Source organism: Macrotis lagotis, chromosome 6, assembly GCF_037893015.1.
Source record: "Macrotis lagotis isolate mMagLag1 chromosome 6, bilby.v1.9.chrom.fasta, whole genome shotgun sequence".
Classification (NCBI taxonomy): domain Eukaryota; kingdom Metazoa; phylum Chordata; class Mammalia; order Peramelemorphia; family Peramelidae; genus Macrotis; species Macrotis lagotis.
In genome coordinates this window covers 89682424-89754512 of record NC_133663.1, presented here as the reverse complement: position 1 = coordinate 89754512, position 72089 = coordinate 89682424, and the positions used below count along the sequence as shown (strand labels likewise).

Sequence of the window (72089 nt, the reverse complement as noted above, 5' to 3'; positions counted from 1 at the left end):
GGAGATTATAGATGATATTTTTTGAGTTAATCATTGATTTCCTAATCTTCTGCATCCCTTCAGGTGATCTAAATGATGTTCTATAGTCAGGGAGCCTGCCACACACTGTATAACCTTGGGCAAGTCAACTAAAACCTCTTGGGGACTCAGTTTCCTCATCTAAAATGAGGTGTTTGAACTAGTTGACCTTTGAAATCCCTTCTAGCTCTAAATCTTTGATCTACCTGCAACTAGAAATTTTTGGAATGTGTAATCCCTAATTTATTTTTCTTATCCTAATGAATCCTACTTCTCTTACCTAATAATAATGGTAGCATGCTACATAACGTTACTGTTTGTTCTAAGATGAACAGCTTTGATCATATTAAGGGGAAGTCTTTCCATTTCTTTAGTTTTTTTTAGCATTTTTAAAATAAATGAATGCGGTCTTTTGCTGAAGGCTTTTTCTGTACCTATTAACAATCATAATCTAATTGTTTTTGTTTCTAATATGATTTATAATGTTAATGTTTTTCTAATATTGGATCATTTTGATATTCCTGGCATAGATCCAACTTGGTCATAATTCATACTTTGGGAACATATTGGTAGATATTGTCTTTTTCCTAGTCCATTATTTAATATATATTTGCATCAATGTTCATTAGTGATGGTAGTCTAGTTATCTTTCTGTTTTGTCCTCCTAATCTTATAGAAGGAGTTTGAGTGTCATTGTTCCCAGTTTTTAGAAATAGCTAGTCAGTTAATAAACATTTATTAAGTTCCTACTATGTGCCAAAAACCACTATGTCACTGGATCAAAGAATATTGGGGATGGGCTATGTAAGGTGTAAGAAAACTGACAAGGTAAGGGGGAGCTACGTTACAAAGGGCTTTGAATACCAAACAAAATATTTTGTATTTGATGCTACTGGTGAAAGGGAGTTATTGGAGTTTGGATTGGGGGGGGTGGAGATATGCTCAGAACTGTGCTTTAAGAAAAACATTTTGGTGGTTGAATGAAGGATGAATTAGAGTAAGGGGAAAACCAGAAACAGGAAGACCCACCAACAGGTAGGTCTATTGTAAAAATCTAGGCAAGAGCTGATGAGGACCTTCACCAGAATATTGGCAATATCAAAGAAAGAGGCATGTTCAGGAGACTTTGCAAAGGTGAAATCAACAGTCCTTGGCATTATATTGGATATGGAGGATGAGAGATAGCAAAGGAATCCAGGAGGATTCCTAGGTTGTAAACTGAGGAACTGGGTCTTGCCCTCAACAGTAGGAGAAGAAGAGAGTATAGGGGGAACAAGAATGAGTTTGATTTTGTTTATGTTGTTTTAAAAATGTGTTCTAGACATCTACTTTGAGATAGTGGGAAAGGAGAGAGATTGGAGGTCAGCAGTGAAGTTGGGGCAGGATAGGTAGATTCAACATAGGATTTGTTTGTTTACTATTTCAACTCTAAGATGACATCTTCTTCTGCATTCCCTCATTTTCTCTTTCTAAAAATCACAGAATATAGATTATCTAATTCTTGTTTTGTTCATTTGGGAATTTTTTTTTTACTTTTGTAGCTATTCATCCATTTCATTTAAATTTTCATTCTTGTTATATAACTTCATATGGTAAAAAATTATAGTCATTTCTTATAGTAATGTTTATTAACCGGTTAGCTATTTCTAAAAACTGGGAACAATGACACTCAAACTCCTATAAGATTAGGAGGGCAAAATAGAAAGAAAACTATAGACTACTATCACTAATGAACATTGATGCAAATATATTAAATAATATACTAGGAAAGAGACAATATCTACCAATAGTATAGTAATTTCTTATAATTTTCTTTATTTCTTCTTCATTTATGTGATTCCCCATTTTTTTTTTTGTTAAATGGATTTTATTTTCTCTTTTAGTCAACTATTTATTGATTTTTTTAGTTTTTCTTAAAAACAGGTCATTTATTTAAACTTAAATTTTATTGTAATATTTCATATCTTTTTCAAATTATCTTTTTTGGGGGTTTGGGGGATTTTATAAATTTCTTGATTTTTAAAAACAGTATGCTCATTTCATTAGTTCTCTCTTTTTAGCTTCTGTTAATACATGGGTATTTATTAGGCATCTATTCCATGAAGATACTATTCTAGCTATGGGGTTAAAAGTACCATAAATGGAATAATTTCTACTTCCATTCTAATAGAAGAAACTAAGTATTTATAGAAGTTTGATAAGCACACAAGAACTAAGTGGGAAGATTGTGAATAGACAGAAGAGATGAAAGATCTATCATAGAGACAAAAATGGAAAGATATGGCAATTGATCATGTTTGTATTATGAGGGAGAGTCAGAAGTCAGAGATAAAAAAGCTGGAATTTTGATTAAAAACATGAGAAACAGCTAATATTGTCCCTACTTATTGATGACATATTGATTTACTTAGAAAATCCTAGGGAATCAGTAAAAATACTAATTGAGACAATAAATAGTTTTAGCAAGTACAGGCTACAATATTAATATACAAAAATCAATGTACTTCTTCATATTAACAAAATTTAAGATGCAATAATAAAAAGGACAATTTTATTCAAAATAACTACAAAATCCATGAAATATTTGGGAATAAATCTAACATACTCATAAAAATACTTGCATAGCTTCAGTTACAATTAAATACACTTAAATAAAGAATTTATTTCTGTTCTTCAATGCTGAGTTGTTCCAAAATAATAAAAATGACAAAACTCCCCAATACTACACCAATCAGACTTTCGAAGAGACATTTTATGGAACATGATGAAATAAAATTCACTTGGAGAAACAAAAGATCTCTAGAAAATCAAGAGAAATAATGGGAAGAAAAGTTACTGATGAAGGGAGAAAGCACTTGAGTACCTCAGACAAAAATGTCTGGTATTGGCTAAGAAATAAAGAAGTAAATAAATGGAATAGAATAGACAAGGGAGAATCAGGAAAAATAGAACTCAATACCCAAGAGAATAATAAGCCAGAAAACATAAATAACTTATGAAAGAACTCCCTGTTGGATTAAAAAAAAATTGTTATGAAAACTGAAAAGCAGTTTGGAAAGAAATTAGGGTTAGACTAATGCCAATATTATATTCTACAATAAATTCAAAGTAGTTAGATGACCTTAATTTCAAAGATCATAGCATTAAAAAAACAGAAGTATAGCAGATAATTTGTCTCTCACAGTTATGGGTAGGAGATATATTCTTTTTTTTTAATTGAATTTTTATTTTATTTTTCCAGTTACATGCTATGGCAGTTTTTCAACATTCATCCATTTGCAAATTTATGAGTTACATATTTTTCTACCACCCTCCTTTCCTTCCCTCTTCCCCATGGCAGCAGTCTGGTAAAGTTGTACATGTACATTTGTGTTTAACATATATAAATATATATATATATATATATTAGTCATTTTGTGTAAGAGGAATCACAACTAAGGGGAAAGAAAGAAAAATGTGAGATAGGGAGGAAAAACAGAAATTTTAAAAAAGTGAACATAGTATGCATACCGATTCCAAGGTTTTTTCTCCCCCTCTAGATGTGGATGGCATTGTTCATAGCAGGTCTCAGGGATGTAATACTATTCTATCCTAATTTGTAACACTGCTGAGAGGAGTTTCCATCCATCATAGTTGATCACCTAGGGAAATATATACATATATATATATATATATATATATATATATATATATATATATATGTATATATATATATATATATATATATACATATATATATATATATATGTATATGTTTTTGCAAGGCAATGAGGTTAAGTGACTTGCCTAAAGCCACACAGCTAGGTATTTAAGTGCCTGAGGTTGAATTTCAACTCAGGTCCTCCTGACTCCAGGGCTGGTGCTCTATTCACTGCAGCACCTAGTCGCCTCTAGGAGATATATTCTTTTTTTCTTTTACTTTTTCATTGATATTTTATTTTTCTAATTACACGTTATGAAAGTTTTTCAATATTCATCCACATGCATATTTATGTTACACAATTTTCTTCCACCCTCCCTTCCCATCCCCTCTCCTCAATGCTGAACAGTCTGGTAAACATGCATGTACATTTGTGTTTAACTTGTTTACATATTAGTCATTTTCTGTATGATGAATTAGGACTATGGGAAAAGAAAGAGAACCATGGGATAGAAGGGCAAACATAAGAGAAATATTTAAGGGGGTGACTAGGTGGCTCAGTGGATAAAGCACCGGCCCTGGAGTCAGGAGTACCTGGGTTCAAATCCAGTCTCAGACACTTAATAATTACCTAGCTGTGTGGCCCTGGGCAAGCCACTTAACTCCATTTGCCTTGCAAAAAAAAAAAAAAAGAGAGAGAGAGAGAAATGTTTAAAAAGTGAACATAGTGTTCATTCAGATTCTGTAGTTTGTTTTTTTTAATTCATCTGAATGTGAATGGCATTGTCTATAACAATCTTCTAGGGCTGTCCTAACTCTCTGAACTGCTGAGAGGAGCTGCATCCTTCAAAGCTGATCAATTCACAACGTTGTTGTTAATGTGTACAATGTTCTATTGGTTCTACTAGGAGATATATTCTTTTTGTAATTTATTTTTATTAAAGATATTGTTTGAGTTTTACAATTTTACCCCAATCTTACTTCCCTCCCCCTACCCCCACAGAAAGCAATCTGTCAGTCTTTACTTTGTTTCCATGTTATACCTTGATCCAAATTGGGTGTGATGAGAGAGAAATCATATCCTTAAAGAGGAGATGAAAAGTCTAAGAAGTAACAAGATCAGACAATAAGATATCTGTTTTTTTTCTAAATTAAAGGGAATAGTCCTTGAACTTTGTTCAAACTCCACAGCTCCTTATCTGGATACAGATGGCACTCTCCTTTGCAGACAGCCCAAAATTGTTCCTGATTGTTGCATTGATGGAATGAGGGAGTCCATCAAGGTTGAACATCACCCCCATGTTGCTATTAGGGTGTACAATGTTTTTCTGGTTCTGCATCTCACTCAGCATCAGTTCATGCAAAGCCCTCCAGGCTTCCCTGAAATCCGGTCCCTCCTGGTTTCTAATAGAACAATAGTGTTAGGAGATATTTTCTTAAGGAAACAAGGGATAGAGGCAATTACAAAATAGATTACATGAGACTGGAAAGCTTATGCACAAGCAAAATTAGTGCTTATCTAAGCTAAGCTTAGAAATGAACTGAATAAATGGGGGAAAATTCTTGCATCCAAATTCTCAGGCAAGTATTTGATATTCAAGATAAGTAGATAACTAACCACTGAAAACCATTCCCAATAAATAAGAGGTCAAAGGATATAAAATAAATGTTCTAAAAAACTGCAAATTATAAACAACTGTATGAAAAAAGTTCCTAATTATTAATAATTAGAGAAATAAAAACCAAAATAACCCTATTTCATCTCAAGCCCAACAAATTGACAAAGGTGAGAAAAGATTAAGACAGTCAATCTTGGAGGAATTATGGGAAGGTAGTTTCACTAGTACATTGTTGGTGAAGCTGTAAATCAAGACTATTGTTTTGGAAAGCAATTTGGAATTATGCAAATAAAATGACTAAATAATATATATATATCTGATATATATATCAAAATATTTATAGCAGCATTTTTTATGATAGCAAAGAATTGAAAACAAAAGAAGATGTCCATTGATGGGTGGATGGTAAAAAAAAATTGTTGGGTACTTTGAATAAAAGGAACTTTACTGTGTTATAAGAAACGATGAAAATGACTATAGAAAAGCACAGGAAGACTTAAAGAAATTGATAAAGAGTGCAGAAAGCAGAGCCAAAAAAATTATATATACAATGACTATAATGCAATGAACAACTGCCACAAAAAAATCAAAAGCTAAAGTTTCAAAAACAAAGAACAAGTGTAGCACTAAAGAAAAGATATGAGAAGACACCTTCCTCCTACTCCTTTGCAGATGTGGGAGGTCAATTGGTATGGGACATTATATATTTTTCAGACTTTTCCCATGTACTGTTTTTTTTTTCTTTACAAAAATTATTGTGAGGTATGGCTATCTGAGAATGAGAAAGTACACTGGGAGAGATTATGATGATGTAAAAAAAATCAAGTTTTGTTTTTTGAAAAAAGGGAGTATTAGAAGAATAGTTGTCTTCATCAGAAATACAAGAATTTCAAAGGGAGAGATTTAGGAAGAAATATAATTAATTCTATTTTGGTCATGTTAAGTTTGAGATAGCTCTGACATCCAGTTTGAAATGTGCAATAGGCAATTAGATGATGTGGGATTGAAGCTCTGGGGAAAGACTGGGGCTAATAAAGAGATCTGAGTCATGTACCTAGAGAATCATCTAAACCCATGGGTTGATGAGATCACCAAGAAAGTGTAGAGAGATGAGTCGGAGAAACTTAGGACAAAGCCTTGGGGTGCATCCACAATGAGGGAGCATGATCTGAATGATGAACCAACAGAAGAAACTAAAGAAAGGTTGAGTAGGTGGGAGTAGAGTTACAAAACCCAAGAGAGGAGAGAATATTCAAGAAAAGCTTGTCGGGGCAGCTAGGTGGCGTAGTGGATAAAGCACCAGCCTTGGAGTCAGGAGTACCTGGGTTCAAATCTGATCTCAGACACTTAATAATTACCTAGCTGTGTGGCCTTAGGCAAGCCACTTTAACCCCATTTGCCTTGCAAAAACCTAAAAAAAAAAAAAAAAAAAAAAAAGCTCGTCACTTGTGTCAAATTTGACAGGTCGAGAAGGATGAGGACTAAAAAAAAAGTATCAGATTTGCAATTAAATCATTGGTAACTTGGAAAAGAATAATTTCAAAAGCCATACATTAAAGGGTTGAGGATTGAAAGAAAGGAAGTGATACCAGTGAATATAGATAACTTCTCTTTGGAATTTGTCAAAGACAGAGAGAAAAGGTAATAGCTTTGAGGAAATAGCAGGGATGTGATTTTTTTTCTAAAGGGTTGGAAATACTTGACCCATTGAAAGGGAGAAGGGAAGGAACCAATAGGAAGTGGTTGAAGATTAGGGAGTATCTAGAATAGTTCAACCAGGATGATAAAGATAAATAGTATGAAGACTGACTGGAAAAATTTGAGATGTTTAGCATAGAAAAGGGGAAAAAAAGACTTAAGGAGGACATGATAGCAGTTTTCAATATCTCAAATGCTCTCCCATAGAAAAGGGATTAGCATTGCCCCCTTTCCAGAGGGCAGAAGCCAAAGCAATGGGTATACAATTTCTAAAAGTATTAGATTATATACTTTATCAAGTGATTTGATAAGACCTAGGTAAATTTGATATATTATTTATGTCTATAGAGATGTGAAAAATTCCACCATTGATAGAAAATCTTTCCTTTTTTAACATCTTTAATGCAAACTTAGTATATCTTCTATGTACTGGGGTTTGACTTTGAATATTTTGTAATGGTGGGCTGAAGAGGGTGGCCAAAGCTCAGCTATTCTGAACCAACACAGAGGGCATCATCATTCTGACAATGTAGTTAGTTCCCCACCTGGGAGCCTCTAAAAAACTTTCTTCTTTTAGTCATGATGTCAGGTAATGAAAATGCATTTGCAAAGCCTCTGGAGCATATGTAGACATTTTCTGTTAACTGGATGATGAATGGTGACCTTTTAGATTTGGTTGAAATTGCAGATGGGAAATAAAAGTGTCTTTCAGAAGGATTTTGTTTAGCTTTGACTACTTTCTTTTGGTTGGACCTCTGGTTCTTGATCTAAAGAGGTCTTGAGAGCTCTCCTTCTGAGTCTGACCTTGGTTCTTTGTTTGCCTTGGTATTTTATTTGTTCATGTTTTAGGTGAAGAAGATAAATCTGGAGCCTCTGACTTGGCGGCTTTTGAAAGGTCAAACCTCGAGGAGTATGGATTCTGGAAGTCCAAGAGTCTAGGAAATAAGGCCATACTGGGTTTTGCAACACACTTAACATCAATGTCTTTGGAATAGAGAAGCAACTGTTAGGGTTAGATCAAAGTCCGTTGCTACAGCCCTCCTCAAGGCTCTAACGAGAGCCCTAAAGGGTTGAAGTTTCTAGTCTCTTGTAACTGCCTCATTTCCAGGTATGTTTCTCCCTTTACACATAATTTCTATTTTATACATTGTCTGATATTAATAATCCAAGGGAATCACTGAATAACAATAATGTACATACAGTTCTTCAAATTTTGCAAAGTACTTGTACATGGATTATTTCACCATAACATTATGAAGTGCCTCATTTTATTAACAGATAAATCAAATTTCAGGAGTTTAAATATAGAGTTTCAGATGAGTTTCAGATGCAAGTCTTCTTTACTCTAAATCTTTGCACTGAATATGTTATGCTCTGCTGCCTCATTGAACAAAGTGATATTTGTAGTCATATCTGTCATAATCTTGTATAATTCTCCTATACTGTGAAAGATATGTTTTTCAAGGAAAGCATGTAAAGGTGCATTTTTTTCCCACTGAATCATATACTTTCTTAAAATGAAAATAAAAAACCCAGTAGGATCTTATGCCTATTTTTTCAACCAGCTACATTTCTCTGAACTCATCCAGTTAACTTTTAAAAATAAAGGGTTTTATTTTGAACTTGACAATCAACAACAATCATGAATATTTCCATTTACAAGGTAGGAAAAAGGAGTGTTATGGGTGAAACTGGGATTCTACTGTGGATAGCTGGTTATTTAAAAAAAAATAATCTTTTAGTTTAACATGAAGGGACTAGGGGCAGCTAGGTGGCGCAGTGGATAAAGCACTGGCCCTGGAGTCAGGAATACCTGGGTTCAAATCCGGTCTCAGACACTTAATAATTACCTAGCTGTGTGGCCTTGGGCAAGCCACTTAACCCCATTGCCTAGCAAAAACATAAAAAAAGAAAACAAAAAAAAGCATGATAGGACTAGCATTGGACTTCTTATTTTCATATTCTTTTGCTCTTCTGCTCTTTTTTTCTTTCATTCTAACATATTTCATTGACACTCTTTTCTTTCTTTTCCTTTTTGTTTTGCATCTTACTAATGCTTCCATTAAGATTCCTTCTTCATCTGTTAAATACCTCTCTTGCAACAAACAAGGATAGTTGATAAAAAACAAAAACAAAAATAAAACCCAGGAAATGGGTATTACGTCAATCATACTTGAAAGTACCTATTGTACATCACTTCTTAGTCAGTGGTGGGAAACAAACTCATCATTATTATTCTGAAATTGTGATTGTTCAGTGTATCAGAGTTCCTAAATCTTTCAAAGAAGTATTTTATAATGTCTAATTTTTTTCCCTTATTCTACTCACTTCTTTCTGAATCAGTTTATACAAGTCTTCTTAGGTTTCCCTAAATCTTTTCTTTTTGCCATTTCTTATAGTATGATAATATTCCATTTCATTTATATACCATATTTTGCTCAAGTATCATACATTTAACTTTAAATTATTCTTGTTAATTGGAGAAAAGAGAATAGATATCCATGGGGGGGGGGGTTGGAACAGAATCAAAACAGCCTCAAAAACTCTGCTCATTTATCTTTGCCTTTGTTTCATTTGTCTTGCCTTTGAGAATTCAATAGGAGATTTTGCATGCTGTACTCTAATTTTGATTTTTTCACACAAAATAAAAACATTTTTTGTTTGTTTTTGGCAAAGCAATGAGGTTAAGTGACTTGTCCAAGGTCACACAGCTAAGTAAGTATTAAATGTCTAAGGCTGGATTTGAACTCAGATACTATTACTCTAGGACTGGTGTTCTATCCACTGTGCCACCTAACTGCCCCTAAAAAAGTCATTTTTCAAAAAAATAAAATGTTATATATTGAAAATAGAACCAAAGGAAGAGAGGATTTTTATTAGCTTGCTGGATGTGAGACTGGGAAATCACTTAACTTCTGAAGAAACTACTTCAGTTTCTTCATCAAATGGAGATGATTATAGGATCCACCTTCCAAGGTTGCTATAAGGATCAGATGATAAAATATTTATAAAATGATTAGCACAGTGATTGACACATTATAGTAGGCACTTAAAGGAAAGTTCTTTCCTCAAATATTGTTATACCTTCAGGCATTAAATTTCACATTAAACAAAAAAAATTACCCTTTTGAAAGTCGATTAACAGGAAGGAACTTTTTTTTTCTGGTCTAGTGCTGCATAAGAACATTGTGTTCTCTCAAATGAGAGTAAAAAGGTTCTGTATCATTTGGAAAAAGACTTATCTTTTGATTTTCAGGGTTAGAATATAAGGGACACTTAATACTGCATAAAACCTTTGAGGGCTTTAGAGCAAATAATGCTTAAGAAAGAATAATTTTCCTTTGGATTAGGCCCATGACAGTTTTCTAAAAACTATTTTTAACTAAAATCACAAGATGAGTAAAGCATTTCAGTACCTCCTGTGAATGCTCTGCCTACTTCCTCTATAATTATTCAGCTCACAAACTGGAATTTTGGGAGGAAGAATTAGCAGAATATAATTTTTCATTTCTTTATCATTTTGATTGTGAGTGGAACAATTTGCTTCTATTTACTTTGATGGAATTAACTGGAGGCAAAAAAAAAAAGTCCCATTAGTTGTTATAGGCTACAAAATATTATAGGTTTACTGAGTACCCATTTCATCTTCAAAAATAGATTTTCTTCCCCTTTGCTTTGTTTGCTATAGCTAGGATATTGTTTCATATTTCATCTGCTACTAATTTTACATGGGAAATACTTGCTGTTCAGGAACACAATACCAAAGGGCAACTCTTCAGTTCATAGTAACCATAGCAATGACTGTTCTAAAATATAGAAAAGGAGCCTCTGCCAGCACAGATGGTATCATTTTACTGAGTAAGAGTCAGGTTCACAGGCAGTGATATCACCTGGACCCCAGAACTAGATGTGATAGTAAAGCAAGAAAATAACAAGAGAGCTTGAAATAGAAGTGCTTAAAAATAGACTTGATATGGAAATGTATTTTGCATGACTACACATGATAACCTATGTCAAACTGCTTACCTTCTCAATGAGGGGGAAGGGAAAGGAGGGAGAGAATTCAGAACTCAAAATTTCTAAAAAAAATACCTCTCTTGCAACAAAATTAAAATTGTTTTTACATGTAATTGAAAAAATAAAATATTAAATAAGATAAAAATAGACTTGATATTCAGACTAACCCAGTGGAACATAATTAAAAAACTAATCTGTGCAGATATAGAATTATTTTCATCAGGCAAGTGAATCATAATGCACCTATTTGACTCTGGAAATCACTAAAAATGTTCCCACTGATTTTTGTTTCTGCACTGAGTAATCCAACTAATTATAATCCTAATATTACAGTAATTATTCATTTCTTAGATTTTATTATAGCTAGACTAGAAAGGCAGCTTGGTTTGGTGGTTATAAGTCTGACCTTGGCATCATAGTAGCATATTCAAAAATCCATTTTACTTCAACTGCAAATATTCAGGAATAATATTTTCTTTGAGTGAAAAACTCTTTTCAGACTTTTCCCTTTAGGAAAGCAAGTAGAACAAAAGGGCTTTCTCAGAGAGTCAAGTGAGAGCAACTCAAATATTTATTAAGGACTTCACATGTGCCAGTGCTGTGTGAAGAGAAGATATAAAGTTAAAAACAATTCCTGACCTAGTGAATAAGAGTGGAAACAGAATCCCGAACAAAAAGTACTATTGTTTTTGTGGGATCATTGCCTTCCCCTTCTCCTAAAGTCATTAAACTATATTGTTATTGGTTAGTTGTTTCAATCATGACCCAGTTTGGGGTTTTCTTGGTAAAGATACTAGAGTGGTTTGCCATTTCCTTCTCCAACTCATTTTACAGATGAGGAAATTGAGGTAAACAGGGTTAAGTGACTTGCCCAAGGTCCCACAGCTACTATGTGTCTAAGGTCCAAACTCTAGTTTTCCTGAGTCCAGGCCCAGCACTCTACATTGTGCCACCTAGCTGCCCCTAATGGGATATGAGGAGGCACCTGAAGGACATGCCCTTTTTCCATTAAAAGGGAAGTATTCAGATACCATCAGCCTTGTCTTTGGGATGGATAGTATTTTTTAATCATAAGTTCTTCAGAGTTCTCTTGGGCAGATGATGTCTGAATACAGATTGAAGCATAATTTTTAAAAATTTTTCTTGAGGTTTCTGTTTTTGGTGGGAGAGGAAGGTTATATGTACTTTTATAACATGACTATTGCAGTAATGTTTTTCATGACTACACACATTTTTAGCCTATATCAAGTAACTTGCTTTCTCAATGAGGGGAAGTGGGGTGGAAGGAAGGGAGAGAATTTGAAATTCAAGATTTCGTAAGTGAATGTTGAAACTTGTCTTTGCATGCAATCAGGGGGGAATAATAAAATAAAGGGAGGAAAGGAAGTAGCCTCCTCTGTTATTCAAAAAAGATTGAAATATTGATATTGTTCTAAGGTAGTAGATCCTTGAGGATTGCAGTCAAGAAGAAATTTAGTAGTTATGAAGTGACTTATTCTACTTGTTGAAGTTGGAAGTTAATCCTAAACTGTATTTTAACACATAACATTTTTCTTATGCAAGATTCCTATAATTGTTACTTCAAATAGTCTTGGGATAGAGAGATGTTGGATTTCTGGCCAAGATGGTGGAGAGAAGACAGACACTGTTTTAAAGTCTCCTGATCTTCCCTCATATATAATATGAAACAAACCTTTTAACAGAAATTCGATTGACAAAACCCAGATAGAGAAGCTAGGAGAAGAACATCTTCCTCAAGGTTTGTCTTCCAGGATCCTGAATGAGCCTAGGAACAGAGGGCAGACTCTCCTGGGAGCACAGGACAGGGTGAGAACCTGAGAGTGGGACTGGCCTGATCAACCTTGGGGGTGTGGACCAACTGGGGAGCAGAGGCGTTGGTTGTAGCACTGACAGTCTGAAGCTTGCCAACTGAGCTGGAGGGTGAGTTCCAGTGGGGGAAAGTTGCAGACATCCATCTCTGGGCTCCTCTGGTCTGGAGGAACTCAGAGTCCATACCTTCATTTCAGCTGAAGCCTCTTCCCAGAAGGAACAATTACAGCCCACATTCTCCCCAGGCTCAGGTGTGAGCCTCAGAGTTCCCTCAACTGTGAATAGGGAGAGCATTCACCTTGCCCTAGGGCAAAGCCCACATTGTTCAAAGATAAAAGTACTCAGCAGCTTCAACCATCCCTTCCTGGCCCAGGGAGAGGGCCTCAAATCAAGGTTACAGACACTCCAGAAAAAGCAACCAACACAGCCTACTGTCCAGCCCACTTGGAGTTACTAAATTCAGTGAGTAAAGCCTCTAGGAATCTCAACACCAAACTTCTTCAAACCAGCCCTTCCCCAACACAAGGTCTTAGGAAAATGAAGAAAAGCCAGTAAAAAAGGAGGGTCCATTGAAAAATTCCTAGAAGGCAAAGACCCTAACTCAGAGAGACCTAGAACCTCTGAGAAGAATATGATCTGGTCTCCAGCAAAGAAAGACTTCCTTGAAGAAATCAGGAAGGAGTTTAAAAATCAATTGGAAAATTTGGGAGAGAAAATTAACACCTTGCAACAAGAAAACAAATCTTTGGAAAATACAATTGGATAATGCAAAAAGAAAATAATTCTCTCAAAACCTCAATTGGCCAAATGGAAAACTCTTACAAAAATAGAATTGGCCTGAACTGATGCTGAGTGAGACGAGTAGAACCAGGAAAAAAACACTGTATACCCTAACAGCACCATGGGGGTGATGATCAACCTTGATGTACTTGCTCATTCCATCAGTGCAACAATCAGGGACAATTTGGGGCTGTCTGCAATGGATAATACCATCTGTATCCAGAGAAAGAACTGTGGAGTTTGAACAAAGACCAAGGACTATTAACTGTAATTTAGAAGAAAAAAAACTGATATCTTATTGTCTGATCTCTTATACTTTATGTTTCTTCCTTAAGGATATGATTCCTCTCTCATCACATTCAATTTGGATCAATGTATACCATAGAAACAATGTAAAGACTGGCAAATTGCCTTCTGGGAGGGAAGTAAGGTTAGGGGAAGAATTGTAAAACTCAAAATAAATAAAAATCTAAAAAAAAATTGACCAATTGGAAAAGGAGTTGCAAAAGGTAAATGAAGAAAATTCTTCTCTTAAAAAAAATGGAGTCTGTGGAAACTAATGGCTTTATGGGACAGAGAGATGTCAAAGAGTTTGAAGAAAGAACTATTCTGCTATTCAAAGATTTCTTTTTCTCTAGATTAGAATGTTTGAATTTAGAATAATGTTAAATTTAAAATGTTTCTGGTACATTTATACCTAAATCACAAGAATATAATATTAATACATTGAATTCCGCATAAGCTCATTGTCTTTTATTTTAATTACTGCATATTTGGGATGTACTTTTTTTGGTGGGGGGGACACTGGATTTGTACTTAGGTCCTCCTGACTCCAGGGTTGCTCCATTCACTTCATCACCTAGTTGCCTCCTTGGACATATTTTACTTTATTATTTTCTTTTCAATGTTTATTTTCTTCTGTGTTCATTAGGCCATCCATATAATCTTAAATAAATGTATGATTTGTTGCCTCTGCAAAACACTGTATATAATTTTGCTGACTTTTGCTTTTCTGTCACTTAACCAATCCATGAGTAAACAATAATGAAGCAATAATGAAGGACAGGCACTGTGGTAAGCACTGGAAACAAAAGAAACAAAAGAACATGGGGCCTTCAAGGAGTTGTGTTCTATCAAGATCAAAAGTAGAAGAGTTGACCTAGAAAAAGAGAAGATGACCTCTTCTTTAGAGCCTGGAGCAAAACAAGAGAAGAAAGGCAAAGGTGCAGAGGGATTTTGATCAATGATATCAGATTTCTCAGGATAGTGAGAGGAAAGGTCATCTTTTTTTTGTTTGTTTAGGTTTTTGCAAGGCAAATGGAGTTAAGTGGCTTGTCCAAGGCCACACAGCTAGGTAATTATTAAGTGTCTGAGGTCGTATTTGAATCAGGTACTCTTGATTCCAGGGCTGGTGCTCTACCCTGCCTCACCTATCCCTAAGGAAAGGTCATCTTCTAAGAGAATGGGTGTAGAGTAGAATAGGGAGCTTGGGGAGAGGAGAGAAAGCCTGCAGCAACCATGGTAAATAAAAGAGCCTATTTGTCTATTAAGAAATATTACAAGGTTTGCTGGGCAATTGGGAAGGCCTAGTTTGCATTAGATAGCATAAAGGTGTAGTTGACTCAACAGAAGGATGGTGGTAATGATTAGATTTCTGGAGGATGGGAATACTTGGCAAAGCATGAGAAGTGATAGGACAAGCAATGAATTCAAGGTGGAAGGGCAATTTGAAGTTTGGTCACTTGTAATAATAGCTCATGTGTATAGACAGCATTTATCAAGTGACAGGCACTGGATGCTTTTTCAATTATTATCTCATTTAATCCTCACAACATTATCCTTATTTTACAGGTGAAGAAACTGAAACAGATAGAAGTGAAGTGACTTGCTCAGGGTCACACAGCTGCTAATTGTTTAGTATTCACTATTCACTTGACTTCAGACCCAGTCCTCTACTCACTGATAATAAAGACTGATAGTCTCTCTCTATCTGCTGTTCTCCCCCATAGCTTAGGAAAATAGGAAAGGATGGAGGTATTAGAGATCAATATTAGAATGAAATATGGAGGTTGGCGGGGGGGGGGGGGGGGGGGGGGGCGGGGATGAAGCAGAGACAGAAGGGAGAATAGGAGATGATGATGATGTCAGAAAGGATTCCAAGGTCACAGAGAGGAGGTCATAGGCAATAGGGTATTAATGAACAGGAAAGCCATGATGGTGACAAAGTCTCATCTTCATTCAGACCCTCATCTGCATCTCGCATGACACAGGTGGGGATGTTTTCCACACAACAGTCATATGCATGGTTGTATGCAATTATGGGGGTTACTTCTCTAGCAAAACCAAGTTTGAGAGAACTAGGACTCTGCCTTCTACAGAGAGGTGTTTGTAACCAGCACCACACTCTTGAAAAGAAGAGGATTATACATGGGGAGCCCTTCTCAGCAAGGGAGTAAAGTTAAGTTAAAAAAAATTATGTTGTTCAATTTTCATGACCCTATTAGGGGTTTTTGTTATCAAAGATACAAAGTGATTTTTGCCACTTCTTCTCTAACTCATTCTACTGATGAGGAAGCTGAGACTAACAGGGTTAACTGCACAGCTAGTAAAGTGTTTGAGGTCAGATTTGAATTTAGGAAGATGAGTCTTCCTAACTCCAAGCACTGAACTTTATTTTTTTTAGGTTTTTGCAAGGCAAATGGGGTTAAGTGGCTTGCCCAAGGCCACACAGCTAGGTAATTATTAAGTGTCTGAGATCAGATTTGAACCCAGGTACTCCTGACTCCAAGGCCAGTGCTTTATCCACTACACCACCTAGCTGCCCCAGCACTGAACTTTATCTACTGTTCCATCTATCTGCCCAAAGCTATTATTTTTGGTTTTTAAGGTTTTTTATGGCAAATGGAGTTAAGTGGCTTGCCCAAGGCCACACAGCTAGGTAATTATTAAGTGTCTGAGGTGGGATTTGAACTCAGATACTCCTGACTCCAGGAACGGTGCTCTATCCACTGTGCCACCTAGCTGCCCTTTACCCAAAGCTATTATATAGGGGAACAAAAGATTTGCTATTATGGAGTCAGAAAGACCTGAGTCCAAATCTGACCCCAGACCTGAAATAGGTGACTCTGGATTAAACCACTCTTTGAGATGTAGTCTCCCCATCTGTAAAATGGAGTGTTGGCATGAAGATAAACTGAGGTTATATTCTAAAGCACTTTTGCAACCCAGAAAGCACTATAAAGTACTAGCTATCGTTATTGGTTATGAAGATGGTTCTGGTTCAGTGGGAAGGATGAAGCTTATCCTTTCCAAGGAACTCTAAATCCTTAAGGGACTTGAGCCTTTACCAAATCCAAAAGACAGTGGCACTGACAGTTTGAAGCTTGCCGGCTGCACTGGAGGGTGAGTTCCAGTGGGGGAGAGTTGCAGACATCAATCCTGGGGTTCCTCTGGTCTGGAGGAACTCAAACCACTGGCTGAGGTCAGGAGGTTTGAGGCTAGAGGACTTGTTGGGGAATTAAAAAAAAAGGAAGGAAATCTATGGGCTACCACGAATTCCTTATTTTCTTTTGCATATTCTGTAGGGTGGACTAAAGGCTATGCTATGATGGGGTCTGGAAACCTTTTTATGTTCATCTGTGCAAACTTACAAATGAGTTATTTGAACTATATAATAATAACAATAATTAATAATAAACATTTATGTAGTGCTTGCTTCCTATGTCAATTTCATAATCAAGGAAAAAGTCAAATTGTAGTGGTAAAATGATTTTAACACTGATGAGAACATTTCCTCAAAATGTTGTTTCCTTTTGATTTAGTCATGTCTACTTTAATCATGACATTTGGAGGAGAATGGCATATGCTACACTTTGGCAAGCATTTTGGCAAATGTAAGAAGAATCAATATGGGTTTTGTCTTACTAAAACTAGTAATTTCTGGGTAAGATCATAGGTTTGTTATAATAACACACATTTATTTAGTATTTTGTATATATTGCTCATTGGAGCCTTCCCACAACTGCTGTGAATTAGGTATTATTGTCCTCATTTTTTCAGGTGAACAGACTAAAGCTTTTACATTGTTGAGTGACTTGTCCAGGATTATACAGCTATTAAAGATCTGAGGTAGGAAAAGAGTCAAATCTAAGTTTTAGATTTAGATCTGGAAAGAACCTCAGAGGTTATCTGACCCAGTCCAAGTATTTCATAAATGAAGAAAGGAAAGCCCAAAGGAATATAAAGTGATTTGCCCCAAAGTCAAACATGTAGGAGAAGTACTGGAAATCAATTCATCTGAAACTTCAAATAAGGATAAGATGATCCATATTCCCATAACATATACATTGATGTGGTTCAACACAAAATAATTTAACCCTACCCCCCCAAAAAAATATAAAGCCCATGATGTTGATAAACTTAAAGAGAAAAAAATTTTAAATGGGGGGAAATGATTTTTCTTAACAAAAGGTCCTCCAACTTTCCATTAGTTATTAGCTTGAAGTTAAACTTTTCACTTGTGCATAAGGATGAGAATGGATGGCTGGGGTGTTAAAGTGGGAATTAATAATAAAATGGGATTGCTCATGCCCAGATCATCAATTTAGAGCAAGGGACCCCAGAGATTGTCTAGTCTTCCCCCTCCTTTTAGAGAAGAGAACAAACCAAGTGACACATCTATTAGTCAGAGGTCAGAGGGGAATCTGAATAAAGATTATAACACCATTGCACATATCTAGTCCCAATGATCTTTGCCCTAGAACCTGCCCTTTTCTCTTTAACTGGAATGTAAGGAAGAGAAAGTAAACTTGCATCCTTTCACGATTACTAGCAGTTACTTAGCACAGGTAGGGCTTCAGGTCATTTCACTATAAAATAAATTTAAATTTATAAGCTGGTAGGTTCACAGTATTCCAGATTTAGAACTCATGGGGGAGGGGTGTGTGTGGCTAGGTGGCGAAGTGGATAGAGTACTGGCCTGGAGTCTGGAGTACCTGAGTTTAAATCTGGCCTCAAGCACTTAATAATTACCTAGCTGTGTGGCCTTGGGCAAGCCACTTAACCCCATTTGCCTTGCAAAAACAAAACAAAACAAACAAACAAAAAAAGAAACTAGAACTCATAGGAACCTCAGAGTCCATCCCATCATTTCCTTTTGCAGATGAGGAAACTGAGGTCCTGTGACTTGTCCAAGGTCACACAAGGAGTAAGCAACAAAGGTATATTGAACATCCAAGAACTCTTCCAGCTGGAAATCCCTTTGACTTTTTTTTTTTAATAATTTTTATTGTTCTCTTTTGTGTTATCATCCAACAAATTTCCTCTGATTCCTCTATATCAATAAACTAGCTACAGTAATTATTAAATCACAAGAGACCACCTATGACAGTCGCCAATAATGAGAACACCTCTGCAGAGGTGGACAAAATCCCAAAGGCATCCCAGAGCCGGCTAGCCCAGTCTGGGTCCTGCCTAGGCTGGCTGGCACCGAGACCCGGCCTTCACACTGGGAAGCTGTGAGGGTTTCCTGTCCAGAGAGGAAGAACCTTATTTCCTGCCTCTTAGCCCCCCAGAAACTTGGATTGTATCTCAAAGTTTAGGCCAAATAGGAGGTATTTGCTTCACAGTGAAATTAGTGATTAGCTGGCAGGGATCTCTCTAGCTCTGCAGTTTCAGTTTTCCCACTTTAAATAATCCCAGGGAGCATTATGTTTATGTGGCTACATTTTCTTTTTTTGTTTGTTTTTTAAAAATTGTTTTTTGAATTTTACAATTTTCCCTCCTGATATCTCCCACAGAAGGCAGTTTGATAGTCTTTACATTGTTTCCATGGTCTAAGTTGAATATGATTAGAGAGAAGTCACATCCTTAAGGAAAAAAATTTATAAGAGCAAAATTACATAATAAGATAACTTTTTGTGAGTACATTTTCTTTTTTTTCTGAACCTCTTTTTTTAATTAAAGATTTTATTTGAGTTTTACAATTTTTCTCCCATCTTACTTCCCTCCCCACAGAAAGCAATTTGTCAGTCTACATTGTTTCCATATTGTACATCGATCCAAATTGAGTGTGATGAGAGAGAAATCATATCCTTAAAGAATAAACATAAAGTATAAGAGATCAGACAATAAGATATCAGTTTTTTTTCCTAAATTAAAGGGAATAGTCCTTGAACTTTGTTCTTTCTCTGGGATACAGATGGTATTCTCCATCACAGATAGCCCCAACTTGTCTCTGATTGTTGCACTGATGAAATAAGCGTGTCCATCAAGGTTGACCATCACCCCCATGTTGCTGTTGGGGTGTACAGTGTTCTTCTGGTTCTGCTCATCTCACTCAGCATCAGTTCATGCAAATCTGCGGGTACATTTTCAAAGTATTGATTTTTCTGATTTAATATTAAATTGTGGGATGTATTGTGGAATGTGGTGGAAGAAAAAACCCATCTTTTTAAAATGCAATTTTATTTTTATTTTTAAATGAAAAACATTCTTTTTTAATCAAAATTAATTTCCTTCAAAAATAAAAGTGTATGTGTAGAGGGAGGAGAAAGAGTTTGTGTGAAACTGAAGACTTCCTCCTGGTGGACATTTTGACAGGGGCTGTGTTTGTTGAGGGTTCCAAGTTGGTGTTTTTGTTTTCCTATTCATACTAAAACATCATAAAGTTGCTTTTGGCAGTTTATAAAGTGTGAAGTGATTCTTGATTGTTTTGAACTACATTTCTTGTCATTCTTAATTATGTGGAGCATTTTTAAAAACATTTTATTTGTTTTCCAATTATATACAGTAGTAGTATCTACCTATCATTTTTTGTAAGGTTTTGAATTTTACAATCCCCCCCCCCCCCCAATGTACTTAGTCTGTGTTCAGATTCCAATGGCTCTGTGTCTGGGGTGAGTTGCTTTCTTTATCATAAGTCCACCAGAGAAGTTACTTCTATATTTTTCCCACGGTTGCTATTACTAACTATACCTCCACTCTATTCCTCCCCACTCTAATTTATTCTATTCTCCCTCTTGTGGAGCATTTTTTTATGGGGTTGCAAATACTTTGCAATTCTTTTGAGAACTGTTCATATTCTATGGCTATTTATCTATTGGGGAATGGCTAATAGTCTTGAAAGTTACTAATTGTTTATATGTCTTGGATACCAAACCCTTATCTGAGAAACTGATGCAACATATTTTTTCTTATTCGACCACTTTTCTTATTGTAGTTGCATTAATATATTGTCTGTGCAGAAGCTTTTCAGTTTCAAGTAATCAATTTTATCTTTTTTAATTGCCCCTATCTCTTGTTTAGTTAAAAAATACCATCTCCTATCCATAACTGTGAGAAAAAGATGATGTTTCTCTTCTAAAGACAAACTACAGGACAAGAACAACAACTAAAGACTTAAAACAAAAAAAATTTTTTTCTAGACTCCCTTAATGCTAGTGCCTTCCCTCTGAGATTGCCTCCAAATTATCTTGTATATCCTTTTTGTGTATAATTATTTGCATTTGTCTCCCTCATTAAATTGTGAATTAATCCAGGGCAGACCTTTTGCCTTTCTTTTTAGGATATGAACAGAATTTAGCACAGTCTTATTCATAGTAGTTGCTTAATCAGTATTTATTGAAATCGGCTTAATTGATGCCAGGTCTCCTTTAAAACCCTACCCTCTCATCATGTCTCATCTTGTATGTAGGCACCAAGGCATGCCTTGTCAGAAGGCACATGTTCTGGTAGATCTGCCCAAACCTGAAAGGCTTCTGATAGAAGAGAGATTAGACATATTCTCTGCAAAAGTACTATGAGTGAAACTAGTAAAGAGACAAATTTCAGCTTGGTTTCAGAAAAAATTTCCTAACAAAAGTGAAATGGGTTGCCTTGAGGGGAGGATCTTTCTTGGGGGACTTCAAGCAAATGTTGAATAACCTTTATGTTAAAGTTTCCTTACCTTGTAGCTGCTGAGGTCCCTTCCAACTCTAACACTTCTGTAACAAATGCCATGTTGTTAGACACCTCTTCCCCAGGCTAAGTACTCTTGGGGAGGTTCCTCAAACCCAACAAACATTTATTAGGTTAAATTCTCTCTCTCTCTCTCTCTTTTAGTTTTTGCAAGGCAATGGGGTTAAGTGGCTTGCCCAAGGCCACACAGCTAGGTAATCATTAAGTGTCTGAGGCCGAATTTGAACTCAGGTACTCCTGACTTCAGGGCTGGTGCTCTATGCACTGCGCCACCTATCAACCCTATTAGGTTAAATTCTAACCACTGGAGATACAAAGACAAAATGAATTAGACCTTGCCTTGGTGATATATATCCCACTGGAGAGGTTACACAAACATTCTGACAGATAAATGTAATAAGAGATCATTTGAAGAGGGAAAGGCTTGGGGGACAAGGGAAGGCTTCATGGAGGGGGTGGTACCTGAGCTGAACCTTGAAGGATTCTGCTGGTCGGAAGATTAGTTGCCAGTCTTTTTGTTAATATCAATCGTCAAAGAAAAATCCTAAACTTCATTAGAAGCATAGGGTTCTGAACAAAGCAAATAAATGATCATAGATGATATGTGGAATATTTTGTTCATTTCTGGGTTCCACATTACTAAGCAGGACCAGAGGAGGGGTGTAGTATAGCATGATGGTTTTGGAAATATGTTGCTTCTCTGTACTATGAGTTTTAGGCACAAATCTAAACATTTTTTAAAATTTAATATTATTAAGGCAGCTTAGGTGGTACGGTGGATAGGGTGCTGGACCTGAAGTCAGGGAGAACTGAGTATAAATCAAAATTAAGTAACAACCATTTGTTTGCTGCTGGGCAAGTCACTTAAACTCTGCCTGCCTCAGTTTCCTCAGCTATAAATTTGGGATTTATAAAAGAACCTGCCTCCCAGAACTTATGTGACAAATGAAGAACCCCTAGAGACAAAGAGAACACAGATAATTTGATGTAAAGTTCTAAAAATCTTGAACAATATGATTAAAGTATACTTTACTTCGTCTATTAGAACAATAGTTACTTAATCTTCTAAAATTTTTCAGTTCCTTCTTTGATCCCAAGTGCTTTAAAGGTTCCCAGTGATAGAATCAACAGGTCAAGTCAATGGCCATTTATTAAGTACCTACTATGTGCTCTAGTTCATTTAGAATGTATGAGCAGGTATTGCTGTTGAAAGCAAAGATCTTAATGTACTAGAGTTCTAAGTTAAATTTTATTCTATTTGGTTATCAAACTCACTCAATTTTCCTGGTGTCTTAGCTTTTATTAAATATTTATCATTTATTTACTGTTTTCAATTTTACAAAGCGCTTTATATATGTTAGATGTCTCATTTGATCCTTACAACAACCTTGTGAGATAGATATTACCATTGTCCCTTTTATTTATTTATTTATTGAACTTATTTTTGGCAATGAGGTCAAGTGACTTGCCCAAGGTCACACAGCTAGGCAATTATTAAGTGTCTGAGGCTGAATTTGAACTCAGGTCCTCTGGACTCCAGGGCCAGTGCTCTACCCACTGTGCCACCTAGCTGCCCTTATCCCCATTTTACATATGAGAAAACTGAGTCCCAGAGAGGTTGTGACTTGTCCAAGATCACAAAGCTAGTAAGTATTTGAAGTGGGATGTGAACTCAGGTCTTCCTAAGTCCAGTGCTCTATCTCCAGTGACCTTTTGCACACTTTATAAAGGGAAAAGTCTGGTCTGGAAAGGACTTTTTTTTTTTTGCCAGGCAGTGGGGTTAAGTGACTTGCCCATGGTCACACAGCTAGATTATTTTTTTTAAAAGTGTCTGAGACTGTATTTGAACTCAGGCCTTCCTGACTTCAGGGTCGATGTTCTATCCACTTTGTCACCTAGCTGCCCCTGGAAAGGAGAATGGAGAAATGGAGAATATATGAATGGAAAAATATTTTTTCTAATATCTAATTTGAACTAAATAAGAGGTTGGTCATCTACAAAATAGGGGTCATAATTATCATTGGTGGAAGGAATAACAGGATCAAAAGTTCACAGCTATTGTGAAGTTAGTACTGACAAGGACAAGTTCTAGCCCAAAAGTAACATTTTAAGATTTTTTACTTAAAGATTTTCTATTGTCATAGAGTTTCCCAGTCTTCACACTATCCAACTTGGAAAATATTAAAACAAACAATGGAGAACAACTCTTGTTAGATCAATGTAATCTTTCCATACTCTTTGTTATCTTGAACAGTTATTATACTGGAAAGAATCACAAGTTTTGGCAGTGTTTTCCCCACCTGTGATTGATTTTATTTTAATTACTGTTATTAATGCTATATTTCTTTTACACTAGGAGAAAGAATCCTCCCTTGTGATAAAGACAGTTAAAACCAGTTGAAGGCTGATGTCGTTCAGTCCTTTTTAGTTATGTCCAATTTTTTGTGAACTCATTTGGGTTTTCTTGACAAAGATACTATAGTGGCTTATCATCTTCTCCAGTTCATTTTATAGATGAGGAAACTGAGGCAAACAGGATGAAGTGACTCCCGGAGGATCAAACAGATAGTAAGTGTCTGAGGTCATGGTATCCATTAGTATACCTAGCTTGTCTCAATAATGTTAAATTAATAAAAAGTGTTTAGATTTGTGCCTGAAACAGGAACAAATTTCTAATAAATGTCAGAGGCCAGATTTGAACTCGGGAAGATGAGCCTTCCTGATTCTATGCACAGCATTAGATCCATTGTGCCATCTAGCTGTCTGTCTCATATGTTAAGTGAAATTCTGAACCCACTGTCCTTCATTTCTATACAGAAATGTTTTCTCATTTCTTTACCGAAATGTTTTTTCATTTCTATGATAGATTTATTTTTTTAATTTCCAAACTGTTTGTCCATTGGAATTGGAAAGAAGTTAACCCTTCCCTGGGAGGGGTTAGAAAAAGCTAAGCTTTTCTAAAAATTTTTTTATTTAAGGCAATGGGGTTAAGTGACTTGTCCAGGGTCACACAGCTAGGCAATTATTAAGGGTCTGAGGTCACATTTGGAGTCCTCCTGACTCCAGGGCTAGCGCTCTATCCACTGTGCCACCTAGCTGCCCCAAAGCTAAGACTTTTTAATCTTGGCTTCAAGTAATTAACTTCACAATTGGAGAAGTAGGGGGACAAAGATTTTGTGATTTCAAAAGGTTTTTTGTGTGTGTGTGTGTGTGTGTGTGTGTGTGTGTGTGTGTGTGTGTGTGTTTAGATTTTGGCAAGGCAAATGGGGTTAAGTGGCTTGCCCAAGGCCACACAGCTAGGTAATTATTAAGTGTCTGAGGTCGGATTTGAACCCAGGTACTCCTGACTCCAGGGCCAGTGCTTTATCCACTGCGCCACCTAGCTGCCCCAATTTCAAAAGTTTTAGTCGATTGTAAATTCATGATGACTCAACAGTGTGACATGATAGCCATGATGAAAGGCATAATGTTCAGAACAAAACAATTAATCATTGATGATACATGGAATACTTTGTTCATTTCTGGGTTCTACATTGAGGAGCAAAACCAGAGGAGGAGTGTAATGCAGCATTAAGGTCTTGGAAATGTCTTATCTCTCTCTCTGTCCTTGTGCAGGAGAGCAATGCAAAATAACCATCTCCAAAAACTTGAAAAGAAAACCTCCCTAACAAGTGGACCTGTCCAAAAGGTGAATGGCCTGCTTCCCAAGGAACTGGGCTTCTTCCTCACTGGAAGGTATCATTCTGATATTAAATAAAGGAGGCATCAAGGGTTAGTGGAAATAAGATAAGAAGACTTAGGCTCTCTTTTGAATAGCTTTGTGACCTTGGAGGTGACTTCACATCCTCTGGATGTTTCCTCATCTCCAAAATGAAAAGATTCCTATAGATGACTCTGGATATCCTCTCTTTCTTTCTTTTTATTTTAACACTTTATTTCTCCCCCATTACATATAAAAACATGTTTAAAAAATTTTTTGAATTCTATATTCTCTCCCTCTTTCTTTCCCCTCCCCCTCTTAATTGAGAAATAATTGCTGTGAGCTAAAGTGGAAGAAAGACAAAGGACAGACTGGTTAGCAGAAGTTGAGGGAAAGAAGGGATGAAGTGAAAGGAGGAAATCTTGATCCCTAATGAGGAAGAGTTGGGGCATTGGGGCATCACAGTTGGTTTTTTTTTAATATTTTATTTTTTAAGTTTTACAATTTTTTTCCCCTAATCTTGCTTCCCTCAGCCCGCCACCCCACAGAAAGCCATCTGTTAGTCTTTACATTGTTTCTATGGTAAACACTGATCTAAGTTGAATCACACTTGGTTCTTTAATAAGGTAAAAAAGGTGAGTTTCTAAGAAGACAGGGAAGCTAAGCAAAGTGGGGACAGCAGGGGGAGAACAGCAAAGACAGCTAAGAAAAGCATAAAAGGAAAGGAAAAGTGGGCACTAGGCTTAGATCGACCTGGATCCAGCCACATGGAGCTGGGGGAAAGGGAACAGGCAGCCTCCTGTCCACCTGAGTCACACAGAAAAAAGGACTAGCCAGACCTAACCTTGTTTAAATATATTTCTATGATGGGTAGAACAGACAGGCCTTTAAGGAGGGGCTAGCATCTGGTATAGGAGTGGTAGGTACAGCTCATACCCCAAGGGTGGCATTCACTTTGCATGAGTGGCATCTGCTGTGTGCATCCCATGAGTGGCTGACCCATATGCAGTCGAGTGTATGGTCCAAGGTCAAGCATAAACCTACTGTTTAGTCCAGAGTGCCTTAGGATTGACAAGGACATAGTGTGTCTAGAGTCAGAAAAGAGGAATTTACAAAAGACAGTATAGAAGGGAAAAAAACACTTTAATAGTATAGAAAAAAAATTACAAGATTTGTTTCTGATATAAAAGAAATGACAATATTTCTCTGGGTTCAAAGTTCTCTTGCTTCAGTTCCTACCCACATGGAGATTGCACACACACAATTTCAATACAATATTATGTAATAACAGTGCTATTTTTGTTCAAAGACTAGAAAGAAAATAATTTGGATGAGTATGGAGTGTATGGAGAGGGAAGAGCAGGTCTTGAATATGATGATCACTCTTCAAATTTTCTTGGAGAACTTTGGCCTGGATCTTTTCTTTTCTCTTAACCCATTGTGTCTTATATGAATTGTGTCTTCACTACTCTCACCCCCTACCGCGGTGCTTTGGATCTGTATCATAATCTTCATGAGAAAATAGGACTGCTTCATTTTGAGATAATGTATTTATTTCCCTAGACTCAGTGGCCCTGTACTCAGTACACTTTGTTAAATTAAATGGAGGAAGTAACTTTTGATTTGCCAAGTCCAATAGGCGTGCTAGAGGGCAATCTGGGTGGCATCCTTGTAGGCACAGATAAGATATTTTTGAGACAACTCCCTTTCCATCGTCCAACTGTTGTCCAGGAATCGTTTCTCTCTGTGTGTGTGTGTGTGTGTGTGTGTGTGAGAGAGAGAGAGAGAGAGAGAGAGCGCAGAAACTCAGAGATGGTACTAATTTTTACTTTGGAGGGAGAGACAGACAGAGACACAGAGACAGAGAAGCTAGAAACTCAGAACTAATACTAGTATTTTACTCTGGATAGGAAAAGACCGAGAAAGAAGCAAAGAAAGGGAAAAGGAGAAAGAAGACAGAGAAGCTGACACAGAGAGGGACAGAGAGACAGGGAAACAGAGATGGAGAGATGAAGAGGCGGAGAGACAGATGGAGAGACGAGAAACAGAGAGACAGACGGAGAGACAGAGAGACAGACGGAGAGACAGAGAGACGGAGAGACAGAGAGACAGACGGAGAGACGAGAAACAGAGACAGACAGAGAGACAGATGGAGAGACGAGAAAGAGAGACAGACGAGAAAGAGAGACAGACAGAGAGACAGACAGAGAGACAGACGGAGAGACAGAGAGACAGAGGGAGAGACAGAGAGACGGAGAGACAGAGAGACGAGAGACAGAGACAGAGAAGCCAGGAGGAGAGGAGAGATGGCGGGAGAGGATGTGGGGGGGCGGGGCCGATGCAGGAAGCTTTTGGGAATGATAAACACGCGCCCGGGGCGCCGCTCGCTTCCCTCCAGCCCCCCGGGTTTGGGGGCGCCCCCGCGGCTGGGCCCCGCTCTTTCCCCACTCGCGGGGTTCCGGTCACGCTCGAGGCAGCCCCCCCAGTGGGTGTGGAGCACGGAAGCATTACGTAAGCGCCCCGCGTCCCCCGCCCCAGCCGCCCCCCGGAGGCCGCCGCCCCCGCCCCCGCGCCTCCGCCTCCCCCGCCCAGCCGGGCCCCGCCCCGGGGCCGCTTCCTGCTTCCTGCCGCGCCCCCGCCCCCCCGGAGGCCGCCGCCCCCGCCCAGCCGGGCCCCGCCCCGGGGCCGCTTCCTGCTTCCTGCCGCGCCCCCCGCGCCCCCGCCTCCCTCTCCCGCGCCCGGCCCGGCTCCCCGCGGCGTCTCTGCGGCTCCCCGCGGCGGACGGACGTTCCAGCCCCGCGGTCCGTGAGTACGAGCGGCCGCTCCCGCCGCTTCTCCCCGGCGAGGCCCGCCCCACGCTCGGGCCTGACCCCCAGCGGGATCCGAGCCCGGCCCCTGCCTCGGGACCCCCTCGGAGCCCCCCGCTGACCCCTAGATCCCGGTCCTCCCCGAGGGCCGCAGACTTAAGCCGGAGGAGAAGCGATTGGGTCTTGTTAATGCTGCTTAAATACAAGAAACTCATTGGCCAAGACTGGTTAAAAAAAAGGAGAAAAGGGCTATTTGGATAAGAAGAAAGGGTTATTGTGGGTCATTTTATCCCCCGTGCCTCACGCTCCCTAAAACACAGGAGACGCTTGATGTGCGCCCCTCCCCCACGCGCCTCCTGGCACACAGGTGATACGGGACCACGTGTTGCCTCCCCAGGGTTACCTGAACTCAGCCTCCGGCTTCCCCAAGTTCAGATGCTGCCTCAGGTACCCTAGCTGCGTGACCTTGGGCGAATCACGGAGCCTCAGGTTTCTTACTTGTAAATGGGCATCATAACAGCTTACATTCTAAAGGTATTTATTTTGGGTTTTAACCATTTTCCCCCTAATCTTACTCCCCCTCCCCCCGCAGAAGGCAATTTGCCAGTCTTTACAATGTTTCCATGGTATACAAACAGCCTGCATTCCAGGGGTGTTGAGAATCAAAGGAGGTAACCTATGTAAAGCGCCTCTCAAAATGTGAAGCTCTACAAAAATGCTAGGTATCCTTAGCAGACGTTTTGGAACAATCAGCAGTCCTCAATAAATCAATAAATGAAAAAGCATTCATTAACCCCTTAGTACATACTAAGCATTGTGCTACTACAAAGGCAACGATAGGGCCAGCCCTAGATGAGCTTATACTCTAGAGGTCCCTGGAGGGGTGGCATATGGACTGTGTGCTAGAGTTAGGAAGACCTGAGTTTGAATCTTGCCTCAGATACCTTTAGCTGTGTGGCCCTGGCTAAGTCACTTTAACCTCTCTCCGCCTCAGTTTCCTGGGGGATAAAAATAGGTATCAACTTCACACCATTGAGAAAGTCACTTAAGATGGAAATAAGAATAGTAAGTGTTCAGTTATATTACCTTCAAGGCGAGAGCTGTCCAAAAATGGATAAGAAAGTGAAGATGTTAAAACAACCACAGGAGCGTCATGGGATGTTGTAGAAGGTATTCATGTCTCAGGTATACTAGATGACCTTCTGATTCAGAGATTCTCTGATTCATCGGTGGGAAGACTATAATTTATTCTCAGTTTTTCAGGAAGGGAATGGAAGGGAAAGGAAAGAAAGGAGAAGGGGAAAGGAAGGAAAAAAGAAAGGGAATAAGTTCTACCATATGTGTTGAGACTTTATAGCTATTATCTCTAGTGTATATATTATTCAGTTTTTTCCTTTCTATCAGTCGACAGCCATTTTAAGGTATACCAAGGGACATGAGACAGTATTTTGTGCATAGTCCATTGCACAGTAACTTGTACTAAGTGTGTGTATGTATTTATATGTCCTGGGGTGGGGAGGGCCTGGGTAAGATTTACCTTTACACTTTTTTTCTTTTTGTTTGGTGGGGTTTAAGTGACTTGTCCAAGATGACACAGCTAGGTAATTAAGTATCTGAGGCTGGATTTGAACTTGGGTTCTCCTGACTCCAGGGCCAGGGCTCTATCCTCTGCACCACCTAGCCATCCCCTGGTCAAGATTTACAAGGTTAAAGAATGAGACTTTGGTTCTGGCATTGACAATGTTTCCTCTATGAAAGGGTGAATTCCAAGTTCATATATTCCATGAGCTAGCTACACCCAGGGGATGGGCTTTTAAATACCATATAGCTGTTTAGTTGAGAGACTCAAGGTGAAGGGCTACAGAGATTGTGTTAGTTTACAAACCCTTTGCATCTTTGAGATCTTTCAAAGACTTATAAGACCTTTGGAGAAGAGAAATCACATAGCCCCAGAGTTAGCAATGCCTGACAACAGTGGTGGAGGGCAGAGTTCTTCAGCACACCCAATATTGACCGAGTTCTTGGATCATGCAGGAACTGAGGAGCTGAGGAGCAGCAAAGAATAGAGCTACAGAAGACCAAACCCAGACTTTCCCTTTCATTATTGCTTAAGTTATCCACTCTGGAAGTCCTGGGAAAAGGAGTTCACTCTGTCAACTGCAACTTCCCCCATGAGGTAAATTCACTAGGACCCCTAAAGCCTTTCATTTTGGGAGATTTTTCTCCATGGTAGTATGGTAAATCTGGAATACTCTGTGGGTCCCTGGAGGAGATGGGAATTAATTAACCTGGGTTGTTGGAGTGAGAATCAATACTAATACTTTGTATTGAAAGTCAAGTACTTGGGAGTGATGTTTTGACTGGTTATGGGGTCAGGTGTGGGTTCTTTGTTCTATGAAATGTTTTCTTTTTCTCATTGAATAAAATCTGGATGATTTTTCTATGAATTCACTTAAATGCTTCCATATAAATGGAGTGTCCTTTTACCTTTTCCATGGAAACCTATCTTATAGATCTCTTCTTAAATGTATTTCCAGCAGAAGCTGTTAGAGGGGGCATGACTCAAAGAGAAAATAATTTGTGAGACAAAATCTGTTCTGGGCAAATACCCATAGTTGGGAGTTGCATATTAAACTTTGAATTTCAGGTGGGGAGGCTAAAATCAAAGTTTCCATATTCTAATAAAATGAGGAAGTGCTTTTAAAAATTCACATCACCATGGGGGGGGGCAGCTAGATGGTGCAGTGGATAGAGCACTGGCCCTGGAGTCAGGAGTACCTGAGTTAGAATTTGGCCTCAGACACTTAATAATTATCTAGCTTTGTGGCCTTGGGCAAGCCACTTAACCCCATTGCTTACAAAAACTAAAAAACAAAACAAAAACAACAAAAAAATTCACATCACCTATATTTCCAGTATGCCTTTACCCTTTTCCTTCCAGAAAAACATTCTTTAACAAAGAATAAAAAAAGGGAAAAAAACCAGTTCAGCAAAATTAAGCAGCATAGTAACTACATTTATTCTTTTCATCTACATTATTATAGTCATTGTATTTATGTTTTTTCCCTGGTTCTGCTTTTACTCTGTTTTGCATTACTTCATTCGGTTTTAGTTCATTAAGTCTTCTTGTGTTTCTCTGTTCTTTATAGTCATAATTTTTTACAGCACAGTAATAACCCTTTATTTGCCACTTATTTAACCATTCTCCCAACTGATAGTCACCTAATTTGTTTCCAGTTGTTTATTACTGTGTGGGATGTGTTTACTCAAATAAAACTCGGAGATTTCTCAAGGTATGAAGAGAAAAGTTTTATTCAATTCTCGAGAATTGGACCCCCTTACTCCATCTTAAACATGGAGTAAGAAAAGGGGTAAAGAGCAGGAAATCCAAGATCAATTTATCCCATCGGGATTCCCCCCCACTGACCCATCCTCCTTAGTGAGGAATGTGGTCTTCACAATCTATAGGCGTAAATTACTCTAAAGAATAAGCATATAATTCCAACAGAGACAGGTTCTCCCCCTCCAGGACAAGGAATGTAGAACCATATGGACTTGTCCAGATAAGACAGGGTCAGTTTACTCTTTACATTCTGGTCAAGGTAACATAAAACTGCTTGTCAAGGGAGGAGGGGTAGAAGAGACATATACACAACTCAACTATTTCTAATCTATAATATTCTACTGAAGAAATCTCAGACTTTATCCCATTCATTACTATAAGTGCTATTATAAATATTATGGCATATATATTTTTCTTTCACCTTTTGTTATATGCTTAGCAGTGGAATATCTGAGTCGAGGTTATGGACATTTTCTTAACTTTTAGATTATTATAAATTGCTTGTCTTTCCACAACCTTTCCAATATTACTTTTCTGAGCTAATTTATTGGTTGTGAGGTGAAATTTGGTAGTTTTATGATGAATATTAATAGTTTGTAATTCTTCTTTTGAGAACTGTTTGTTTTCATATCCTCTGATTACTTATCAGTTGGGAAATGGCTTTTGGTCTTATGTATTTGTGTTAGGTTATCTAGCTTGGATATCAAGACCTTTGACAGGATATTTGATGCAAAGAGTTTTTTCTTAATCCTTTTTATCCTAGTTACATTAATTTTGTTTATGCAAAAGCTTCACAATTTCATGTAATAAAACATTATCTCTTTTATCTTTTTTGACTTCCTCTTCCTTGTTTGGTTAAGAGTTTTATACTTTAGCTATAACTGTGAAAATATATGATCTAGTCCTAGTTTTTTTGGGGGGTGGGGAGGACTAAGATCTTTAATATTTAGGCCACATTTTTGTTTTCAGCATGTGGTGGTATATATTATATTCTAAATCTAATTTTTGCTAAGCTGCTTTCATGTTTTTCCTACAGTTCTTATCAAATAGGGAGTTCTTCCTTAAGTAAATGATGTTCTCAAATTTATTAAATTCTGGATTATTAAGTTCAATTCTTTCTAATTCTTAGGAAGTGAAACTATGTTTTTGAGTCAGGCAGAATTATGTGGTAGAAAGAATTCTGTCAAAAGGTCTAGGTTCTAGTCCTTTCTTTGACACTCTGTGACCTGGACATAAGACATTTAAACTTTTGGGTCTTGGTTTTCTCATCTATAACATGAGGATAAAACTCATACTTAAAAAAAAGTAAAATTATTTATTAGGCATTTAGTACATGCTAGATGTACTGCTTAGCACTAGGCATACAAATAGAAGTGAGCAAGGGCGTCTCTGTTCTCAAGGAGTTTCCATTCTAATAAGAGAAGACAATCCCTTCCATGAAGGGGTAATATTGATGATGGGGAAGTAGCATGGAGGTCTTAGACTAAGCAGGAGAAGGTAAAAGTTTGCCTGTGAGAACAAATTTTTTAGTCTTAAGATTTTGTTGGGAAGGGCATGAGATGATGGTGAAAGTGCCACTACCCCATTGAACCTAGGTGAGGAAAATACTTTATATCAATCTTGACGTGCTAAATAAATATAGAACAAATAGACTTAGTTGATAGGATACTTAGTAAATTGTCCATGGACAAGGACAGAAAGAGAAAGGAAGAGAAATTTTGAAATGGCAGTCAGTCCAGTATGAAGTTCAGTTTTCATTATTCCCAAACCTGGCCACCCACTACCCCTTCTCATTCCTCCTTTGTCCATTTAATGCTCTATGGCAGTATACTTTCTGTTGCCCCTCCCCCACGTCCATCACAAAAAGAAATGAAACTAATTCAGAACTTTTGTCTCAGATGATTCATTAAATCACTATGACAAATTGATTCTGCCCCCATTGTTTTCTAGATTATTTGAAGGTTGAGGGATGTTACCTAATCCCTAAAGAATGCACTTTATATGTATGTAGTCATACTTTGGGCAAGAGAGCATGGGGGAGTTAAAGTTAAAGGGTCAGTATATTCCTTAAATTAGCAAATGCTTTTTTTTGGAACACATTGTGAAGGTATGAGTTATCAGATTATCATAGGTGAAGTTACAGGGAATTTCTATAAAACTGAACTAGGGTATAGGCTGAGCTGGAAAAAGAAGATAAAATACTAAAAACAATGGAATAACCCCAAAAGGAGAACCAGTTGTTGGAAAATCAAAGAAAATCAGGTATTTTAGTATGGAAAGACAATTTATATGGTAATGATGAAGGGAGCTGGAAGAATCTCTTCATCTCCTGCCTAAGCATGGCTAAGGGAAGATGTGCAACAGCAATTGATTTGGGAAAGAGGTGAGTGGAAGTTCTGAATTAGGGAAGAACAGAAAGAAGCATGGTCATTTATTTTCATGTCCTTATATGTCCGTAGAAGGTGGGAGCATGATGAATATAGTTTATGAAGGGGAATAAAATGGTCTTTTACTTTGCATAGAAAATCTATACATCAACTGTTTTGTGAATGTAGGTAAACAAAATTGTAAAATGGAAACTCTTTGAAGGCAGAGTCTGACTTCAGGTTGTTTTTTTTTTCCCCTTTGCATAGTTATGTTGAACTGAGTCTATACTGGTCTTCACTCAAGGACCCATTCCTGAAATCCTAAAAGGACCAGTCTTTTTTTTTAGGTTTTTGCAAGGCAATGGGGTTAAGTAGCTTGCCCAAGGCCACACAGCTAGCTAATTATTAAGTGTCTGAGACCGGATTTGAACCCAGGTACTCCTGACTCCAGGGCTGGTGCTTTATCCACTGCACCACCTAGCCTTCCCCCAGGACCAGTCTTGTTGCAGGCACTCTAAAAGTGTCAAGTGCAGAATAGGCCCAAATTTTCTTGAAAATATTTGACAATTATACCAAAGTATTTAAGATTATCTTTGGACACATGGACACATTTATCTTATATCTGTATAAGGCTGAAAAGTCCCACATAGGCTCCAAATTTTACAGACATGGAAATTAATGGAGATTAAGTGAGCTATATAAGGTAGTAGCCTTACAAGTGGATTTTTTTTTTTTTTAGGTTTTTGCAAGGCAAATGGGGTTAAGTGGCTTTCTCAAGGCCACACAGCTAGGTAATTAAGTGTTCTGAGACCTGATTTGAACCCAGGTACTCCTGACTCTAGGGCTGGTGCTTTATCCACTACGTCACCTAGCTGCCCCTTTACAAGTGGAATTTGACCTCAGAGACTCTGACTCTAAATCGAGTATTCTTTCTACTGTGCCAGGTTGCTTCCTGATACATGATAAGTCAATATTAAAAATAAGGATTTTTATAAAAATTTTATGTTTCAGTTTTTTAAACTAGATTATTTTCATGATTTTTAGCAGCTGGGTGGTACAGCAAATAGAGTGCTAGAATAAGAGTCAGAAAAATCTGAATTTAAATCCTTCCTCAGACACTAATTGTGTGAACCTGGGCAAGTCATTTAACCTTATTCTGCCTCAGTTTACACATTTATGAAATATAATAATCTCACTTCCCAGGATGGTGAAGATTAAATAAGATAGCATGTAAATTGTTTGGTTGTTTTAATTGTGTCTGACTACTACATTTGGGGTTTTCTTAGCAAAAACACTAGAGTAGTTTGCTGCTTCCTTCAGCTCACTTTAGTACCTGTAAAGTTTGCAAATCTTAAAATACCATGTTAATACTAGCTGCTACTATTGTTTCTGTTGCCCCAGGGATTCATTCTGTCCTAAAAAACTAAAACATTTTCTATTATACTTAGACTCATAGGATTTGGGACCTGAAAGGGACCTTAGAATTTATCTAATATAATCTCATTTTGCAAATGAGTAAATACATCATTTCTCAGGGCCCTAACTTACTCAAAGTTATGAGTCCAGCATATTCTATACACTTTATAAATGCTCTTTGACTTGACTTAATGTGTGACTGACATGTGGTTCAGCATGTAATCTTTACTCTTATTTTTGTAATCTCTAAGGGACTTAAATGCAATGGAGTAATCTAGTCTGATTTGTACTAAAGGGATAAATTACAGCAGAGCTCTTATATATATGAAGAGGAAATTAACTCCATATATATGTTTGTATATGTGTAATGTGTGTATGTATGTATGTATAGTCTCATATATATTTAAACTTAGCTTATTTTGTTGATTGATTTGCATATAATCGTTAGCTAGTTATAAATTCCAAAGGATCCCCTCAGTATCTATTGAAAATTTATAAGCTTCTATGCAAGTGTTTCACATGATTACACATCTATAATTAATTTCAAATTGCTTACCTTCTCAAGTAGGGAGGAAGAAAGAAATTAGAACTCAAATAAAAAAAAGAATGAAAATTTTTTGTTTCTATGGTAAATGAGAATAAAAATTAAATATGAAAAAGAACAGAAAATTTGTAATTTGATCTAATCCTTCCTATTTTTTGCCATGTAAACCACCTCTCCCTTAGCCTTCTATAAAATTTACAAGTTTATCTTTGAGATGTAAATCTTTCCCTCCCCTTTTGGCAGTCAAATAATCCAAAATAATTTTTTTTTCTCATGAAACTAAAAACTATACTTAAGTCTTATGAAAATTCTATCTGGTGCTCTGTAGTCATATTTGGATACTTGAGTCTATATACTTTGAGTAGGTTTTTTAAATGTCTCAGACTTTAAGTGTGACCAGCCTCAGTTCTTATCAAACAAATCCTTGGATTTTCCATTTAAAGGAAAATAGTAACTTTAAGTTAGAAATTAGTGAAGATAAAGGTGCAGTTTTTCTCCTACCCAATTCCCTGATTTCCTTGAAATTTATCCATGGTTCCTTTGGAGGAAGTTTATGAATCCCAGTTGAAGAACCCTGTCCTAGGGCATAGTTGTAGAAAGGAACCTACCAGCTTCAACAGAAAATTATGAAGTTTAAAATCTGTTAAGATCCCATCATTGCCTCCTCATCTAAGCAAACTAATAGGAAGGGAAAAACTTGAACCATGATTTTTAATAAAAATAATAATGAAAACCCATGGCTTCTGTTGATTGTGAAACCTGGTAATTTGCTCTTAAATTCTAATCTTCTGATTCTATAACATCTTTGTAAACATCCCAACACTTTAATTCAGACCTTGATTAACTCAAGCTTGGAGTATAAAAATTGCTTTCTAACTGGTCTCCCTACTTTTGGCGCATGAATTGGAGATGAAAGAAACTTGAGCCTTCTCCATTTGGGTGAGGTTTAAACAATATTGAGGAGAAAGTTATTTCAATCTCATCAGCAATGTTCTTTTGATGCTGATCAGCCCCAGTAGAGATTGAGGAGATGAGAAGAAGAAAAAAAAACCTGGATCTCCCCAATAATGATTTGTTATTTAATAATCATTTCTCTCAAGGAAGAGGCAATTTTGTTTATGTAGTTGCTGATGCTTACTTGGTAGAAGTTGGGTTACAATCATCCTAAAATATTAATGCAAGTGGAGAAGAGGTTGGGATTTTGCCCAGGGGGAAGGATCAGAGTGAGGGCCTATTAGATCATAATAGGTGAAGGGGATGGTGTGGTTGTTCTTGAGATAAGCTCTAGAATAGAGAGAGGGAGACATGACCCATTTCCCACTCTCCCCTTGGTTGAATCTACACCATGAGGGTCATTCCAATCCCCTTCCTTAGGGGTCAGTGTTTCTATTTTGGAGACCGTGGTTTTAGATAACCTCTAAGGGCCATTTCATCTCAAAATCCATGCTCCTGGGATCCACTTTTATTTTCTGATTCTTTTTCTCCCACTCAGAGAAAACTTTTCTGTTTTTATTAACCTGTCATTTCCCTGGTCCTTTCCCTAAAACTTGTATGATGAATTTACTTTTGAATAACTTTAAAAAATTTAGATAACTCAATAATGCTTAGTTTCACATCCTCTGGAAACTCAGTATGGTTTGACATTCTGTATTTAAGCAGATTAGTGTATGTTTTGGTTTTTCAACTTATTTACTGGGGGACCCTTTTTTGTAAGCAGAGAGAGCATTGAATTTTCCAAGTCTCAATAGAATAAGGATAAATATCAAATTTAGTTCTTTTAGGGATCAAAAGGATCATTGTATTCCAAAGCTGGTTCTGGTTCAAGTCTTCTTTTTCAAACCTCTTGATATGAGATTTTTCTCTCCTTCTCCCCTTTTAAAAAAAAAAACCCCAAAACAAAACCATACAGAAACCTTCTTGTTGGAAAGCAAGACTAAGATGCAATTAAAGATGACTTCAAAAGCAGCTTATTTTCTTCTTGAAAAGAGTTAAATCTGTATAACCCGAAGACAGCAGTGCCTTGGAATGACAGTGTGTAAGACATCGGCTCAAGTCATTCATCAGATTGAAGAGGAATTAGATGAAGATGAAAAGAAGATGATTCTCTTTCTGTGCCGAGATCTTGACCCAGACTTGGTCACGAAGTTGGATTTACGGAATCTTCTCTGTACCTTGAATGAGAGGGGCAAACTATCTCCTGCTGGTTTGGCAGAACTGCTCTACAGAGCAAGGAGGTTTGACCTGCTAAAGAAGATAATGAAAACCGACAGAGCCTCGGTGGAAGCCAGCCTGGCCAAATTCCCACAACTGGTTTCTGACTATAGGTAATTCACCCCTTACTCTTAAGGAGGCATGGGTTGGGCAGTAATTTGGGGATGGGGTGGATGAAAGGGAAGGCAGTTGCTACCAAATGTTAAAATAGGGGACAGAGTCATAGTGCTAATAATAATGCCATGAAGAATAAGATTCATAAAGCACTTTCCTCACAACAAGTCTGAAAAGTATGTTGTGCAAATATTCTTATTTAACAGATGATAGAATTAAGATTAATGACTTCCCCACAGGAACATGGGCACAGATCTCCTGACTCCTAGTTCAAGGTCAAAGTTCTTTTCCTTTCCCCTCATTCATAAACACTAAACACTTTCACCCATATGTGCATACACACATGAATACCTAGATATACAAATACACATATATTTGCATATACTTTACAATACATGTTTCTCCTAATAGAATGAGGATATGGATCATTTTATTTTTGTATTTGTTCCTGGTATTTAGTTGTTACTTAATAAATGCCTCCTTCCCTTATAAATACTAAAAATACTGTAATAAGTAATGGTAAATGTTATACTTCCTTTCTATGCATCCTCTTCCCATTGTTTTTCATTAGAAGTTATTTATATAGTTGTAAACACTTGCATTTCAATTAAAGGGACATATGGTTTCTGCTTGAATGATGAGATAGAAGGAGACAGGAGTGAATAAGAGTTAGTAATTACTGCCATATTCATGAGTGCTTTTGCTGGAGAATTAGATAGTCCATCAGATTTTTCTAGGTTAGTTAGTTCCTAGACCACAGCAATTTTGAGACCCCAGAGATGAATTTCTAGGATATGCTCTAGATCTCTGAATAGTTTTCCTACCTTTTTCTTTACCCTCATTAGTCACTGAATATAATGGATTGACTCTTAGGAAGCTAATTTACTCTTATTTTAGCCCTTTGACCAATCAATAAGCAGTCTAAATCTGACTTTATTTGTGTGGAAAGTATTTTGTAATTGTGTTCACATAGTTTCTGGGTTTCTCTTGGGAGGCAGATTCCCAAGTATTATAAACAGCTATTATTTGCCAGCCACTAGCTTAGGGTCTAGGATTTCTAGATAAAAATGGAAGCAGCATCTGCTCTTAAGGAGTTTACTTTCTACAGAAGAGGGAGAGGAAGAATATAAAATGCTTATGGGATAAGTAAAAACTAACTGGTAGGAAATACTTACAAAGTGATGATGTTGGGAGCATCTATAACCAGGAGCAATTGGGAAAGTTTTTGGAAGGAAGTGAACCTTGAACTTTTTCTGGAGAGAAGTGGGTATTCAAAGAGCAATGTGCTAGGAAGAAGAAGAATATTCTAGGCATGGGAGCATACCATTGTGGAAGAAGATGAAATGTCCTTTATGAGCAGGAGCAAATTCAAGTAGACTTTATAAAGGGGGAGTAATTTGTAATATGTATTGTTGTGAAGATCAAGAACTTATGGATTATAGGTGCTTGGTAAATGCCCATTCTTCTCCCTGACCTGCTACCCCATAAGTCTAGAATTGTTAAAGGCTTTAAATATTAAAGGTCAAGACCAGAAATGTATATTTGATTTAGTGGCAGTAGGGAGCCACTGAACATTCTTGATCCAGAAAATGATATGATTAGAGTTATGCTCTCGGAATATCCATTTGGCAGCCAGATGAAGGAGAGAGCAGAGAGAAGACTGGGGACAGGGAAGTCAGTTGAAAAACTACCATAAGAGTTTGGGCAAGAAGTGATGAAAGTCTGTCATGTCATATAAGTGGAAAGGGAATGTTGGATAGAGGTGAGAAATGCTGATGATCTAGGAAGTCCAGATGACCACTTGTCAAAGATGTTGAAGAGGGAGTTTCTGCAATGAGTGGGATGATTGAACTAGATCTCTTTTACCCAAGCTTCTAGGGTTCTCTGATACCTTATGCCTTCCTTTGTATAATTGGAATGTCTTATGAAGGACCATCAGAACTGTCTTCAGAGACTATGAGTCTATATGCTTCCAAAGATAAAGTATTGTATTGTTGAGGGAAAGCAGAAGACAACTTGACTTTGAGATAAAATCTTCTTGGATCAATGGAATTTTGTCTGGAATTTCTTATGTCTTCCTGTATCTTTTCCAAGCCATCCAATTGACTTTATTAGGCAGAATGGAATTGAAGATTTTATGGATCACCTCTAAACTCTGCTTTAGATAGCAAGTCCTATTTAGTACTAGATTCTTTTTTTTAGGTTTTTGCAAGGCAAATGGGGTTAAGTGGCTTGCCCAAGGCCACACAGCTAGGTAATTATTAAGTGTCTGAGGTCAGATTTGAACTCAGATACTCCTGACTCCAGGGCTGGTGCTTTATCCACTGCACCACCTAGCTGCCCCAGTACTAGATTCTAATGGATAGATTAGGGCATCTCTTTTTCCATGGTTCACTGCCACCCTAACACCATCCTTAACCACTATCCCCAATTTCCAGGAACAGAAGCACCATTATCATGGTGAATAGAGAGGGGACTCTGTCCTAGTTAGAGAAAAATCCAAGACAAGGCAAGCTGAATTTCTGAGATAGGGACTCCCTGGAGCCCAGATGGTTTTTTAATCCAATGAAAAAAAGAGCCTTAATGTTACAGGGCAGGTCAAGGAGACACAACAGAGTGACTGGTACTAGTATCCAATATATGCAGGAAAATAGGAATTGATTATATTTCTATCATGAATTTGTTTCTGATAGACCATTGCTCAGATATGCCAAGATCATGTTGAACTCTCTTCCTAACATTCGAGGTATTAGTGCCATAAGTCCTTGACTAATAATTTTACTGCTGCTTTTAAAGAGCAAAGATGGGGATTCTTTGGGGGGGGGGGGAGTTTTTTCCTTTCTTCTTATGGGAATTAGCTGTGCTATATTAATAAACAAAATAAGAGGAAAACCAAGAAGAAAGAAACTATTTTTTAATAAAGGATGAATTGACCCTTCTGAGTCTCAGTTAAAGAAGGGATTTTGTGTCTTCATTTAGAGAAAGATGGACTCTTAATCAGAATAAAATTTTTAAATAATTGAAGGAAATGTTAACTTACAGTTAGAGTTTCATGGAAAAAAAGATGTAATTTTTCCTCATTCAATTTTATGGATCTCCTGGACATTATTTACCCACCCCCCTTAGGAATTGGTAGACCCAGGTTAAGAAATTCTGTCTTAAGGTTTTTCTTAGGAATGATTGAGACTCTGCTGGTATGTGTACCTATCAGTCAAGAATCACTGTTAGAATGAAGCAGGTGTACCTAGGACAGGTTGGGACTGGGTTAGTTATTTGGACTGGTTGGTTCTGATTTCATTTTTTTAGGAGTAGAGTAGTTTCTTACTTCACTGAAGAAAATGCTCTTTCTACTTTTCAGGGTGCTGATGACACAACTTAGTGAAGATATGGACAAATCAGAAGTGACTTCCTTCAGTTTTCTTCTAAGAGATTACATGACTGGTGGAAAAACACACAAAAACAAGGTGACTCCCCCCCCCCCCCATGAATACCATTAAGGATCTCTACCACAGCAAAATGAATTTACTTATATGGGAGTACAAGGGGTGAGAGGGAGGGTATGAGCACATGTGAATGATTATGAGAATGAGAATGAAAGGAGGAGGGAAAGGGTAGGAGGAGTATGGGATGGAAGGAGAAAGGAAAAAGAGAAACTCATCCATCATCACAGGGTTGCCTAAGACACTTCCCCTTCCTTCAACCTCAGTAGCCTTTGTGAGATGTCAGCTATGATATTAAGCAGGGAGGGTAGAGGGTAGAGGGAGCTCTCTAGTTCTGGACAAAGGGAGCTCAGTCAGGAATCTCTATGCAGGTAGTTGTCATTGACGTTTTTGGACAACTTGAAGGATGAAAAATTGAGATAATATTTATGGAGAAAAATGTGTATGTAAGGAAGGAGGGTGCTAGCTGAAGAAAGCAAGGAGACTTAAAAGATAAGTCAGCACCAAGGAAATTAGTGGCCAAAAATGTTAAAAACAAAAAAGGTCAACAAGAAACAATAGTAGTGTCACCTGGGGCAAGTCCCTTCTGTGGTTTAGGGTCCAGCATCCAGCTCCACATCCTATTGGTGCTGCTGCTTTCTTATTGGTTGGTCTAAACAGAAGCTAGGCCAAGTTCTAGTTGGACCCCAGGAAATTGGGACCGGGATATCGGCTAGGATTCCATCAGTAGGGCCTTCTTCAAGGCATCCTGAAAGTTATCCATATTTCTGAAAACTTGACAGATCTCTTTTACCTTCTCAGTCAGAAGAGTTGTACTTTCTGACTCATCACATTAGCTAGGGGGAGGGGGGAAGCATGTGCTTCGTTTAGCTCTTTCTGAGTAGACAGAGGCAAAAGAAAGTAATGTTTCCTTCTTGTACTTTTGATAGTTTCTCTTTTAATTTCTCAGCTGGTACAAGGACATTATGTATACATTTTAGTGAGAAAACAAGAAGAGAGAAGGGATGAAGTTCCATGAGTACTAATTGCATATTTATATGGGTTTTATAAATCACTTTCCTTATGACAAAATCCTGCAAGGGGTAGTACAAGTATTATTATTCCCATTTTACTAATGAGAAAAAATAATCCTCTCCTTTTCCTGTTAGTTAGGTTCCTGTCCTCTGTTGTCCACAACCAACAGGTAACAAGTCTTGTTCATCCATTCTCTCTCTATTACATTTCTCATCCTATCTCAAAGACTCAACCCGAGTTCAGACTTGTATTATGAAGTAGCATTCTAAGTAGTCAGCCTAGAGTGAGTCCCTATAATAATTAACGTTCAGTTTCATTTCACATTTAAAGTCCACTACAATCTGATTCTAACCTTACTTTTTGGATTTATTTCACATTGCTCCTTATACACTCTTACTTTCTAGTCAAACTATATTATTAATTGTTCAACAAGGCGACATTCCATCTACTATCTCTGCTTGATAATACTCAGGCAATATCCCATTCCTCAACACTTTTTCCATTTTTTTGTAATCCCTTGTTCCTTTCAAAGTTAGGTGCTTCAAAGTACCTTCAAGAAACACTTCCTTCAAAAAGCCTTTTCTGATTCCCTTTTCCTCAGTTATTAGTGTCCCCTTTCTCAAAATTTCTTTGTCTTCATTCTTTAGATAATTTTACATTTACTTCACTGTATTCATATTGTATTTGACTGGAGTTTAGTTATCTTGGATGCTCTAGCTTTCTGTCTGAAGATTCAGAAACAAAAATCCTAATCTTGGACTACAGGTCTCATTTAGCTTTTATAGGATGACATTTTCTCCTTGGAAGCTGTTTAAGGAATTTTTGCTTTTGACTCTGGAATTTTCTCTTTTCACTACTTTTAAATGTCTCTGTTCATTGAAACTCAAACCAAGGCCCTGAATCTTCTGTACTCTTCCTTTCTGGTCCTGAAGCCTGATTGGATCCTGAGATTGAGAAATCTGTTTCTGTCCTTTCCATTGGCATTGTGCCTAGAGACATATTCCTGGCAGCTGATGCCTTAGTTCTACTTCCTGTTACCACATATTCCCCAGTTACGAAAGTATTTTCTATGTTTCATATGTATCAGAAAAAAAATTAGCAATTTTAAAAAATGATATGTCAGGAAAAGATATTTAAAAATAAACTTCAAAGAAAATAATTCAGTCTCAAACTTGAAGTTATTTATATTTAAGTTTAAATCTAATCTTGAATTTGTTTGGTCCATTCTCAGTTTGATATTCTCTAGATCAGAAGCGTGTATAGCTTTAACCATCTCAGATTCATACCAAGTTAGTCCCTCTATCCCTACTTAATCAGTAGCTAATTTCCTTCCCACCCCCATGAGAAATATAAATGTTCATTAAAATATAACACAAGCCTCCAAATATACAAGTACAAAGCCAGTAGGCAAGAAAAAGACTAAGACCTAGAGTATGACACTAGATTGCTATTTAAATGGACCTATCAATCAGTCAATAAACATTAATTAAGTACCTATAGATATCAGGCATGATTCACTGGGAATACAAAAGGAGGCAAAAGACAGGCCCTGCTCTTAAGGAGCTTAAAATATAATTGGGGGGGGGGAGACTATATGTAAACAAAATATATAGGATAAATAGGAAATGATTAAGGAAGGGAAGAGACTAAAATTAAGAGGATTTGGGGATAGCTTCCAGCACAGGATGGAATTTTTAGTTGGGACTTAAAAGGAAAACAGGGAGATCAGTAAGCAGAGTGATCCATGTATGGGGGATAGCTAGAAAAAAATACCTGGAGATGAGAGGTAGAGGGTTTTATTCATGGAATGTTCATGTCACTGGTTCAGAATACCTATTGAGGAGTAGAGTGTAAGACTGGAAAGACAGAAAGGGATTAGGATTACATTCAAGCAAAGCATTTTGTATTTGATTCTGGAGGTGGTAGAAGCCATTGGAGTTTACTGGGTAGTGGAATGGCACTGTATTTTAGGAAAATCACTTTAGGGGCTGAATGGAGGATAGATTAGAATGGGGAAGAAGTTTGAGGCAGGCAGACCCACCAGCAGACCAGTAATAAAGGCATGAGGTGGGGTGGCTAGGTGGTGTAGTGGATAAAGCACCGGCCCTGGAGTCAGGAGTACCTGGGTTCAAATCCGGTCTCAGACACTTAATAATTACCTAGCGGTGGCCTTGGGCAAGCCACTTAACCCCATTTGCCTTGCAAAAAAACCCTAAAAAAACCAAACAACAACAACAGCAAAAAAATAAAGGCATGAGGTGATAAGGGCCTACATCAGTGTTAGTAATGTCAGAGGGGGGAAAGGGGGCATATTAGATTTGATGCAAAGGTGAGATTGACAAGTCTTGGTAATAACTTGGATGTGGATGATGAGAGAGTGAGGAATCCAGGATAACTCCTAGCTTGTAAATCTGAGGGGCTTTGGAGAGGTAGTATTGCCCTCAATATAGGAGGAAAGTAGGAGGAAAGGTTATTGGGGGGAGTTTCAGGGAAAGATAATGAATTCTAGGGGCGGCTAGGTGGCATTGTAGGGTGGCTAGGTAATGCAGTGGATAGAGCACTGGCCCTGGAGTCGGGAGTACCCGAGTTCAAATCTGGCCTCAGACACTTAATAATTACCTAGCTGTGTGGCCTTGGGCAAGCCACTTAACCTCATTGCCTTGCAAAAACTTAAAAAAAAAGAAAGAAAAAAAAGAGAAAATGAATTCTACTTTGGATATACTATTGGACATCCACATTGAGATGTCTGAATGGCAGCTAGATGTGTGAAACTTGAAGTCAGCAAAGAGTTTAGGGCTGGAAAGGTAGTTTTGAGAATCATCAGCATAAAGATAGTAATTAAATCCATAGGAGCTAATGATATTACTTAGTAAAGTAGTACAGATAAAACCCTGAGGGATACCTAGAATTAGAGGTGTGACCCGGAGGAGATAGAGTAGGATTGGTCAGATATTTGGGGAAAAAACTGGTGTCAATAAAACCTAGAGAAAAGAGCATCAAGAAGAATGTGATCAATACTGTCAAAGATTATGTCGAGGTGAGTAACTGAGATATAAAAAAAGACCATTGGATTTGACAATTAAGGAAACTTTGGTGATTTGGGAGAGCATTTTTGGTGCAATGGTAAGGTTGGTAGTCAGATTGTAAGGAGTTAAGAGAGTGAGAGGAGAGAAAGTGAATTGCTTGTAGATATCCTTTTTTTGAGGAGTTGGGCTACAAAAGATCAAAGAGGATCCCATAGACAGGAAGAGATTTGAAAAAAAAGTGATAGACACAGAGAAGGCAATCTTTTGAAAGAGGGAGTAAAATGAAATCACTTGAATAATACAGGAATTATTAGCATGTAAGGAATAAGGCCACTTGATACAGGAAAAAGAAGAGAAAGTGCAGAAGGCATCTGAGGAAAGAAGGAAGAGGAGAGAGGAAGGAGATCTGGCAAATGGCCTCAATTTTTTTTTCTTTATAATATGTCAAGATTTTCAGCTAAGAGAGTGAAGAATGAGGAGGACTGAAAAAATTTGGAAGTGTCACTGTGGAGAGTAGGAGAGTAAGTTGATAAGGGAGGGATAGTGGAATTGCTTAGCAGAATTGAGAACCCAGTTGAGATTGTGTAACATAAATTTGTAGTAGACTCATTCAGAAGAGTTTTATGATAAGGGATTGGGGATTCAAGAGAGGATAATGTCTAATTGAATTAGTTGACTAAGGGGTCAAGATTGGGAGAAGAGAGTGTGTACTGCAGCAGGGGAGGTGACCTGGGAGACAACTGAAGGGTGAAGGGATTGTTGAATTTGGTGAGGGTCTTTTCAGGGTTGGTAGAAGTGGTGGAAAGAACTAGACCAAAGAGGTCATTTTGGGATAATTAACTACATTTGTTCTGTGTTCTCACTTTGGTGTTTCTGGCTCCTGGCCCCCCAAGTTATTGAAGGACGTTATTTCCCCAATGGAATGTAAACAGCTTGAGGACAGGAACTCTTACATTTTGCTTTTTTATTCCTGTGCTTAAAATTTAGGGGGGTCTAATGAATTATTTATTGACTGATTCCTTTTTTCATCCACAACAAGGCTCAGTGGCAAAGTGAATAGAACATAAGACAATTATGGAAAGTGAAACTAGAAGCTATAGCCATACTTGGCTTAGTCATTGGGAAATTACTAATTTAGATTGCATTTCCCCCTCCCCCTCCAAAAAGAGAACTCCCAACTCTTAGGAAAATCTGGAGGTATTCACTTTTAGTTATATATTTGGAGATGGGTAGCTAGGTACAGTAGTGGATAGTATGGAAGAAGTGAGTTCAAAGTCTTCTCAGACAGTGAAGTCATTTATCCTCTCTGAACCCAGTTTCCTCTCTTCATCTGTAAAATGAGTATATTAATAGTACCTTTTACCCAGGGTTTTTAGAAGATTAAAAGAAATAAAATGTGGAAACACTTTGCAAACTACTCTATAAATGGTAGCTCTTAATATAGTTATAGTAATATCACTGGAATTTTTTTTTGCCTGGTTTTGAACCCTGAGGCTTTTTTGGGTCCTCTTGATGATGGCTATTAACTGACTAAATCAATAGGGTGTTAAAGACATGCTATGTATTTGTTGGCCAGAGAAGTTCTGTAGTCACTTTAAAAAACTTCTGTCCCCAATACTGTTTTGCTTGCTAGAAATTATTTTTCTATTACCATCTCCCCTCACTTTTAGGGGCAGTCCCTAGAACTTTCAAAGTGAGAGCTAATCAGATTTAACAGTAGAAGGTAGAAACTTCAGGTGAAGCTTCTCAAACTGCTGCTTCTGCAGATGTTACCAGCTTCAGGGAGTAGGTTGATTTTCTAAAGCCCAACTATGCATAGGAGGAGGAAGCCAGTGTTTATGACTCAGAGGAATTTTGAATTAAAGATTATGTCAGGCTAGTCTATGTTTATGATATGACCTTTGTAGGCTTCTTGTTCTTGAATCTACCCAGGGAAGTAAACACAAACCCTTTAATTTAACTGAGAGTAAATCATCTACCCTGTGGTTTACATCTATAAGTTAGTCAATTCTTTTGACTCTTTTGCTCTGTTGATTATTATCATTATTTATTGTTGTTGTTATTTTTTAAAAAAGACTTTCTTAGATGTTGTTATCGACCTAGAGAAGGTAAATTTGATTGCTCCTGACAAATTAGATTTACTGGAAAAATGTCTGAAGAACATTCACAGGATGGACCTGAAGAAAAAAATTCAAACATATAAACAGTCAGGTAAGAAGAATTTTAACCTCTCACCTCAAAGATGATTCAATCCAAAAGAAATACTTGTATTTGGTAGATATTCAATGAATATTTGTCAAACCCAGAAACAACTTTGTCCTTCTGTTCTTAATTGTTCAACCTTTAGCTCATCAGTTTTAAAAATTACTGTTTTGATACAAGCATGATAATTTCTAAAAATGATTTTTTTCCCCTAAGACTTAAAAACTTGGACCAGTGCATAACAAACTATGTTTTCAGAGGACAGAGAATGAAGCATGCTACCCACTCTCTGACATAGAAGTGATAGGTGCAGGGTTTAGAATGGGACATATATCTTTTTTTGGACAAGGCTAATGTGGGAATTTATTTTACTTGAGTGTGTATATTTGGTGTAAGGGTTTTATTTTTCTTTTGTTTGTGTTTTATTGAGAGGACATGGAGAAAGAAAAAAGATTTTTGATCATTGAAAAAAATTAAATAAAATATTGCTTTCCTTTGGAAAAAACCATTACATTTTTTGTTAGTTTTTTTAGTGTTCAATTTTTTTTTAGGGGTTGAGAGTTCCACTTATTATGAATCTAGCAAAAATACCCTAGGATGTAAGATTCCCAAATGGTGCTTTCCCCTAGTTTGTTTGTTTTTTTATTCTGGAGATTTTTTGTTACTTATTAATAAAGTATAGGGCAGGTAATTCAGGTTTGAGAGCTACCTGCAAATGAGTCTTAAAAATCTCTTTCTATTTACAGCTTTGGGAGCACACTATGTGAATAGAATCCAGGCTTCCCTGCCAAGTGTAGGTTTGATGGAGTCTCGTTATAAATTGGGGGTAAGTATGTAGCAAAGCTATAGATTTTCATAATAATTTGTATTTGAGACCAGGCCTAACTCAGGCCAATTCAGTGATTCAGGTTTGAGTCTGAAATATGAGACACTCATAAGTCATAAAATTGTAGCCCCCAAATTTTTTACTTAGAATGATTAAAAAGAATACATTTAAAAAAAATGTTTTCAATGAACAAAAAACATACTTTCCTTCTGAGCTCCACTCCATGGAGGAAAAAAAAAAGAAAGGAAAAAAGACCAAAAACCTTATAACAAAAAAAGGCTATTTTATGTGGAATTAAGAGAGACAGTCTCTTCAGTTGATCAGCAATCAATCAGCTGGCATTATTAAGTGACTACTGTGTGCTATTGTGGTCAGATCCCATCTGAGGAATTATATTTAGTTCTAGTTACCATGTTTTAGGGAAGACACTGATAATCTATAGATTATTCAGAGTGGGGAGGGTCCCCAGAGTGGAGAAGGGGCCTTCAGTTCATCCGCTAAGAGAATCAATTGAAAGAAATGGAGATGTTTACTGAGAAAACTTAAAAAAGGACAGGAGGTTTGTCTTAAAGGAGGAAGGTCTGCCATGTGGAAAACTAGACTTGTCTTGTTTGTCTCCAGAGGACAAAACTAGGAACAAGGGACAAATAGAAGCTTGAGCCACAAGGATAAACTTCTTAACTCATGTTCTTCATAAATGGAATGGTCTGCCTTGGAAATAGAGGTCTTCAAGCAGCAGCTCAGTTATCACTTCTCAAATATGGTGATTCCTGTTTAGTCAGTGAACAAGCATTTTTTAAGTGTTTACTGTGTGCCAGCTTAAAATCAATGAGCATTTGTTAAGTTCTTAGCATATAACAAGCTTATTCTAAACTCTGAAGACACAAAGAAATCCAAAAACATAGTCTCTGCCCTCAAGGAGCTGAGCATGGAGCTGACAGCATGCAAAAAAATTGTGTGTGTGTGTGTGTGTGTGTGTGTGTGTGTGTAAAATATATACATATTCATACACATACAGTTAAAATAGGACATCTCAAAAAGGAAGGCACTAGCAGTGTTGAGGTGGAGGAGACCCAGAAAGCCTTCCTGCAAAAGTTAGTATTTGAGTTGTCTTTTGAAGGAAGGAAGAGATGGAAGTGAGAGAAAACATTCCAGGGATAAAGGATATCTGTGAAAAGGCAGAGTTGAAAAATATTGTTTGCAGGGAATAGCAAGAAGTCTAGTATCACTGGATTGGAGAGTACATGGAGGGTAGTTTGATTTTTTAAAGACATTAGTAAAGTAGAAAGGGAAGGGCTTTAATCTTTCCTTCCTTCCTTCCCTCCTTCCTCCCTCCCTTCGTTTCTTCCCTCCCTCCCTCCCTCCCTCCCTTCCTTCCTTCCTTCCTCCCTCCCTCCCACTCTCAAGTATTTGCTAATGAACAAAGGGCTTTTCATTGTGCAGAAATTAGAAGAAAAAACTCTTTGTTCATCAGCTAATGCGAAAAATGCTTCTAAGTTTAGTTAAGTAACAAAGGGCTTTTCTTTGATTTCTCCATAATTATCCAGGGGAATTTTATGCTGGCAAATAGTTTAAGCCAAAATCTACCTTCACTAGTTAATCTCTTACCCTAGAAGTTACTTTTTATATATATATATATATATATATATATATATATACACACACATATAATATATAAAATACACACACACACACACACACACACACACACACACTCCTAAATCAGTCTTAGGTTTGGAAGGAGAATTTGGAATAAAGTACAGTTTCATGGTTAAATAGTAATCTCTTTTGTAAAAAAAAAAAATAGCTTCAATGGAAACATTAACTATTACTCTAATGGACACAGTTTAGTTGTCTCTACCCACACTCTCACCATTCCCAGTCCTTGGAACAGTATCTGGCTCACAAGCTCTTAATAAATATTTATTGCCTGCCTAATGATCAGTTGATCAGTCTTCTCATTACTCCCCACCTGGACTAACTATTAGGCTAGCTACTACTTGCCCTTTCTATTCCATTCTGCCACCTTTTCAGTCTATCCCTCCCATTGCTGCCCTAGTTATCTTCCTAATGCACAAACTGAACCACGTTAAACTCCTGCTTAAAAATTCTTAGTGGCAAAAAAAAAAAAGAATCCTTAGTGGCTCCCTATTGTCTAGTGCAAGATATAAGTTGCTTATCCCGGTATTTAAGGGCCCTCACAGTTTTGACTTAAAACCCTGTTTCACTTTCTTTATCTTCACAATCACATTCTCAACAAGATGGATATTTTACATCTCTGGTTCTCATTTTGTATTTTCTCAAGAATTCTACTACTTAATGTGTCTTTGTTCATACTGTGCTTGATGTCTGGGACTCATTGTCCCCAAATTCTGCCGGTTAAAAGCCTCTTTTTTCTAGGTCAAGCTAAAAGTGATGTCTTCCTCCTCAAGTATCTCTTACATACTTAGTACATCCTCTTCTATCATAAATACTTGTTTACCCTTGAGATCATTTCATCTCCACCATATTTTGATGTATTAGATTTTTTTATCTTTGTACCTCAAAACTTGCCTAGTCCTCAGACCTTATAAGTGCTTAATAAAAGGTCTCTTTGATACAGTTTGTAAGGCTTTCCTTCTTGTACTTCTTTCTGTAGGATCATAGTCTTGTTGAAATGTGTCAACATGTAGTAGGGCAACTGGGAAGGGGAATAAAATGTAATATAACCTTGTTCTTTCTTCCAAGCTCAAGAATGGGATGAATAAGGAAGAAAGACCAATCTTTGGGCAGCATGGAATTTCAAGTAAGGCTACCTTTCATTTTCACTTTTGGAAAAATAGAAACCTTAGCTATTTCTCTTTGAAATTTCCCTATTCCCAGTTGTATATTTATTCTATCACTAGTCAGAGATTTAAAGCTCATAGTTAGCAAATTGATTGTGATTTCTGACTTAATCTAAGGTATGAAAGAATTATATGAAATTAAATATCTAAACTTAAGTAACACCAAGGCTAATACAGTATCTTCATTATTTTGGCCGTATTTAATAAGAGACATAAATTTTATGTAAAGTGAGAAGAAATAAGACAAAAAATGTGATCTGGACCTATAGCTACAGTGGGAGTCGTCATAATAAATAGTATTATCTGCATACCAAACATTGATTATAGATCATTGAACTGGAGGAAGTTAACCTCCATTATAACTTGTCTCTTTATTACATTGATTTAACGTAAATGGAATGAGCCATGGATTTTGAGTCAGAAGGCTTAAATTCAAACTCTTCCATTTGTTGCCAGTGTAAACTTGGTCAAGTCACATAATTTCTGAGGCTTCAGTTTCTTCATCTCTAAAATATGATCTCTGAGGATCCAACTATTAAATGCTATCTTTCTATAAACATACCTCTCCCTCCAAAAAAATCCCCCCCAAAACTGAACTCCTTCTCTTTCTCCCTTTCCCAGAAACTCTCCCTTCTTTTGTAGATTTTTTGGAGGTGGAAGGCATGGTTTATAGAATGATGTATATGACATGCATGTCACATATATGGTCACATATGGATGCATACTCATCCATAAACATGCACACAGTTAAAACCTGATGTGATACAGTCTACAAAAGAGCTCTGACCTTTCCCCTTCCACCATTATCAAAATTGTAGAGAAATTCAGAAATATGATTCAAGAAATTTAGCAATTTCACTGACTTGTATATGTCATTGAACTTTTGTGGCTTCACCTAAAATTAGCATAATTCAATTATTTAGATAGACAATGTGGCATTTTATAGAGAAAAGCCCTAAGTTTGGAATGAAGACAATCTTATTCTGATTCTAACATTAACTAGTTGTGTTACTACAGGCAAAGACACTTCATCTGAGCTGAGCATACAAGGGAAGTTCAAAGGGAACATAAGCACATAGGACAATTTTGTTATTATCTTGTTAAATTTAAAAAAGGAGAAAGAAACTTGTCTGGGCCTTGTCTTTTTTCTTTATCTTCAATATAAGAGGCATGCAATAGATTCAGTTCCTCATATTACTGACATTTTGTGATTCCATTGATGTTTTTTATTTGATCCTTCTCAACAGTGCTATTATCCAGGGGCTTCTCATCAGCTGTAAAGGAAAAACCACAACCATCAGACATGGAAATTGCAGAGAGGGAAGAGAGAGAGGTTTAGCAAATTTGCCATGCTTTATTTAGCTGTGGGATTGGCATTTCTCTGCTGACTCTCTTACAAAGGGGCCATCTGTTGGCATTTCCCTTCCAGATTTGTGTTTTTTAACATAGGAAAAAAATGTACAAACTGAGCTCTCTGGCTACAGAGTAAACCAAAAATTCCATTTAATTCAGTGAGCTATGAAGTGCCTACTGTGTGCCTATTGTGTGCAACACACGACTGGGGATCAAAAAACAGAGATGGAAAAAAGTGCCTGCCATCAAAGAGTTGTTCTCTACTGGAAAAGCAAAGGGCAAAAAGCTTTGAGGAATTTTAAAGCCTTTGGGAATTTTGCCACCAGGTGACTAGACTCCATCATCCTATAGCTTTAATAGTTAATATTCATATTTCTATAATATTTTAAGATTTAGCAAAAATGCTTATCTTCTCACAACCCTGTTATTTGAATAACTATACAATTATTATTATCCCTTTTTACTAAAGAGATAAAATTCTTGTCTAATAATACATCATCATCACTAAGCTAAGGAAATGGAAGCTCAGAAAGATAAGTGACTTGTCAGAGTCACACAAATTGCCAGGGTCAAAGGTAGGCTTGGACCTCAGGTCCTCCAGTTCCAGGTCCAGTAATTTTTATTCTTTCCTTCTCATGTTAACTTTTTTTAAAAAGTTCTTTGTTTCTCAATTACATGTAAAAACAATTTTAACATTTCTTTTTTCATATTTTGAGTTCCAAATTCTCTTCCTTCCCCTTCTGTTTCCTATTCCCCCAATTGAGAAGGGAAGCAAATTGGCATAGGTTACATATCATGTTAACATTTTATCACTATTCTTTTCTCCCAGCAGAACCAGTTAAAACATCCATTCAGGAATCTGAAAAATCCTTGCCTCAGGTACACATTCAGTGATCTGGTTTTATGTTTTTGTCTTTTCCTCAAAATGGTTTCTCACTTTTTAAGAAAAATACTGAATTTGGGCAGCTAGGTGATGCAGTGGCTAGAGCACCAGTCCTGGAGTCAGGAGGACCTGAGTTCAAATCCTATCTCAGGCACATTATAATTACCTAGCTGTATGACCTTGGGCAAGTCATTTAACCCCCACTGCCTTGCAAAAACTAAAAAAAAAATACTGAATTCTTGACAAATGCTTCTAAATTAATTATTTGTTACAAGGATGGCAGGAAGGAAAGGTACTTAGTGACCTAATATTGTTATTTTGGCTTTAGGGAAGAGGGTTTTATTCAAGGGGACTTGAAAAAGAAGACTGTGTTTTTATTTTAGAAGAAATTAAAATTGTCTGAACTGGCATTCAGGAAAACTGGGAAATGTCAAAATGATCCTTTATTCCTTCTCAACTAGATGACTTCATTGCTACCAAGTAGAACTGAGTGGAAGTGCAGTTGGTTTAGTTCTTGGCACCATTTCTTGATAAGATGTTTCTCTAAGAGGTACTGACAGAAACCGGAGAGCTTTATCTCTTTACTTTGGAAAAGGGATCACTTATATAAACCCTGAAATAATGGCTTATTGTAACTGGTCAGGAAATGCAGTACCTCCTTTCTCTCTGGTCCACGATTTTGGGATTAAAAGATAAGCCAGGACCAAGGAAAGTACATCTTGGGAAGAGTTAGTAGTCAAAAATGTTAAAAAAATCAAAAGAAAACTAAAAAAAGTTGATTCCATATCTTGTAATCTTTCTCTAAGCAGAAATAGCATCAATGGAAAAAAAATGTCAACAGATTCTTCCAGCCTCAGACCAGATTGACTAATCTATATAAAAGTCTACAGAGCAATTAGAGCTAGCTGGAAAGGAATTTTAAAGGAAAGCAAATGAGAAGATGGCATAACATTTAATTGGGCCTGGAAGGGACAGAATAATATTTTGAATCTTAATCTATTTTTCTCCATTTCTAATAGGTGACTAGTGACATATACAGACTACAGAGTCAACCACTGGGAATCTGTTTAATAATTGATTGCGTTGGCAATGATGCAGGTATGTATTGACCTTTTTAGATTAAATTGTGTCCCCAATTTGGAATTCCTCAAGCTTTCGTCCAAAGCTGTTGATCACCTTTGAGCTAAAGAAAAGTGACATTCTGGGGGAAATTGTCGAGTTTTTTTACCCCTTCTTCTTAGTGAATATGAAACAAGTAGGAATGATTTCTGTTCCAGTACAAGAAATTTCCAAAATATGACTTTACATCAGGAAGGAGCTGTGAGATACTAAATTGTTACTCAGTGAAATATTTTCTGGAGATATTCCAAGAATAGAATAAGAGAGTCTGTCTAGGATTCTTTGGTTTCAATCTAGCTAAGCATGATGGTCTTTTTGCTCCTTCAACACTATGCTATAGGGTTAATCTGATTTTTGAGCATCTACATAGTTGTAATCTCATATCAGCCAATCATATCTGGATTGATTTTTCACTTAAAATTCTATATTTGATTGGAGCAGCATTTCTGAGACAACCAAGGAAGGTCAGGAAGCCAGTCATGCTTTGTCATTTGGTTCTCTAAATCTTGGACATTCTTTGAGTGTTTGAGAATTGTTTTTTGGGACTACTTTACAACTTATCCTGGGGAGTTTCCTGAAAAGATAGTCTTAAGAAGAAGTTAAATAATCACACAAAACAGGTTTTGTGCCCTGCCCCCTCCCCCCCTTTTTTCAGGGGATCTTTTTTTTTCCCCTTTTGGCTCAGGGAACAGTGATCATACAAAAATTCATTTTCTCTCTGTCTCTGTCTCTGTCTCTGTCTCTGTCTGTCTGTCTGTCTGTCTGTCTCTCTCTCTCTCTCTCTCTCTCTCTTTTCCTTCCTTTTCTATCTTCTCCCCTTTCCTTTCTTCTCCTTTCTCTGACCATGAAAATACTAATAACAGCTATAAGGTGCTTAAATGAATCTTCCAAGATAGTTAAAAGGTCAGCTGATCCTGAGATTTGCCTGGCTTCTTATTTTTTTTAACAGTCATCATCAGGAAAATTAATGAAGCATTAATGCATTTATTGTATATAGATGGTGCTTTGCTGGGCTTTTCCCTGAAAGAATCCCACAGACTCAATGTCTCTTCTTCGTAGGAATGCACAGTCCAAGATTCTCACTGGAAGAACATCCTGTTCTTTGAAGACATTCTTGGCTTATATGATTTGAATTCCAGAATCACTACTTAATGACTTTTCATACCTCTGTTTGGTAAATAGCACGTGTATAGAAAATATCTCTTAATGTTTAGATAAAAAAGATGGAACCTGAATTAAATATGAAAGAATAGGTACAAGGAAACTGCTTTAAACTTTACAAGAAGCAGTGCTGATTTGAAGATAAAAGAAGGAATGTCTGGGTCCTACTCCTTGTCACTTTTATAGATGATTCCAGTTCCTCCTTTCATTCTTTCTCTATATATTTATTGGGTGCTTTTTTATATATGCAAGACACTATGGTAGGCATTTGTTGAGCAATCAGAGGAAAAAGAAGTGGCCTTTGCCTTCATTAAGTCTGTAGCCTAGTAGGTAGGATGACATGTACACAAAGAAGAATAAGATGGCACATGGTGAGTGTCACAAGAGAATGAATCAATAGGGAGTGGTGGGAATTTAGAGGAGGGTGAAATCAGGATTGGGGAGAGATCAGGGATGACTTCATGAATGAAAATGGCTTTTGAGTTAGACTTCACAGGATCTCAGCACTTTGACAGGTGAACCCTTGAGGAACATCATGAATTAAGAAGCAGAGGAGAGAAAGTATGGATTATTTTCAAGGAGCAATCTTTGTAGTATTTGTAGTATTGGATAAATAAAGGGAAGGTAGTGGTGATGATGTTTGTCCTTTGATCTCCAAAAAGATCATGTCATTAGGGAGGTGGTGCTATGACATGCACATGAATTGGATTTGAGTGACAGGGTGTTTTGCTAATGTGGAACATCCTCCGGAACCATCTGGGTCCATTGGCCAGAAAGGAAACAAGACAACTGGAGATGGCCCTGAATGCAAGGCCATCAGGGTTAAGTGACTTGCCCAAGGTCACACAACTAGTAAGTGGCAGGTGTCTAAGGTTAGATTTGAACTCAGATCTTCCTACTCTGGGGTCAGTGCTCTATCCACTGTGCCTGGAAAGGCAAGTTGGGACCAGGTCTCAGAGGGTTTTACTTGCTATAATAGAAGGTTGGATTTTATTCAATAAGGAACTATTGACAAGGAATAATAGCCATCTTGGTGATTAATTGCATTAATGTTAATTTGATAATTGGATAAACATAGAGTTACCTAGCTAAGTCATTAGCTTTTGCATGCCTTGGGTTCAGGGAAGTTGGATGTCACTGTGAATATAGTGCTAGGCTTGGAGTTGAGAAGACTTTACTCTTCCCAAAATTGATCTCAGACAATTAGTATTGTCTAGACAATTAGACAATTAAGACAATAATTAGACAATAAGTATTAAATATGTGACCCTGGGCAAGTCACTTAACCCTGTAAAATGAGGTTCCTCAGCTGTAAAGTGAGCTGAAGAAGGAAATGGCAAACCATTCTAATATTGTACAAGAAAATCTCAAATGGAGTCATGAAGAGTTGACATGACTGAACTGGACATGTTCAAAGAACTAGATATTTGTGTTGAGATGGTAGGAAATACTGTGTCATAAGGGATGATCTCTGAGTTTGGTCTGAGACCCAAACTGTTTTTCAACCTTCTATGTAAAAGGTGATTCTTGAAGGTTTTTTTTTTTTGAAGATTTTTTTTAAAGAATGGTTTTCCTTTTCTTTTTTTTTTTTCTTTTTCTTTCTTTTTTTCTTTTTGGTTTTTGCAAGGCAAATGGGGTTAAGTGGCTTGCCCAAGGCCACACAGCTAGGTAATTACTAAATATCTGAGACCAGATTTGAACCCAGGTACTCCTGACTCCAAGGCCCGTGCTTTATCCACTACACCACCTAGCCGCCCCCTTCCTTTTCATTTCTTTCCAGATTTTTCTTTAAAATTTGCAAAATAAAAATTATCTGGACTACGGTCCAGATATGCCAATTGACTTTTAGAACCTTCTACACAAGGATACTTGCATAAGCAGAGCTTGCTTCACCAATATCCCATTAGAACTCATGAGAAGCTAAAAATAGAGCAGTCTTGTGAGCAGGGCCCAATGGAGTCCAGCAGCACATCCCTCATTGTTGTTTCTTACCTCCCTCAGTGATGCAGAGAAGCAGGCTGAATCAGGAACACTCACCTGGCCTAACACTGAAAGATGCAGACTCAGAGCAAGGACTTGCAGCAGTCCTGGCCTCTGATTTTTTTTTTTTTTATCTAGGCTGACAAGCTGCAAATGAAATTTGGGATGATGGATGTAAGTGTCTGAGATAGAACAGTAACCATGTGCTTTTTATTGGCTTGAATGGCAGATCAGTGGGTTGGGCTTTCTTGTCATCCAGTCTAGGGAAAGCTTCTAAAAAAAGATGTTTTTTTGTTATGTAATATTTTTTTGTAATATAATAGATTTTGCAATGTAATAGAACACTCTTTGGAGTTAAAAGACCTGGTTTTAAATCCTGGATTTGTTGTGGAACCTCAGGTAAGTTCCTTCTCATCCTAGGTCCACAAATATATAGAGATAAAAGCAGATTAACAAGTCTACTTCTTTCATATTATGTCTGAGGAAAATAGACTCAAAGAGGTTAAATACCTTTTCCCCAGGTTATTAACAACAGAGCCTAAATCTAAACCTGGAACCTTTTCCACTATATTTTGCTTCCTTATCTGTAAAACTGAGATAGGAATAACTGCCTTATCAACTTCTCATTTATGGGTTAGAAATGATGAGGAATGTAAAAGACACTATATTCTGCTCAACTCATTTCAACCTGAGTGTAAAAAAGGACGTCATGGGGAAGAACCATGAATTTTTTGTCTTTTTTTCACTTCCTGGTCAATATAATTGAACATTTATTAAGTACCAACTATATATAAAGTACTGAATTGTATAAACAGAGAAATACAATTCTTGCTCTCAATGAGCTTCTTTTCTTTTGTGGAACAACAACATATAAGTATTGTGGAAGGAAAATTGAAGTAGAATAGAGCTCCAACAATGGGGGAGTCAGGGAGGGTTTTACAGAGGGAGATGACCCCTGAATTGGTGCCTAAGTGGTACAGTAGTTAGAACCCATGCTTTGGTCAGAAGGATGTGGATTTATATCCTATCTCAGACCCTTACTGTCTGGGTGACCCAGGGCAATTGACTTCACTTCTCTTGGCTTCAATTTCTTTAGCTGTAAAAATTAAGAAGAATGGTCCTGATGGTCATTGTAAATTCTAAATCTATGCTCCTGTGACTAAAGGAAGACAGAGATTCTGAAATGTGGACATGGAGAGTCTATTCCACACACAAATGGCTCGAATGAACACATAGAAGCAAAGAATATGAGCTGTGACTATCTAGAGGTTCAGGCAATAGTTAATAATCTGGTTTGACTTCAGAAGTTCATAAAGATCAGTGATATGACATAAGGCTGCATAGCTAAGTCAGAACCAGCTTATGGAGTCAGGTTGCTGATGTTCATTTCCAGTCATGTCTGATTTGTTATGACCTCATTTGGGGTCTTCTTGGCAGAGATAAGAAGTGATTTGCATTTCCTTCTCTAGTTTATTTTATAGATGAGGAAATGAGGCAAACAGGGTCAAGGGACTTGCCCCGGGTTACACAACTAGTAAATGTCTGATGAGTCTTCCTGATTCCAAGCCCAGTACTTTATCCACTGTGACACTTAGCTGCCTCTTGTGAGGCTAAGGAGCCTTTATTTTATTCTGGAAGTAATGAGGATTTTTGATCAGGTAAAGTGACATGGTCAGATTTGAATCTTAGGAAGACTTTAACAGCTTGCAATGGGGTGGGGGTGGATTGGAAAGGAAGAGATTTGGGATAGGGAGATCAGTTATGATAGGGAGATCAATTAGGAGACAGAATTAGTAAGGAAAACTGATAAGAACCTGAACTGCATTGGAGGGGGAGGGGAGCCATATGTGACTGAGTGAGGAGAGAACAGATGTCAGAAATGTTGTGGAGGCCAAATGAACAGTGCTTGTCAAAAAATCAGTTAAATACATTGTACATTTCTATCTGTACATATTATATATGTACATATATTATAGATTTATATAGTATTGCATTATATATTATAAATATATTACATGTTATAGATAAATATGTAGACATATTTATGTTATATATATGTATATAGTATATATGTGAATATGTATGGAAGAGAATAAAGAGTCATGGGGAGAGATAATAAGTTTGAGTTCAGATACTGTCTAGTTAGGAAGATCTAAGCTGTCTTAGAACCTAACTAACTGTGACTGGGCAGGTTAATCTGCTTCAGTTTTCTCACCTGTAAAATGGACTCAGTTTTAGAATATATCTTATAGGTTATTGTGCAAAACAAACATATTTTGCAAACCTTAAAGCTATATTTAAATGTTAGCTATTATCATCATCATCTTTATTGATGTTGATGTCTATAGGACATCCAGGAGATATCCAACAGGCAGGTGACAGGGTATTGTTATAAGAGGGAGATTAGGGCTAGATATATACAGCGAGATAGGAGTCATCTTCATAAAAGTGATGGTTGAACTTCTGAAAGTTAAAAGAAGAGAGTCCAGACCAAACCCTGGGAAGCAGTAACACCAAAGGGCCAGTAATAACAAGATATCTGCAACAAAGAAGGGATAAGAAGAAGTATCAGGGGAGAGAAGAACTAGGGAGGGGAGAGTTCCTTTTTGGGTCCCTGTCAGTAATCTCAAAAACTGCAAACTGCCCAAGAATGGGGATAGGAAAATGTAACAGATTTAGCTGTTTGGAGATTTCTGTTACTTGAGCATACTCTGATAAGGAAAACTTTCTTAGAAGTCTTTTGGAATTTTGGAATTTGACTACTTTATAAATAACCTTTGGAGTAGATGTAAGTGAATCTACACTTAAATACTTTTTTTAAAAAAGAAATGGTCTTTTGTAAACATGCAGGCTTATTACAATGCCTCATTGTGACAAAGAGGTGACCATGAGTTCTAAGAGACCATGTCAGCTGAACTCAGATTTTTGCAAACCTACCAAGCTGAAAAGGCTTGGAACCAGGTTGACTCTAACAATATTTAGTTTTTTTGATCACAGTAAGACTTTGTATTAAAACATCAAGGAAGAGGATAACAGATCACACTCCAATTAAATTAGAGATGTGAAATTTGGAAGGACTGTGAATGTACAACAAACACTAATTATTCAGCCCACCTACTCCCAAGTTGAAACTATTTGCAGTTGATTTGGAGAGAAAAATAGTATATTAAATAAAAACATGAACAGTTTCCCCCTTGAATTAGTATCCCCTTCTTTTAGTTTTGCTTATTAAAAACTCCTCAAAGTCAAGGAGACCTAGGTTCAGGTTCTGCTTCTGGCACATACAGGTTGTGTGTGGCATTAGACAAGTTAACTTTTTATTCAACAGCCCAGGCAACTCATTGGGACTGGAAATTTTGGAAAAGGTGTTGGTGTACACTGGTAGAGGGGAGTTTTTCTTCCAAGAGCTTTTTTATACAGAGAGAACAGGAGGAGACTTTCCAAGAAAAACAAAACAACCAACCATTGATTTCATCACCCATGTGCTAGTTTCAGAGCAGGTACCCAGCAAACATTTGTTGGTTAAACATGTTTCTTGTGATCTTGTTTTCACTACTGATTTCTTTAGAAATGTTTTTCTTTATAAATAATGTGGGTTGAATGACCAGAAATTCCAAATTGTGAATCCAAGTGAACAAGAATTTAGTATATTTATTCTTCTAGGATTGGACTTGACATGAACTACCTTTATAGTACATTTTTATTGGTTCTTCCCCAGAAGTTCAGTGCTGAAGGAATAAGAGAAAAATTATTGATAAGAGAAAAAACTTGTTTCTAGAAGCTCATTTCCTAAGAGAGTTGAGCAGATCTTATGGGTTTAAAAGAAAGGAAAAAAAATACTTTTTTTTCCGGTTTCTTTAAAGATTTTATTGAAGGTTTTGGTGTTTTAAAGATTTCTTTAAGAGTCAAGTGGGTTATATATTATAAGCTGCTAGGTGATATAGTAGGAAAGAGCACCAGCCCTGGAGTCAGGAAGACCTGAGTTCAAATGTGACCTCAGACATCTGACACTTCCTAACTGTATGTGACCTAACTGTCTCTCCTCCAGGGCCATCTCCAGTTGTCCTGATTCATATCTGGTCACTGGATCTAGATGACTCTGGAGGAGATAGTGAGACAGGTGACTTAGCCCAGCTCCCCCACTCAAATCCAATTCATGTGTTTGTCATGGCATCACCACCCTATTGTCATGGTCTTCTTTGAGAATGGCGTACAAACATCATCTCATATTGTATGCAAAATGCTATTAGTGTCTTAGGACTCACTTCCTTCCCACCTAGTTATCATGTGTTTTTATCTAGATGGCTCACAGTTAGGTGACTCAGCTGATAGACCACTGAGCCTGGAGTCAGGGAGACCTCAGTTCACATCTGGTCTCAGACCCTTAACTAGTTGTGTGACCTTAGGCAAGTCACTGAACTCTATTTGCTTTAGTTCCTCATCAGTAAAAGAAGCTGGCAAAAGAAATGATAAATCACTCCAGTATCTTTCTTTAGAAAACCCCAGATGGGGTCACAATGAGTCATAGGTCACCGAACCATAGCAACAAAGGGCTTTCTTTGTACTTCTGATTAAAATTAAAATCACTTATATAATTATTTTTTCAACTTTTAGGCTTTTTTATTGATGGTATTTCTTCACAGATGTTTCTCACTACTATTGCTTTTGATAAAGTCCAGATATGTGCTCCCCCTCACTAATGAACTCCACTTTGTAATAAAGAAAAACAGTTCAGCAAAACCAATTGATGCAAAATGAATCCAATATCATTCAATATTTCACACATGTGGGGCAGTTAGGTGGCTCAGTGGAGAGAGCACTGACCCTGGATTTAGGAACACCTGACTTCAAATTTGGCCTCAGACACTTGACACAGACACTCTGGGCAAGTCACTTAACTCCATTAACTTACCAAACAACAAAAAAAATTTATACATGTAGTCCCCTACCCCTCTATTATAGTAAGAAAGTGTTGTGTGATAGCATTGGAGATTTAATGATGAAAGGGACCTGAAAGGACATTCAATTCAACCCTCTCATTTTAGGGATGAGGGAACTTGAGGTCTACCGTGGCTTAAAGCCTTGCCCACAATCTCCCAGGTAATTAGGAGGAGAACTGGAATTTGAATCCAAGTCCAGTTATCTTTCATTGCCACATGCTGCTTTTCATCCATTCCTTGGGACCATGCTGTGGTTGGTGTGCAAAATTCTTGGCTCCTTTGTGATAACTGAGTTTGAAAATACACCCTGAATACATGAGATGCCTAAAAGAGACATAAATAATTTCAAGTGGTTTGTCCTTCTAGAATTATCTGGGACAACTTAGTTTATTTCTGATAAGCCCACTCATTGAGTGATTTTCATAGCCTTCAAATATGACCTTATGGGACAAGTGTCCTCTACTTCCAAGATCATTGAAGAACTCACACAGAAGGAAAAAGATTCTGTGTTCCTCTTGCAACAGGAGAGGTAGAATTACCCTTGCACTGATCTAAGCAGAAAAATGTCAAATCTTTACTCCCAATCCAGATGGAAATGAGAGTATGGCATTGATTTTCTTTCTTTTTGTAATTACATATTGTCAGGATTGTCCAGGAAACAGACTCCCAGTCTCTTTCAGGAAGGAAACCAGGCACTCAGCCCACTGGGCTCATAGACCAATCAATCCCTTACATGTTTCATTGTTAACTTCACAAAAACAATACATCATTTCAGACATCTAGGTGGTGAATTGAATAGAATGCCAGGACTGGAGTCAGGAAGATTCTTCTTAGAGTTTGTGTCTGTCCTCAGACATTTACGAATTATGTGATTCTGGCCAAGTCACTTAATCCTGTTTGCCTCAATTTCCTTAGCAGTAAGATGAGTTAGAGAAAACTCCAAATGGGGACACACAGATCGAATAACAGTTTGAATAACAACTGAAAAGGACTGAGCAACAGAAAAACATTAAGCAAAACAAATCAGTATATATTGGTCATGTGTATCACAAGTCACAATTGGTCACTGTTTTAATTAGGATTCTGACAACTTCTCTTCCCTTTTATTATTGTGGTCATTATGTAGCTTGTTTTGGTTTTGCTTACTTTGCTCTACATCATCTCGTTCACTCAAATCTTCTCATGTTTCTCTGAATTCTCCATAGTCATTTCTCAATAGCTCAATAAAGTTTGATTACATTTTTATAGCAAAATTTGTTTTGATCATTAGCATTGGTTTCCTTATCTGGAATTTTAAAAAATTTTTAGTTATTGAAGGCAATGGGGTTAAGTGACTTGTACTAGGTCACACAGCTAGACAGTTATTAAATGTCTGAGGTCAGATTTGAACTCAGGTCCTCCTGACTCCAGGGCTGGTGCTCTAACCACTGTGCCATCTCTACATTGAATTTCTTTATTTAACCCCTATGGAATTAAATAAAATTGAAAATTCAATGTAGAGTCAGGTCACTGACTTCTGTTTTCTTATTTGTAAAAAAAATTCTTTTGTTATTAAAGCAAACTTGGAAAGTTATGGGTGTATATTTCATCAATGTTTGCCCTTGTCTACTCTGCATATGTAGTGGACAGTTTTATTTTGATTATAAAAAATTAATAAGATAATTGAGTCATCTGTTGACTCACGTATGTACAATGGATATAGCTAAGATAAGGGAGGCTGGGAGGAGAGGAATTTATCAATTGTTTAAAAAGAATTGAGCCAGTTAGGGACAAATTGTCTCCATAATTACATTCATAAAGATTGGAGGAGAATAGTTTGTCCCTGCTCTCTATTGGAGATGAACTGGCATTTGTTTTCATAGATATCCTTAGCACCATTTTACAGCTGATCAAATTTGTAACTTGGTGGTATTATGATTTGCCCATGATCAAGCAGCTAGTAAAAGTCAGAGGTAGGACATTCCTGGTTTAGTATTTTCTCCATTATACCCCATTGCTTCCTTTCCAAATGTCATTCATTTATATACATACATAGATAGCTAATATTTATGTAGCACTTGAGTACTATGACTGTGCTAAGTGTTTTACAATTATCTCATTTGATCCTCCCAACAAGCCTAGAAAGTATATGCTATCATCCTCCTTAATTTACAAATGAGTTAATTGCAGCAAACAGGTGAAGTGATTTGTCCAGCATTACACTGGTAAGTGTTTAAGGCTAGATATGACCTTAGGTCTTTCTGACTCTGTGTGTTCTAAGGCAGCCCCTAGCTGCCTCATGATGACAGATACCCAGCTGTTGAAGGGGAAATAACTTGGCAGTCACATAGAGAAGTTTCCATTTCTACCATTTCTATTTTTGAACAGAACAGATCAATTACTAGTATACTCATTTCCCCTTTTGGAAAACAGTAGTGGAACTTCTAGGTACTTTCTTACTCTCTTGCCAGAATCAGGTGGGTTATTTATTGTCAGCAAAATGCTATAGAACTGGGGCTTCTAGATGGCGCAGTGGATAGAGCACTGGCCCTAGAGTCAGGACGACCTGATTCAAATCTGGCCTCAGACACTTAATAATTACTTAGCTGTGTGACCTTAGGCAAGTCACTTGACCCCATTTCCTTAAATAAATTAAAAAAAAATCAATAACAAAAAAATGCTATAGACCCTTAGCTCAAAAAAGGCCAAAGTCTCTTCATTGCATCCAAGGTCATTCCTAGTTGCCTTGATCTATATCTGGCCACAAAAGGCTCTGAAGAGAAAGTGAGGCTGATGACTTTGCACAGCCCTACTTCACTCAAATCTAATTCGAGTGCATTTTAAGGGATCATAGGGTCCTCCTCAACAATGAAGGTCAGTACTTTAAGTCTCTTGTTCTAGGGCCTGCAACAGCTTCCCAACTTAGTCATCACACCCTCATCACTGATTTTTAAAGCCTTAAGGCTTTCTTTGTGCCCCTAAATTAAAATCAAACCTACTAATTTAATTATTTTTTCAAATGCAGGCTTCTTCAATGATTTTTTTCTTGTGTCAGGGTTCTTCCTTCTCTTGGTTTTGAATAAAGTTCTGTCAAAAAACTTTGGACGTTGAACCTCTTTAGGAAAGCTACAATTGATTTAGATTCAATTGAATCACCATTTACTAAGAACTGCTACATTTGAGGTACCTTTCCTGCCTTTGAGATTATCAAGAGAGATATAATGAAAGTCTTACTCAAAGAGTTTGCAATCTAAGTAGGGGAGTTGAGAGTTGTTGGGAGTGTCCTAGGAGAGAAGATGGTCACACTTAGTGAATGTTACTAGTGATAAATTTGAGGCAAGGGTCTAAGTAGGAAGGTCATTTAAAAACAAGCAAACCAAAACTAACATTTATATAATGCTTACTATATGGCAAGCACTATGTCAAGTGATTTTCAATTAATATCTCATTTGATCTCACAACTCATATTTCAGATGAAAAAACCAAAGAAAATAGAGTGTCCAGACTACAAAGCTAATAAGTATCTGAGGTTGAATTTGAACTCAAGTCTTCCTAATTGCAGGCAAGATTCTATCCACTGGGCCACTTGACTGCCTCTATTATGATCTGTCCTGGCTCAATTGACTTCATCTATATAAATTCAGTTCTCACTTAATCCAGGAATTGGTTTTCCAGGCATATTCTTCAGGGCTGATCCCTTGTGCTGCATCTCTTTCGTATTTTCTGTATGTCAAGCTAGGGGGGGAGAGAGATACTCAAATGGATCAATTTTATGGTTTATTAGGGAAAAGGTTGACAGTATTGCCTGAAATGGATTGTAAACGTTTGTTTTATTCTTGTTCTTTCTTTTTCTCTTTTATTTAGAACCACCCTGGATAAATAAACCAATGGCTTTGGCTCATTTCAGCAATATAAACATTTTCAAATGTTTCCCTGACCAAAATGTTGGATGCCAATCAAATATCTGTGATTCTTAGTTCTTACATTTCTCTGATCCTATTCTTTCCATGATCACTAAATTAGACTTGAGATTACCCTTATGGGGAAAATGACCTTCTTCCTTTGGTGAAGATTGGTTCTGTTATAGTTTATCCAAAGTTAAACTCAGCATCTTGTCCCAGTCCCCACATCTTCATTTCCCTTTCCTTTTCATCTCCTCTCTTCCCAAGTCTGAAACCTTACCACCTTTCTGGGGGTTGGGGCAGGCAGTGAGTACAGTAGAAAGAGTTCTAGATTTTCAGTCAGACAAGCTGGACTTGAATCCTAGCTATATCCCTCATTACTTGAGTATCTTAGGCAAGTCACTTAACATTTTCCTGATAATTGTTACTTTCACAAATATCTAATAATAATTCAATGGAATCTGAATCAATTGTAGCTTCCCTAAAGAGGTTCAAAGTCCAAAGTTTTTTGGCTATACTTTATTCAAAACCAAGAGAAGGGAGAATCCTTACTCAATTTAGGGCATCTGTGAGTGAAGTGGACAGAGCACTAGACCTGGAGTCAGGAAGACTCATTTTCCTGAGTTCAAATATGGTCTTACACTTAAGCTGCTTAACCTGGTCTGCCTCAGTCTTTAAACCCTGTCAGTGATAAATTAAAGGTGTGTGTGTGTGTGTGTGTGTGTGTGTGTGTGGTCAAATGGAGTAAATGGAGTGCATATACATAATATATATATATATATGTGTGTGTGTGTGTGTATTGAAATATGATATATTTATATAGGTAAGTAGATAGAGTTCTAGGCTTGGAATCAGGAAGTTTTGAGTTCAGATGTGGCCTCAAATCCTTACTAGTGGTGTGACCCTGGACAAGTCACTTAAACCTGTTTGTCTCAGTTTCCTTAACTATAAAATGGAAATAATTATAGCACCTACTTTTTGTGGTTGTTGAAGTGATCAGATGAGCACAGTACTGGCACACAATAAACATTACATAAATGTTATCTCATATAAAAATTTAGTAATGATATTGAACTCAGGTGTTCCTGATCCCAGCCTCAGCACTATATCCACTGTGCCTCTATATCCACTACCTGCCTCTTATAATAATAATAATAATAATAATAATAATAATAATAATAAAAATAAGATTAATAGATACTTTTTTCCCATCCTACTTAAAAGGAACTGAGAACTAGTGGCATTCCCCAAAGAGAAAACAGGAACTTAGTGGGCAGCCCAAAGGGTCACATAGACTGAAAGATATTGAAACTGGAAGTCTTCTTCTGCTATTCAAAGGAATGGGTAATGAAGCAGGCAAAGACTCCAAAGGACAGATGGGCATAGTACAAAGATCATGTGGATACTAAGGAAACCAAGTTGAAAGAACATCCTTGAACATTAGGTGAAGATCCTTCAGTTCAGCAAAGGGTAAACCACCCCTTAACAATCAGCTAGTGGAAGATGTGCTTCACCTCGTGCAATAGAGCCCAGAAGGAAGGGAAGGGGGAAAGGAAAAAAAAAAAACAAGACAGGGTGCATGGCTAGAACCAGGTAAGAAATACAGTCAGAAGATAGAGAAGATGATCTGAGACAGAGGATGAGAAAGGGAGTATAAACTTGAAAACAAAGGAGGGAGAAGATAAGACTGGGAAGTGAGTCTTGGGAAAGATTAAAGGTACTATTAGGTCCAGAAACAGCTCCCACCATTGCTTAAAATTTAGCATTCAGCCTAGATAGGATTAAGACAACTGGAGTTTGGTTTTTTAGTTTAACTGAATTAAGAGGCCACATCTTGGTCATCCAGCATTGACAGAGGGAATTGGTCTCCCTCTAGTGGTTGCTAAGGTCTGACCAGTTCTTGAGGCTCAAAGGGAAATGGTAGAAAAAGAAGGATCCCCCAGAAAGGAGAGATGTAGATGACAGACCTGACTGACTGTGGGTGTTTCCTCTTGCTGTCATTGGATGAGAGGAAAAGACTGCCTCTTACATCTCTATTCTAAAAATCAAAATAATACAGGACTGACAACTGGAAAGGTTTTTCTCTGAAATCTCAAATTATTGTTTTTCTACTTTTCTACCCCCAGATCCACTGAAAGACACATTTATTTCCCTGGGGTTTGAAGTTCAATGTTCCAAATATCTGAGCACGGAAGAAATCCATAAGATGCTTCATCAAGTTGCCTGCCTTTCCAAGCACAAAGATTATGACATCTTTGTGTGTATTCTGATCAGCTGTGGTGACTCTGAAAACATTTTTGGAATAAACCAACCTTGCTCAGGATTCCCTCTGCATCGGATAAGGAAGTTTTTCACTGGGGATGCTTGCCCTTTGCTCTTGGGAAAACCAAAACTCTTTTTTATTCAGAACTATTTAGTAGCGGAAGACCACATGGAGCAACATAGTCTCTTAGAAGTGGATGGCAGGAGTGACAATGTGACCTATAATGGATGGAGTCCCAGTAGCTTTACCATCCATCAAGAAGCTGACATCTTTTGGAGTTTGTGCAAGGTGAATGTTTCTGTCTTAGAGAGGTCTCCCTGTTCACCATCCTTGTACCTGAGTTGCCTGTCACAGCTCCTACGACAACCTGAGGAGAGGTGAGTATCCCTAACATTCTTTAGCCTTCTAGTGAGTTAGTAGTATTTTGTGTGAATATGTCAGGACATTCAGTAAGAAAAGGGAATTGAGCTTTATATACTAACCACAACTTCAGCATCTAGTTTCTGACTGGGTTATATTCCATTAGTTTTCTTAGGAAGAAATTTAGAATTTAGAAATTTTAGAAATTTAGAAAATTGGCTATTGGGAACTAAGAACACATTTTATAATAGAAACAATATTATAAGTGGGTTATTTGGTTCCCTGGGTACTTCCCAAAAGACCATTTAACTCACATGATGAATAGTAATGGTATAATTTTGTTTTCATCTTGTTATGTTCATGGGAAGAAGCCTCTGGCCACATTTTCTCCCACTGCTAGTTTATACATTAAAAGTCATTCATTAGTCTAAAGTTCCTTAAGTTAGGAATTGCATTTTTGCAATAGAGTTTTTTGGCTTAATGTCTTAAAAGCTCTTTCACATATTTTATCTCATCTTCACAATGTGAAGTAGGCAGAGTATATTATTATTCCCAGTTTATTATTTTTTAATAGTACATGTACAAAAATATTCATAGCAACTCTTTTTGTGATGGTACAGAATTGGAAATTAAATGGATGCCCATCAGTTGAGGAATGACTAAAAAAATTATGGTATATGAATGTAATGGAATATTATTGTTCTATAAGAAATGATGAACAGGCAGATTTCGGGAAAAACTTGGACAGACCTAGATGAACTGATAGTGAATGTAGTAAGCAGAAAAAAGAAAACATTGAGCACAGCAACATTCTGTGATGAGCAACTCTGACTGATTTACCTCTTCTCTGCAATACAGTGATCAAAGACAATTTTTTTTTAAAAATTAAAGATTTTATTTATTTTGAGATCAAAGACAATTCTAAAAGACGTGATGGAAAATGCCATTTACATTCAGAAATAGAATTGGAGAAACTGAATACAGATCAAAGCATATTATTTTCACTTAAAAAACTTTTTTTAAACTTATATTCAAAATAAGAAAAGGAAAAAACATTTCTATATGCACAGCAGAGCATAAGAGGATTCAAAATATAAAGCAATAAATTTCCATTTCAAGAAAGCTACATAATAATACTACACATTATGTTCAAAGTGATCCATATTTTCTTTGCTTCCTTGCAGTTTTATTTTGTTTTCTGCTGTGCACTTTTTACTTTATTTTTTCCCTCTACTCCCCTCTCTGCTGAAGGCTACGTTAAGCACAGCTATGCACACGTATAAACATACATATGCATACATATTCTTAGATACCTATAATCATATATATGTACATATACATGCGTACACATATATTTAAGTCCATACTATTTCCACCTATCCTGTTTCTCAGAAGGGGAATAGCAAGCATCTTTGTTCTTAAGTTTAAGACTTTGCATATTTTTCTAAATCCACTAGCTCATCAGTTCCATCACCACAGCAATAGTTCAACCCTGTACTGCCTAGTTAATTTTAAATTGCATAAAAATATGACTGATATGGAATATAGCTTCACTATTTTTCTCTTTTGATTAAACCTGTTTTAGCTCTAACTTTGTCTGAGGCATTCTCATTTTGTAGATGAGGAAATTGAGAGCCAGAGGGATGAATCTCTAAAATGGGAATAATAATAATTCAGGTCTCTCCTGACCCTGCAATCCTGTGAACTTCAACACAGTGCCACAGGATGCCTCAGTGACTTAGCACTGACTTTAGAATCTACCTTGCTTATCACTCATTTTTATCTTTTCTCCCTTCTTCAGAAGATCCTCACTCTTGACTCTCCACATCGATCTCAACAATAAAATCTATGACTGGAACAGCAGAGTGGCCCCTGAAGAGCAGTACTCTATCATATTAGAGCATACTCTGAGGAAGAAAATTGTTCTTTCCTCCAGATGAAAGGAAAAAAAAAAATAGCTGACATGATCAGTGTTAAGAGAAGCGATCTTAGTCCCCTATGTGTTGTTTTCTTTGGTGACTTGTATGTGTGTATGTTGGTGTGTTGCTTTGGGATGAGATCTTCCCCCTTGGGGAAGTGCCATTTTGCAACGATGAAAATGGGGTCTTTGAATACCGAGTGGTATTTCATCACATGTGACCAGAGAACCAAGAGATAAGTAATGCTGATATAAAGAATAATCCCTTAAAGTCTTCATCACTTATCCATTGTCCTAGGAAATGGCACCACTACTGCTGCTACTCCTACTACATTGTACTGCTAACTAGTGATGAGAATCTTTAAAGAAAGATTTTATTTATTTTGAGTTTTACAATTTTTCCCCTATTCTTGCTTCCCTCCCCCCACCCCCTACAGAAGGCAATCTGTTAGTATTTACATTGTTTCCATGGTATACATTGATCATTGAATGTGAGTGATGACAATTTATTAGGGCCTGGAGATAGTCTAATTAGCTAAAACCAGAGTTTCTAATTATTTTTTCCTTGTTTCCTACAATTGAGGGCTTGCATGGTGATCTTAGAGGATAAATTTATGACTTTATGTGTTGTAAAACTATCTGCAGAAAGAGTCTAAGATCTTCTGCCCTGGCAGCTTTTGTATTATTTCCTTGAGCTCTTAAGGGACTGAATCAATAATTATGCTCCTATCGATTTTTATCCACACAAATATAATCAGTCTCAGGTTTATATGACACACTCATCTTCAGGCATCCTTGAAACATTAAACAAAAGACATTCATAATACCTTTTTTTCTAT

General features: G+C 37.2%; 1 protein-coding gene across 4 annotated transcripts; it reads left to right on the top strand.

The window, feature by feature from the left end:
• The first annotated feature begins 28152 nt into the window (after positions 1-28152).
• Positions 28153-71319, top strand: CFLAR (CASP8 and FADD like apoptosis regulator). Of its 4 annotated transcripts, none has more exons than XM_074191663.1 (11): positions 28153-28599; positions 30100-30241; positions 37644-38058; positions 41418-41523; positions 47615-47750; positions 48488-48567; positions 51295-51352; positions 53575-53624; positions 54648-54726; positions 68836-69349; positions 71137-71319. In XM_074191663.1, exons 3-11 carry the CDS (start codon positions 37760-37762, stop codon positions 71270-71272), a joined length of 1458 nt encoding a protein of 485 aa, XP_074047764.1. In that variant the 5' UTR covers positions 28153-28599; positions 30100-30241; positions 37644-37759; the 3' UTR covers positions 71273-71319. The 4 variants fall into 4 exon arrangements, with proteins under 4 accessions (XP_074047764.1, XP_074047763.1, XP_074047762.1 ...); XM_074191662.1 differs by having other exon boundaries at positions 28155-28599; positions 53578-53624; positions 71134-71319; XM_074191661.1 differs by having other exon boundaries at positions 28155-28599; positions 71134-71319.
• The last annotated feature ends 770 nt before the right edge of the window (positions 71320-72089 follow it).

Coding starts and splice junctions, on each gene's coding strand:
- CFLAR (XM_074191661.1), top strand. CDS start 37,760: ATGACAGTGTGTAAGACATCGGCTCAAGTCATTCATCAGATTGAAGAG. Junction 47,751..48,487: donor TCAAACATATAAACAGTCAG/GTAAGAAGAATT, acceptor TTCTATTTACAG/CTTTGGGAGCACACTATGTG. Junction 69,350..71,133: donor CTACGACAACCTGAGGAGAG/GTGAGTATCCCT, acceptor TCCCTTCTTCAG/AAGATCCTCACTCTTGACTC.